The sequence below is a fragment of the Mustela lutreola genome, chromosome 2 (assembly GCF_030435805.1).
Source record: "Mustela lutreola isolate mMusLut2 chromosome 2, mMusLut2.pri, whole genome shotgun sequence".
In the NCBI taxonomy this organism is placed as follows: Eukaryota; Metazoa; Chordata; class Mammalia; order Carnivora; family Mustelidae; genus Mustela; species Mustela lutreola.
The window spans coordinates 202,876,874-202,948,962 of NC_081291.1; the positions used below are offsets into that span (position 1 = coordinate 202,876,874).

General features: G+C 35.5%; 2 pseudogenes; both read left to right on the forward strand.

The window, feature by feature from the left end:
• The first annotated feature begins 14,111 nt into the window (after positions 1-14,111).
• LOC131825674 (26S proteasome regulatory subunit 4-like) lies at positions 14,112-24,496 on the forward strand (annotated as a pseudogene).
• Positions 24,497-25,319: 823 nt separating this feature from the next.
• Positions 25,320-26,080, forward strand: LOC131825967 (small ribosomal subunit protein eS4, X isoform-like; annotated as a pseudogene).
• Positions 26,081-72,089: the final 46,009 nt, after the last annotated feature.

Genomic DNA, 72,089 nt, shown 5'->3' on the forward strand with positions numbered 1-72,089 from the left:
ATTCTAATATGTATGAGAGATATCTCATTGTAATTTTGATTTGTATTTACCTGATAATTAGTGATGTTGAGCATCTATTCATGTACCTCTTGGCCATTTGTGTATCTTTTTCAGAGAAATATTATTCAGTTCCTCTACCCATTTTTTAATCAGATTGTTTGGTTTCTATTTGAGTTGTATGATCCAAATATGGAAACAACTTAAGTACCCTTCAATGGACGAATGAGCAAAGAAGAAGGATATATAGTATATATATATAATGTCTACACACAATAGAATATTATAGCATAAGCATAGAATAGCACAGGGAAGAAGAACATTCTGTTATTTGTGACAACATATGGACCTTGAGGGCGCTATGTTAAGTGAGATAAGTAGAGAAAGACAAATACTGTATGTTTTAAAATATATGTAGAAGCTCAAAATTTGATCTTCTAGAAGCAGAGAGTACAATGGTGGTTACCAAGGGGTAAGGACTAAGTGAGGAAATTAAGACTATGTTGGTAAAAGGGTACAAATTTTCAGTTAGAAGATGAATGAAGTTCTGGAGATCTAATGTACAACACCATGGTTATAGTCAACAATACCATATTATATACTTCAAAGTTGTTAAATGACTAGATACCACAATATCTAGTTAAGGTACTGTATACCGCAAACCTACACAATGTTATATATCCATTATATCTGAATTTTAAAAAGAAGTGAATTATTGCAACAAACAATGTAGATGATTCTCAAAATTATGTCTTGAGTGAAAAAATCCAGAAATAAGATAACAGGTTTTGTGATTCCATTTATTAAAAAACAAGAACAACAACAACAACAAAAAAAACAACCCAGAAATGAAAACAAAAACAAACAATACAAATTTTAGGAAATATAACCTAATCCATAGTGAATTAAATATCAGTGGTTTTCTGGGTGTGAGGAAACTACAGTGCAGCAGAAGGATAGATTACAAAGTGGTACCAGACAAATTTGGGGGGATAATACATATATTTATTATCTTAATTATTTTGATGTTTTCAGTTATGTACATTTGACAAAAATGGCCACATTATGTAAATACATACGTAAATTCTCTTGTTTACTAATCATGCCTCAAGGACGTTGTCAAAATGAAACATATATTTCTTTTTTTTTTTTTTTTTTAAATTTTTTATTTTTTATAAACATATATTTTTATCCCCAGGGGTACAGGTCTGTGAATCACCAGGTTTACACACTTCACAGCACTCACCAAATCACATACCCTCCCCAATGTCCATAATCCCACCCCCTTCTCCCAAACCCACTCCCCCCGGCACCCTCAGTTTGTTTTGTGAGATTAAGAGTCACTTATGGTTTGTCTCCCTCCCAATCCCATCTTGTTTCATTTATTCTTCTACCCACTTAAGCCTCCATGTTGCATCACCACTTCCTCATATCAGGGAGATCATATGATAGTTGTCTTTCTCTGCTTGACTTATTTCGCTAAGCATGATACGCTCTAGTTCCATCCATGTTGTCGCAAATGGCAAGATTTCATTTCTTTTGATGGCTGCATAGTATTCCATTGTGTATATATACCACATCTTCTTGATCCATTCATCTGTTGATGGACATCTAGGTTCTTTCCATAGTTTGGCTATTGTGGACATTGCTGCTATAAACATTCGGGTGCATGTGTCCCTTTGGATCACTACATTTGTATCTTTAGGGTAAATGCCCAATAGTGCAATTGCTGGGTCATAGGGCAGTTCTATTTTCAACATTTTGAGGAACCTCCATGCTGTTTTCCAGAGTGGCTGCACCAGCTTGCATTCCCACCAACAGTGTAGGAGGGTTCCCCTTTCTCCGCATCCTCGCCAGCATCTGTCATTTCCTGACTTGTTGATTTTAGCCATTCTGACTGGTGTGAGGTGATATCTCATTGTGGTTTTGATTTGTATTTCCCTGATGCCGAGTGATATGGAGCACTTTTTCATGTGTCTGTTCGCCATCTGGATGTCTTCTTTGCAGAAATGTCTGTTCATGTCTTCTGCCCATTTCTTGATTGGATTATTTGTTCTTTGGGTGTTGAGTTTGCTAAGTTCTTTATAGATTCTGGACACTAGTCCTTTATCTGATATGTCGTTTGCAAATATCTTCTCCCATTCTGTCAGTTGTCTTTTGATTTTGTTAACTGTTTCCTTTGCTGTGCAAAAGCTTTTGATCTTGATGAAATCCCAGTAGTTCATTTTTTCCCTTGCTTCCCTTGCCTTTTGCGTTGTTCCTAGGAAGATGTTGCTGCGGCAGAGGTCGAAGAGGTTGCTGCCCGTGTTCTCCTCAAGGATTTTGATGGATTCCTTTCGTACATTGAGGTCCTTCATCCATTTTGAGTCTATTTTTGTGTGTGGTGTAAGGAAATGGTCCAATTTCATTTTTCTGCATGTGGCTGTCCAATTTTCCCAGCACCATTTATTGAAAAGGCTGTCTTTTTTCCATTGGACATTCTTTCCTGCTTTGTCGAAGATTAGTTGACCATAGATTTGAGGGTCTATTTCTGGGCTCTCTATTCTGTTCCATTGATCTATGTGTCTGTTTTTGTGCCAGTACCATGCTGTCTTGATGATGACAGCTTTGTAATAGAGCTTGAAGTCCGGAATTGTGATGCCACCAACGTTGGCTTTCTTTTTCAATATCCCTTTGGCTATTCGAGGTCTTTTCTGGTTCCATATAAATTTTAGAATTATTTGTTCCATTTCTTTGAAAAAGATGGATGTTACTTTGATAGGAATTGCATTAAATGTGTAGATTGCTTTAGGTAGCATAGACATTTTCACAATATTTATTCTTCAAATCCAGGAGCATGGAACATTTATCCATTTCTTTGTGTCTTCCTCAATTTCTTTCATGAGTACTTTATAGTTTTCTGAGTATAGATTCTGTGTCTCTTTGGTTAGGTTTATTCCTAGGTATCTTATGGTTTTGGATGCAATTGTAAATGGGATTGACTCCTTAATATCTCTTTCTTCTGTCTTGCTGTTGGTGTAGAGAAATGCAACTGATTTCTGTGCATTGATTTTATATCCTGACACTTTACTGAATTCCTGTATAAGTTCTAGCAGTTTTGGAGTGGAGTCTTTTGGGTTTTCCACATATAGTATCATATCATCTGCGAAGAGTGATAATTTGACTTCTTCTTTGCCGATTTGGATGCCTTTAATTTCCTTTTGTTGTCTGATTGCTGAGGCTAGGACCTCTAGTACGATGTTGAATAGCAGTGGTGATAATGGACATCCCTGCCGTGTTCCTGACCTTAGCGGAAAAGCTTTCAGTTTTTCTCCATTGAGAATGATATTTGCGGTGGGTTTTTCATAGATGGCTTTGATGATATTGAGGTATGTGCCCTCTATCCCTACACTTTGAAGAGTTTTGATCAGGAAGGGATGTTGTACTTTGTCAAATGCTTTTTCAGCATCTATTGAGAGTATCATATGGTTCTTGTTCTTACTTTTATTGATGTGTTGTATCACATTGACTGATTTGCGGATGTTGAACCAACCTTGCAGCCCTGGAATAAATCCCACTTGGTCGTGGTGAATAATCTTTTTAATGTACTGTTGAATCCTATTGGCTAGTATTTTGTTGAGTATTTTCGCATCTGTGTTCATCAAGGATATCGGTCTATAGCTCTCTTTTTTGGTGGGATCCTTGTCTGGTTTTGGGATCAAGGTGATGCTGGCCTCATAAAATGAGTTTGGAAGTTTTCCTTCCATTTCTATTTTTTGGAACAGTTTCAGGAGAATAGGAATTAGTTCCTCTTTAAATGTTTGGTAGAATTCCCCCGGGAAGCCGTCTGGCCCTGGGCTTTTGTTTGTTTGGAGATTTTTAATGACTGTTTCAATCTCCTTACTGGTTATGGGTCTGTTCAGGCTTTCTATTTCTTCCTGGTTCAGTTGTGGTAGTTTATATGTTTCTAGGAATGCATCCATTTCTTCCAGATTGTCAAATTTATTGCCGTAGAGTTGCTCATAGTATGTTCTTATAATAGTTTGTATTTCTTTGGTGTTAGTTGTGATCTCTCCTCTTTCATTCATGATTTTATTTATTTGGGTCCTTTCTCTTTTCTTTTTGATAAGTCGGGCCAGGGGTTTATCAATTTTATTAATTCTTTCAAAGAACCAGCTCCTAGTTTCGTTGATTTGTTCTATTGTTTTTTTGGTTTCTATTTCATTGATTTCTGCTCTGATCTTTATGATTTCTCTTCTCTTGCTGGGCTTAGGGTTTCTTTCTTGTTCTTTCTCCAGCTCCTTTAGGTGTAGGGTTAGGTTGTGTACCTGAGACCTTTCTTGTTTCTTGAGAAAGGCTTGTACCGCTATATATTTTCCTCTCAGGACTGCCTTTGTTGTGTCCCACAGATTTTGAACCGTTGTGTTTTCATTATCATTTGTTTCCATGATTTTTTTCAATTCTTCTTTAATTTCCCGGTTGACCCATTCATTCTTTAGAAGGATACTGTTTAGTCTCCATGTATTTGGGTTCTTTCCAAACTTCCTTTTGTGGTTGAGTTCTAGCTTTAGAGCATTGTGGTCTGAAAATATGCAGGGAATGATCCCAATCTTTTGATACCGGTTGAGTCCTGATTTAGGACCGAGGATGTGATCTATTCTGGAGAATGTTCCATATGCACTAGAGAAGAATGTGTATTCTGTTGCTTTGGGATGAAATATTCTGAATATATCTGTGATGTCCATCTGGTCCAGTGTGTCATTTAAGGCCTTTATATCCTTGCTGATCTTTTGCTTGGATGACCTGTCCATTTCAGTGAGGGGAGTGTTAAAGTCCCCTACTATCATTGTATTATTGTTGATGTGTTTCTTTGATTTTGTTATTAATTGGTTTATATAGTTGGCTGCTCCCACATTGGGGGCATAGATATTTAAAATTGTTAAATCTTCTTGTTGGACAGACAATCTTCTTGTTGGTCTTTGGCTTAAAATCTAATTGATCTGATATAAGGATTGCCACTCCTGCTTTCTTCTGATGTCCATTAGCATGGTAAATTCTTTTCCACCCCCTCACTTTAAATCTGGAGGTGTCTTCGGGCTTAAAATGTGTTTCTTGGAGGCAACATATAGATGGGTTTTGTTTTTTTATCCATTCTGATACCCTGTGTCTTTTGACAGGGGCATTTAGCCCATTCACATTCAGGGTAACTATTGAGAGATATGAATTTAGTGCCATTGTATTGCCTGTAAGGTGACTGTTACTGTATATGGTCTCTGTTCCTTTCTGATCTACCACTTGTAGGCTCTCTCTTTGCTTAGAGGACCCCTTTCAAGATTTCCTGTAGAGCTGGTTTGGTATTTGCAAATTCTTTCAGTTGTTGTTTGTCCTGGAAGCTTTTAATCTCTCCTTCTATTTTCAATGATAGCCTAGCTGGATATAGTATTCTTGGCTGCATGTTTTTCTCGTTTAGTGCTCTGAAAATATCATGCCAGCTCTTTCTGGCCTGCCAGGTCTCTGTGGATAAGTCAGCTGCCAATCTAATATTTTTACCATTGTATGTTACAGACTTCTTTTCCCGGGCTGCTTTCAGGATTTTCTCTTTGTCATTGAGACTTGTAAATTTTACTATTAGGTGACGGGGTGTGGGCCTATTCTTATTGATTTTGAGGGGCATTCTCTGAACCTCCTGAAATTTGATGCTCGTTCCCTTTGCCATATTGGGGAAATTCTCCCCAATAATTCTCTCCAGTATACCTTCTGCTCCCCTCTCACTTTCTTCTTCTTCTGGAATCCCAATTATTCTAATGTTGTTTCGTCTTATGGTGTCACTTATCTCTCGAATTCTCCCCTCGTGGTCCAGTAGCTGTTTGTCCCTCTTTTGATCAGCTTCTTTATTCTCTGTCATTTGGTCTTCTATATCACTAATTCTTTCTTCTGCCTCATTTATCCTAGCAGTGAGAGCCTCCATTTTTGATTGCACCTCATTAATAGCTTTTTTGATTTCAACTTGGTTAGATTTTAGTTCTTTTATTTCTCCAGAAAGGGCTTTTATATCTCTCGAGAGGGTTTCTCTAATATCTTCCATGCCTTTTTCGAGCCCGGCTAGAACCTTGAGAATTGTCATTCTGAACTCTAGATCTGACATATTACCGATGTCTGTATTGATTAGGTCCCTAGCCTTCGGTACTGCCTCTTGTTCTTTTTTTTGTGTTGAATTTTTACGTCTTGTCATTTTGTCCAGATAAGAGTAAGTGAAGGGGCAAGTAAAATACTAAAAGGGTGGCAACAACCCCAGGAAAATATGCTTTAACCAAATTAGAAGAGATCCAAAATCGTGAGTGGGGAGAAAGGGGATAAAAAGAGGTTCAAAAAGGAAGAGAGAAAAAAGAAAAAAAAAAAAAAAAGAATAGAAAAGAATTTAAAAAAAAGAAAACACCTAAGAAAAATGTAAAATATATATATATATATATATTAGATAAACTTTCAGAAAGTGGTTGTTTTTCTGTTTCCAGAATTGCTGTTCTTCTTCTCTTCGATCTGCCGATGGATTTTCAGGTGTTTGCAATCTTTAGATAAGCTATCTAGCTGATCTCCGGCTAGCTGAAGCAGTCTCAGCTTGCTACTTCTCCGCCATCTTGACTCCTCCCCGAAACATATATTTCTATGGCTCAGATGAAAATATAACAAGGTTTGTGCTCTGTAAGAGTTGATGAGGTCAAGTTGTAACTTCTTCAAAAAAGAACATGCATTTTCACTGAAGATATCAAAACATTATTAATCAAGTGCTCTTCAATTTCTAGATGGGAAAATCTAACTACTCAGAATAATTAATGAAATACACTATAAATCATTATCATAATTTAAACTCACTTTCTTTGATATCCCATCTGAAAAAGCCTTATTTTATCCTGACATTTAAGAAAACTAAATGTCAAAAAAAAAAAAAAAAAAAAAGAGAGAGAGAGAGAAAGAGAAAGAAAGAAAGAAAAGAAAACTCAATTTCTTTCTAAATGAAGTGGGATATTTATTTTGCAGTTTAGAGACATTTTAATGTACCAATAATAGAAAATTAAGTTTAATTAAATTGAATAGGAGTTGTAACTTGAAAGTTATATTTAAAAGTCATATTTGTGAAAAGAGTATCATTGCTTAAAACTTAAAAAGAAGAAGTAAAATAAATTACCTTTGTCAGTTCATTAAGAATGAATGAGTGAATGAATGAATGAAAGGTCATAGACCTAAATGTGAAATGAACAACTATAAAACTCCTAGAAGATGACATAAAAAAATTTAGATGACCTTGGGTATGGCAAGACTGTTTGCATATGACACAAAAGACAGGATCCAGGAAAGAAATAATTTGTAAGCTGTACTTAATTAAAGTTAAGTACTTGTGCTTTGTGAAAGACAATGTCAAAAGAATAAGGAGAGAAGCTACAGGGGCACCTGGGTGAAAGAGGGAGAGATGAATAGTCAGAGCACAGAGAATTTTAAGGGCATGGAAAATACTCCATATGGTACTATAATAATGAACACAGGTTTTTATATATTTTTCCAATTCTGTAGAACATACAATATCAAAAGTGAGCTCTAAGCTGAAATATGGACTTTGGTTGATTATGATGTGTCCCTGTAGATTCAATTTTGGTTAACAAAAGTACCACTCTGGCAATTGCTGTTGATAACAGGGGAGGCTCTGCATGTGTGGGAGCAGGAAATACATGGGGACTCTCTGTATCTTCTTCTCAATTTTCTTGTGAGCTGAGAACTTCTCTTTAGTAATAAAACCATACATTAGGACACAAAACAAGTACTTTTTCCAACCACAAGTATATGAAACTGGAAATCAACCACAAGAAAAAATCTGGAAAGAACACAAATGCTTGGATGTTAAATAGGATGCTACCAAACAATGAATAGGTGAACAAAGAATTCAAAAAGGAAATTAAAAAAATACACGAAGACAACAAAAATGAAACCACAGTAGTCTAAAATCTTTGGGATGCAGCAAGTGTTTCTAAGGAGCAAGTCCATAGCAATACAGATATACTTTATGAAACAAAAAAGTCTCAAATAAACAACCTAACCTTACATCTAAAGAGCTAGAAAAAGAACCAACAAAATCCAAAGCTGTGGAAGGAAGGAAATAATACATATTAATGTATAAATAAACAAAATAGAGACTAAAAAAACAAAACAAAACAAAAAACCAAAAACCAAACCAAACCAAAACAAAACAATGAAGAGAATAGACCAGAGGAACCAGGAGCTGGTTCTTTGTAAAGATTAACAAAATTAATAATCCATTAGCCAGATCCCTCCAGAAAGAAAAAGGGCTCAGAAATCAAAATCAGATATGAAAGAAGAGAAATAACAACTGACATATGCCAACAAATGAGACAACCTAAAATAAATGGATAAATTCTTAGAAACATATAACCTCCCAAAACTGAACCAGGAAAAAATACAAAATTTGAACTGACCTATTACCAGCAACAAAATTGAATCAGTAATCAAAAACTCCTAACAAACAAAAGTCCAGATATATGGCTTCAAAACTGAATTCAGCTAACGTTTAAAGAAGAGTTAACATCTATTCTTCTTAAACTATTCCAAAAAATAGAAGAGAATGGAAAGTTTCCCATTCTACAAGGCCCACATTACTCTGATATCAAAACCAAATAAAGATACTACCAAAAAAGGAGAACTACAGGCAAGTATCTCTGATGAGCATAGACACAAAAAATCATCAAACAAATATTAGCAATATATTAAAAAATATATTAAAAAAGCATTCACCATGATAAAATGGAATTTATTTCTGGGGTACAAATATGGTTCAATATTCACAAATCAAAGTGATACATAATATCAACAAGAGGATAAAAACTATAAGATCATTTCAGTAGGTGCAAAACATATATTAGACAAAGGACAACAGCCATTCATGATAAAAACCCTAAACAGGGTAGATTTAGAAGGAACATACTTCAACATAATAAAGTCCATATATAAAAAAAAAAAATTCATGGCTGGGACTCCTGGTTGTGTCAGATGGAAAGCATCTGCCTTTGGCTCAGGTCATGATCTCAGGGTCTTAGGATAGAGTGTTGGACTCCCTGCTCAGCAGGAAGTCTGCTTCCCCTTTTCTCTCTGTAGCTCCCCCTGCTTGTGTGCTCTCTTCTCTTTCTCTCTCTCTGTCTCTCTTTCTCTCTCTCTCTCTCTTTCTAATAAATAAATAAAATCTTTAAAAAAAAATCATGGTTAACATCATACTCATTGGTGAAAAACTGAAAGTGTTTCTCCTAAGATCAGGAATAAGGTATGTCCTCTCTCATTACTTTTATTCACCTTAGTATTGAAAGGGCTAGCCACAGCAATCAGACAAGAAAAATGGATAAAAGTCATTCAAATAGGTAAGGAGGAATTACAACTATCACTATCTGCAAATGACATGATACTACATGTAGAATACCCTAAGGACTTCACCAAAATAAATACTAGAATTGATCAATAAATTCAACCAAGTTGTAGGATACCTAATATTTTAAAATACTTTGGAATAAACTGAACTAAAGCGTTGAAAAACTTGTACTCTGAAAACCATAAAACACTGATGAAAGAAACTGAAGATGACATAAACAAATGGGAAGATATACCATTCTCAATGATTGGAGGAACAAATATTGTTAAAATGTCCATACCACCCAAAGAAAACTACAGATTTAATTCAATCCTTATCAAAATACCAACAACATTTTTCACAAAACTAGAACAAATAATCCTTAAATGTATATGGAACCACAAAAGACTCCAAATTGTCAAAGCAGTCTTGGAAAAGAACAAAACTAGAGGTATCATAATCCCAGTTATTAAGCTATACTACAAAGCTACAGTAATCATAATAGTATGTTACAGACTCAACTGAGCAGAACAGAGAACCCAAAAATAAACCCACAATGAGATGACCAATTAATATTCAGCAAAGGAAGCAAAAATATTCAATGGGAAAAAGACATCTTTCAACAGTTGGAATTGGGAAAAGTGGACAGTTACATGCAAAATAATGAAACTGGACCACATCCTTATACCATATATACAGAAAAATAAACCCAAAATGGATTAAAGACCTAAATGTGAAACTTGAAACCATAACAATTTTAGAAGAGAGCACAGGGTAGTAATTCTTTGACAGTTGTGTAGCAACATTTTTCTATATATGCCTCCTAAGGCAAGGAAAACAAAAGCAAAAAGAGACTATAGGGACTACCTCAAAATAAAAACCTTCTTCACAGCAAAACAAAAGACAACCTACAGACTGAGAGAAGATATTTATAAACGATATATTCAATAATGGGTTAGTATCCAAAATATATAAAGAACTTAACCACTCAACACCAAAAAACCCACAAATATTCCAGTTAAAAAATGGATAGAAGACATGAACAGACATTTCTCCAAAGAAGACATACAGATGACCAACACACACATGAAAAGAAGCTCAACATTACTGACAGAGAAATGAAAATCAAAAACACAATGAGATATTACCTCACACCTGTCTAAAATCAAAAGCACAAGAAACAACAAGCATTGGCAAGGATGTAGAGAAAAAGAACCGTTGTGCACTGTTGGTGGGAATGCTAACTGGTGCAGCCACTGTGGAAAGCTCTATATACAGAGTTACTGCAAAAAATTAAAAAAAGAAGTACCATATGATTGAGTAATTCCACTACTGTGTCTTTACTCAAAGAATATGAAAACACTAATTCAAAAACATATATGCACCTCCATGTTTATTGCAGCCTTATTATAATAGCCAAAAATATGGAAATAACCAAAGTGTCCTTTGACAGATGAATGAATAAAGAAGATGTGCTATATATACATAATGCTACATTATTCAGTTATAAAAAAAGAATGAAATGTTTCCATTTGCAACAACTTAGATGGATCTAGAGAATATAATGCTAAATAAAATAAGTCATTGAAAAACAAATACCCTACAATTTCAATCCTATATGGCATTTAAGAAAGGAAACAAATGATCAAAGGAAAAAAAAGACAAACAGGGATGCTTGGGTGGCCTAGTTGTTTAAGTGTCTGCCTTTGGCTTGGATCATGTTGGCAGGGACCTGGGATCTAGTACCCCATCAGACTCCTTGTTCAACAGGAAGCCTGCTTCTCTCTCTGCCTGCCCCTCCCCCCTGCTTGTACTCACCATTTCTCTCTCTCTCTCTGACAAATAAATAAATAAAATCTTTAGAAAAGACTGGGTGGCTCAGTCCTTAATTGTCTGCCTTCAGCTCAGGTCATGATCCCAGGGTCCCAGGATTGAGCCCCACATTGGGCTCTCTGCTGTGAGAAGCCTGCTTTTCCCTCTCCCACAATCCCAGCTTGTGTTCCCTCTCTCGCAGTCTCTGTCTCTGTCTAATAAATAAATCAATCTTTAGGGGAAAAAAAAAAGAGAGAGGAGACAAACAAAAGATCAGACTCTTAAATATAGAGGACAAACTGGTGGATACCCTATGGGAGGTGGGTGGGCAGATGTGTGAAACAGGTGAAGGAGATTAAGAGTATATTTGTCATGATGAGCATTGAGTAATGTATAGAATTGTTGAATCGCTATATTGTACAGTGACACTAATCTAAAACTACATTAATTATGCTGGAATTAAAAAATATATACATATATATAAAATAAAACAAAGACAGAATGGAACAAGAAAAATGACAAAAATCAAAAGGATATATTACAAAAAGAAGTTCAAATAATTTAAACATTAGCCTAATGAAGAAGTAACATTTTATTTTGTCTTAATACCACAGGTAATACAGTTGTATTGAATACTAAATGCTCTTGGAAAATCTGCAAGTTATTCTCAGAATACTGGCTTATCAAATACTGACCTAGAATGTTGTAATCTTCATTTGCTTTGTCTACCTACTTAAGTTCTAACCTTAAATCAAGTCTACCCATATTCTATATTTCTCTGCTAGTTCTTCTTATTTTTTCTTAATATTTAAATTATTTTTATTTAAAAAACATGTATTTATTTCTATAATATTGCATATCATTTAAAATTATTTGACCTAAATAAACTATTTTGAACATAACACTGTATGTTAATTATTCCTGAATTAAAATAAATGAATAAATAAATAAATTTATGTTCTCTATCTTTAAACAAATAAATAAACCTTTTTGGGTATATTGTAGAAGGAGACTAGCTCAGGAGTAAATTTCCATCTGTAGCAAACTTAAAAAAATTAAATATAAACCTTAAAATTAAATTATGTCTCATATATAAACAATTTTAGGTCATCATATTGAAAAAAAATCTGCAAAAATAGTAAACCTTATCACTTCAAATCTTCTAAAATGGAAAAGACTGACCACATTGAATGTTGGTGAGTTGTAGAAATAATAGAACTTTTATACATTGCTGCTTAGAGTTTACACATACAACTTCTAAAGTCAACTTTTAAAAAAGTCATTTCTGAAGGTAATGATTTATGGTATGTTTCAGCAATTGGACTCTGAGGAGAAAATGCTCCCAATAGAAATGAAAACATGAACAAAAAAGATTTGTATAAGCTTTCAGAGCAGCTTTATTGGTAACTGCCAAAAGCTAAAAATAACTCAAATGCCAATCAACAGGAAATGGATAAAATAATTATGTACATTGAAATAATGGAATATTACTGAGCAATACAGAGGAATGAACTGCTGAGACACACAGCAATAGGGATAAACCTCATAATCATTATGTTGAGCAAAAGGAGACATAAGCAAGTATGTGGTATAGGACTTAATTTATAAAAAAGTCCAAGAACAGACAAAACTAATATACGGTGATAGAAATAAAAACAGAGGTTGCTTACTGGATTGTTTGAAAGGAAGCATAAGGAAGCTTCCTAAGATGATGCAAATGTTTTATTTGTTTTATTAATATTACCTTCAATGTTTTATTAATATTTATTAATATTAATATTAATTTTATTAATATTTATTAATATTAAATATAAAACTTGATTTTTATACTTAATTTTACCGTATGCATTCCTTGCTCTGCATATAATTTTTACCTCAGTAAAAGTAAAGAAATAGGATTTTGAATATGAAAAAAGAGGAAAAGAACTCTATCCAAGAAAAATTTTGTCAAAAGCAGAATTTAACAGATTCTTATCAAATGTTTAATTATTACTGAACATAAATAAAAACGACAACACAAAGCAGTAACTGAAAAAATGCAAGCGGTTGCTGTCCAGGGCTATTACATCTGATTCTGATTCCCTATGATTGTCTAAGTGATTTTATTTTTAAGGTTTACCTTAGTACTACAGATTACTTTGACTCCTAATATTCAAGGTTGAGACAGAAGAGTTGTTTGGGAAATGATTACAACACAGGTTAAATCTCCAAAATTTATAAATGTCCATTCATAAAATAAATGATAACTTACCTTCTGATCACCTCAGTCCTTTTTTCTTATGTTTATTACATCTCTTCCTCCAGTTCCAAGTGTCCCTATGTGAAAGCAACACAGATAATTCTTCAACGAAAGGTTGCTGAAGATTGTAAATAAGCACTCAGATCATGGGTTCTCAACTTGGCTGCGTGTTAGAATCACCTGGAAAATTTTGAAGTGGTAATGGCTGAGTCTCACTTGAAACACCTCCAGAAATTCTTTTTTTTTTTTTTAAGATTTTATTTATTTATCTGACAGAGATCACAAGTAGGCAGAGAGGCAGGCAGAGAGAGAAGGAGGAAGCAGGCTCCCCGCTGAGCAGAGAGCCCTATGCAGGGCTCGATCCCAGGATGCTGGGATCATGACCTGAGCCGAAGGCAGAGGCCCAACCCACTGAGCCACCCAGGCGCCCCAGAAATTCTAACTTAAGTAGTGCGAGATATGGCCTCATTCAGTTAAAAGCTCTTTAAGTAATGCTGATAATCAGCAACATTGGGAAACCACTGACTGAGAACTATAGTGTGTATTAAGGACAGAAACAGAGGTCCCAATACCTTACCCCTGAAAAAGGCATGTTTTCAGCAGTAAATTCTTTGGGGTCCTTGGGTTTTAAAAAATTAATGTCAAAATATGTGTGGAAAAAGCAATGGAAAAAATGGAGACATGTCACCTATCACAGGTAAAACCTTATTAACCAAAGCCCTAGCAAACCAAACTTCAGCCACTTTCTTGAGAAAGGTTGGTCCTGAATTTATTCAGCAGTACCTGGATGATGGCCCCAAACGAGCTGGGGGATTATTTCGAATTGCTGAAGAACATGCACCATCCATCATTGTCTATTGATGAAACTGATACCATTGGAACAAAAGATATGTCTCAAATTTTGGTGGTGGGAAATTCAACCAACAATATTGGACCTGTTGAACCAGTTGGACAGAGTTGATTCAAGGAGTGACATAAAAGTTATCATGGCCACAAAGCGAATAGAAACTTTAGATCTAGCACTCATTAAATCAGGCTGTATTTAAAGGAAGATCGATTTTCCCATTCCTGATGAAAAGACTAAGCAACATATTTTTCAGATCCACACAAGCAGGGTGGTGCTGGCTGATGGTGTAACCCTGGATGACTTGACCACGGCTACAGATGACCTCTCTTGGTGCCGGCATCAAGGCAATCTGTACAGAAGCCGGACTGGTGGCTTGAGAGAATATAGAATGAAATTAACAAAGTCAAAAAAATCTAAATAAGGTATTCATTATAAACAACAGCAACAAACCCAAGAAGGCACCCCTGTGGGGCTCCATCTCCAGCAGACCACAGTTTCCTTCAAGGAAATGATTGGGAGTGTCCTGACTCCTCTGAAGGATAAGGTTGGGGAAGTTGCCCAAAGGAACCCATGTTCCAGTAGCTCTTTCTTAGCAGAAACTGCTGTGTATCTTTTTGAGGTGATACGTATAATACCTGCCAAGATGCCTCCATCTGCTGCTCACACGCAGTGCTTTCTCCCCAATAAAGCATGCTCCTTCTCAAAAAAATTAAATAATAAAATTAATTAATTAATTGATTGATTAAATTTTTAGAAAAGGAGAGGGGAATGTCAAAATTAGGGGAAAAAATGTGATCAGGCTGCATTGAAAGTATGCTATATTTATAGTACTTATGGATGTATCTCTCCATATAGTTTCCTAGTGGTTTCTGGATATTACAAAATACATACTTGATTTATAGAAATCTACTAATAACATTTTCCTGTCTGGCACAAAGTGGGGAAACCTCATCTCCACTTAGATTCCTTTACCTTTAGTTTTCCAAAATTTAATTATTATACCTGTTTTTTCTGTTGTTTTATTTTTTTTTAATTTATTTTATTTTATTTATTTATTTTTTTTTAGGATTTAATTATTGGGGTTCCACTCACTTTCTTGAAATTGTAGGTTTGTGTGTTTTGCCAACTTTGGCATGTTTTCAGCCATAATTTATTCAAATGCTTGTTTAACTCCACTCTCTTTCTTCTCTCCTGTGGGACTATGAAGATGCATATGTGGAATCTTTTATTATAATTCTATAGGTCCCTGGGGCTGCGTTCAATATTTTTCAGCTATTTTTTCTCTCCATTGTTCGTAGTAAGTAAATTTTATTGCTCTGACCTTAAGCTTATTGATTCTATCCCTTGTCATCCTACTATTGAGTTCATCTAGTGGGTTTTCAAAAGTACCTTTTATTCTGTTTTCTAGTTATATAATACGAATTTGATTCTGATTTTTAGTTCTATAATATGAATTTGATTGCTTTACAAATCTTAGTTCTGCTCTGGGATTTTCTTTCTTTCTTTCTTTCTTTCTTTTTTTTTAAATCTATTTCCAGAGAATCTGTAATTGATCACTGAAGCATTTTTATGATAGGTGCTTTAATATCCTTGTGAGATAATTTATTTCAGTCTTGGCATCAGTTGACTGCTCTTATTTATAGTAAATAAGAAGTGGTCAATCGCCCTAGGGGACTTTATCTTACTCTTTAGGCATAGATGATAGCCCACAGATTTTTTTGCTTTGTGAGTGGCTTGACTCTTTGTAAGTGAGGGGAGAAGGAAAAATTTTATCTGCCTATAGAAAGGGGAAAGAGGCTTATATCCCTGCATTCCTGAAATTGTATCTTTATTCCAGACATTTGTTATGTAAATAAAATGTTTGATGGGTGCCAGATTGTCTTCTATAGACTTCTCAGCCTAAGAGGAAGAACTCTTTCAAGGTCAAGGTTCTCATTCTTCTTGAAATATAAATATTGAGGAACATAGCTCCCTGTGCTCAGTGCTCCTTGGTGGCTTGTCTAGAAACCCCGCCAGAGTATAATCATTTGGTCCTCTTAGAGAGAAGAAATTTTACTATTATTTTATATCAGAACAATCGAGTAGATAGATGGCTACGGATCTAATTTTCATGTTATATAAAGAGTTTCAGGAGACTATGACCTTTTTATAGGAATACTGAGAAACCCAGAGAAGATTTATGTCCCCACAATTAGGAGACTTTGGGCTTATTTCAGTGTTTTTGTTTGTTTTTTGAGAGAGAGCATGAGCTGCAGCAGGACTGGGTGTGTGTGGGGGGTGTGGTCAGGAACAGAGGGAACAGAAGGAGAAGGAGAGGGAGAGGCAAGCAGACTCCAGGCTGAGCACAGAGTCCCTGCAGGCCTAATCCTACAACCCTGAGATCCTACCTCAGCTGAAACCAAGCGTCAGAAGCTCAACCAACTGAGCCACCAAGGCATCCCTATTTCATTGTTTTTACCTTTATTCTTTTAATAAGCAGGCTCCTTATTTAGGTTTAGGCCCCAAGTCTTAGTTCACTTTTGTAGGCTAGCAGTGGACCTTTCAGAGCCTTTGCAATTCTGTCTTGGTTGACTTGGTTTGTCTGTTGCAACTGGTGCTTTCCTTTCCCTTGATCATGCTGTGTGTGTGTGTGGGGGGCAGTTGGTGATTCCCCAGACTGGGAGATTAGAAGAGGGATTTGGTGGGTTCCACCAGAAATTCCACTTGCTCCTAACTTGAGCCAGACAGAGTCTCTGGACAAAAAAGAGGGGGATCAGGTCCACATGGACAAAGAAGCTGCTAAGAGAATTGTCTTAACATTTAGCAGGAAAAAAAAAATGCTTCCCCAGCAGGCTGCTTGTTGTCTGTGGGGTTCCTAACTGACCTCTTTACCATCGATGTTGTCAGAGGGATTCTCTTTTGATTCAAGAAGGAAATCAGCCTCCTATGACTGCCTTCTGTTGCTAGGCTGGAGGTCTGAAGACAAGAAGTCTGGGTGGTCTTTGTGTGTTTGTGGGAATATAGCCAAATTGCCTCCATGCTGTTGTTCAGGTCTTGGCCTTTTTAACCCACTCACCTTCCTATTGCCTTGTCAGTGCTCTGCCTTCACTGTCTCTTGAATTATTTCCAGGGTTTAATAGTTGTACTTTGTTGAAAGAAAGAGGAGAGAATAGGGAGAAATGAATCTGTACTATCTTGTCTGGACTGAAGGTCCCTTACTGTACTTTAAAAGAAGTAAAAATGGAAATCTAAGATGTACTTTAGGGAAAGAAGACAACCTATAAAAACATGTTCTGAAAGTCTAAAAAACTTACTGTTGATACAAGCATATAAAATTGAAGGAAAAGGAATTGTGACATCAGATTATTTTGTAAGTATCTTTAAATATTTGCTTTACAAAAGCAACAATGAAGCGTAGAATGTTTATTGTGCTGTGTTTTGGGAAAGAAAGATACTTTTGAGAACATTATGGCTTAAGAATTGTCTTGGGCCTACATAAAAATAGTAGCCAAAAATATATACCTTTATAAGATTTACTTATTTAAAAATATATATAGTTTTATGATTTTTAAAGGTATTAGCTTTAATGCATTTTGATGACTAAACTATTCACTACTGATATCACAACCAAGGTTATTTTTTAAATGTATCTTATTATTGTCTTATTGTCATATTAATTTATGGCTTTAACTAAATGGTTTCTTTTCCATTTTCTCTTCTTTTAGCACATATGGGTTGTATGAGTCAAGAGTAAAACAGTTTTCACACTACCAGAATGTTGCTCTATGTTCAGGGCTGGGCAAGAGATGTAATCCCACGCAAAGAGATATACTTGGATTTTGGCAGGGACTATCAGGATAAGTACACTCTCCTATTAGATGAGGATGCTCATCCCAAAAGCTGGGTCCCAATCTTGTAATCACATGTGGTTTCCTGTCTGAAAAAGGTAACCTAAAGAAAGAGAATCAACTGATGGAAGGAAACCAAATTTAATGACATCAGTTGAACCTCTAAAAGAAGTTGTGTTAGGATGCCTGGGTGGTTCAGTTGGTTGAGCGTGTGACTCTTGATTTTGACTCAGGTAATGATCTCAGGGCCTTGAGATCAAGCCCCACGTCAGGCTCTGTACTCAGCATGGAGTCTCTCTCCCTCTCCTTCTGCCTCTCCCCCATACTCTCTCTCCAATAAATAATCTTTAAAAGAACTTGTGTCAAAGTCATCCATTCCTCTGAAATTCTTGATTTCAGAAGTTAACACATTCCCTAGGTTAAGCCAGTTTGAGTAATGCATTTTATCTGTATTCTAAATATTTGTAAGTATATACAAGGATTACAGTGTGCTTTCACTTTTATTTAACTTATTATCTTTATCTTCATCTTTCCTGGAAGATTAAAGTTCAAAGAATTGGGGTCTAATTTAACTGCACAGGTTTCTTTCTGAGGTGTGGTCAGTTGGTAATGACTGAATATAATTTCTCTCTTTCCGCTAGCTATTTACTTACAGATAGGGTACCCCAGGAGGACACATAAAAATAGTGATCACTCTTCATTAAGAGGATCAGAAGGAAATTGGGCCATCTGTGATGTTCCCAAAGGTAAATAATAAGTGGATGTCAAACAAATAACAATGAGAAACCCCGGCAGGGTTTTTAATGTTCTGATAATAACAGAAGCTGTGAGTAACCTATGCTGTAACGGCCATAAATGATCATGAACATGAATGAGTCATTAAGGTTTTGCTATTCAAAATTTTACTCAAAATAGAGGACATCCTAGGATGGGAATGAGGTTGAGAGAGAATATACTTGTATTATGGATTATAAAAATTTTTACTCAACAGCATACATTATATCAAAATTGAAGCCTTTAAAAAATAATTATGCTGTTTAAATTCTTAGCCTTTCCAGATTTACAACTCTAAAATACTTTTTAAAAAACTATCAAATAGCTGTTTTCTGACTCCAGCTATATGATTTCGAATGGATATTTCTTGTGGACTATTAGGTAGGTCATCAGTGAAACCAGATGTGTCCTCACACTTTGTGTGTCTTCATACTGTCTCATAGCCAGAGAGGTGGCAAACCCGGTGACAGGCTTTTATTCCATGGAGGAACTAAATGATCATACCCACATTTTCCATTGTGGTTTCCCTGAAGTTGTACTCAGTAGCAGATCAAGTACATTATTTCTATTGCCAGCAGTGAGCTCATTTGGAAGAGATTCAATTCCATGTCAAGGACAATAACCTTCCTTGTTCTGCTTTCCATTCCTGTCCTATTTTGCACACACACACCCCTAAATCAGCCCCATACAACCATATACCATAGGCTTACAAACTGTTCAAGCCTAGTCTCCCAGCTTCCTCTCTACCCACTGTCCCAAGCTCCATATGTTTCATTTATAATGGGATCTCTATTCTTATTGTCTACACCACAGAACCTCTCAGGACCTTGCCTGTGGTGATTCTCCTGTCGAAAATGTTCTTCCTTTCTTCTCAATCTGTCAAGCTCCTTTCCATTCCTATGGTCTGGCTCATGACTTAGTATCTATGCACTTCCTGTCCTGACCCAGTCACTCCTTCCCTCTTCTCCCACAGTACCCTCCCGTGTCTTTATTTTATTTGGTTCTGATTCCTCGACAGACCAAACTGAGCAAGAAGAGAAGTTGTTCATTTGATATAGTTTCTTTGACTGGTGGTTTGTTTTTTACAAGAAATCGCTCTCTAATGATTCAGAGATTTAAAAATGATTCCAAGACAAATGGAATCATGTTAAGGGGGCAAATCCTTTCTAAGGCTGAAAGAGGGACTAAAGGATGTCAATGAAACCTATTCAAAATCATTGTGCATGTTTGCTTATATACACAGAAATCATCATTTGATCAGACACATTCTAAAATGTCTCCCATGGACAATAGAGGTTGAGGACCACGGCTCTAAGGGTTACGTAAGAAAGCTGAAGATCAAGCAGCAGTAAGAAACTGCTCTCTGTTATTTTTTCATATGTTTCTTAGGATTTCTTTCTTTTTTTATTGTGGCAAAATAGAAATAATATTAAATTTCCTATTTTAACCATTTCAAGTTTATAGTTCTAAGGCATTAAATACAGCTGACCCTTGAACAACACTAGCTTGAATAGCATGAGTCCACTTATGTGTGGATTTCTTCCTATAAATACAATATGGTTCTGTAAATGTATTTTCTCTTCCTTACGGATTTTCTTAATAATATTTTCTTTTCTCTAACTTACTTTATTATAAGTATATAATCAATCATATATACAATATACAAATAATGTGTTAATTGACTATTTATATTATTGGTAAGTTTTCTAGTCAACAGCAGTTATTGAAAGATTTTGGAGAGTCAGAAGTTATATGTAGATTTCTGCCTGCATTGGAGAGCCACGGTCCTCACCTCTGTGTTGTACAAGGGTAAACTCTATATTCACATGTGCATCTTAAGGTTCTTTTTTTACTGGATAACATTTCTACAAAGGTCAAACTAGATCATAATGCTTTATTTAATTTGATTTTAAAAATGACCACAAAAACTCAATTATTACTAATCCCTAATAAGATTTTTAGAAATGTTGGCATGAATCAGCAGTCTCAAAGATAAAACTAAAATTGGAGTTCAATTATGGGTTTTGACATTTTAAAATAAAAGCAGTCCTTCTATGCTTTGCGCATAATGCTCTGTTTTGCAATTAATGAATGATTCAAAAGACAATGCAAAGGGATATCAGTATGTGAAATACAGTATACCTCCAATTAAATCATTAATCCATCTCCTTCTGCCCCAAACTGAAAACAAGCTAAAAAAAAAGATGTGAAGAATAATATTGTCTTGTGTTCTTACAGGATAAATTTAGACAAACTATTAAGGCATACATTTCTATATATTCTATTCTGGCCTGATGGCACAATTGTGTCTTAAGTAAGCAGGAATTACAAGAAAATTAATGTCCCATTTTTTGGTAATGAATAAAATTAATGATATAATTAACTTTGTTCATTTGATTGATTATCTCTTATACTAGGCTGTGAGTAAAATGTTCATTATTTTTTTTTTAAAAGATGTTATTTATTTATTTGAGAGAGAGACTGAGAGAGAGCGTGAAAGGGGAGAAGGTCAGAGGGAGCAGACTCCCCATGGAGCAGGGAGCCTGATGCGGGACTCGATCCCAGGACCCTGGGATCATGACCTGAGCTGAAGGCGGTTGCTTAACCAACTGAGCCACCAGGCGCCCTAAAGTGTTCATTTTATTCCCAACTACATACTCAAATTCTAACTCAGAGCCTGGTCACATAACCAGAATTCAATATGTTCTTGGTAAAGGAGTGTTTGTTTCATACGATCTTTTCCTCCCCTTTTGGCCTGGCTTCTCTCCTACTAGCTTCCACCCACCCTCATGCCTCTCTCTCCTCTAATTCTTTCTTATCACCAAATTTTGACACATTCTCTGCTCTGTTTCCAACATCTTTCTTTTTTTTCTCTCTCAGAATCTCTATTTTTCCTGTCAATGTACATCTTTCCTCAAATATATGTGATTTCATACTACAACAGAAAAAAAAAAAGCCCTGTTGCTTTGTCTTCTTATAAACAGAATATGCAATAAAAATATTATTGTTATGCAATATCCTTTTGTTCCTCTTCTGAATTATTCAAAAGGTAAGATGTTATACATGATTTTTTTATTCTTAAAAAAAAAAAAAAAAACCTCAATTTTTTTGTTTGTTTTGCTCAACTTTAGATTTTTCTATCCTGTGGGTTTGGAATCCTTGATATAAAAATGGTCTATATATCACAGAAATGTAAACATTACTGAAAGAGAGATCAATCTTACCAATCTAAGCAAAATTAACAGACATGTACAATTAAAATTCTTGCATTAATTACATAGCTTTTTAATGAGCTAAAAATCAATTATGAGTTTGTGTAGTTGCTTCAATTATTGGTTATTAGAAAGTGATTTTTCTGTACACCAGAATCCTGACAATTATTAAAGTAAATTTTTACACAATGAACTACGCATAGACACAAAATAAAACAGATAAACTTCTTAAGCTTAAGGTCCTCAACCACATGTAAAACCAAACAATACATTAATTATAAACAAAATTACGTTCTCAAAAAAATTTGAATTAGCCCCATTACACTTATGTGATATGTACAGTTGATATACTGAAATTAATAGCGTTGATGTTGGGTTTGGGAGTAAAATTCACCTTTTGAATTTTACTTCTTTTCCTGATCATTGCTATTCACAACAATATATTCCCCTTTGAGATGTTTCTATAATTGCTATGAATATACATCCTTTACAAAATTAGTTTTTTAACAGTTCCCCAAATCTGGAAGGACCAATTAATTCAATAATACACCCACTAAATATGATGATTTTAAATTAATACTAGTTCTAAAGACCAGTTACAAGCTAGTAAGTAAAAAGACCATGGTCAGATAATATTCTCCTGGAAATATAAAGGTTTTGTGGCCTGGTTTTTATTCGTTTGTTTGTTTATTCAGTTTGTTTCAGTTCAGTACGTTTATACTAGTTTGTACTTTAGGATAACTTAAATCTTCTACCTCTTTCATTTTTTTCCCTCAGTTTAAATCACAGTGAAATCTTTGCTTGAATTTTTACCATTATATGATTTTTCTTGTACTTGTTATAGACAAGATCATACACAAAAGCAAATAAATACAAAAATCACATGGCCATGTTTGTTTACGAAGTTTACATCTAGTTTTACAGAATATTTTGACAATGATTTTTTCAAGATTATCATACAACTGAAAACCCATGGTTAAAAATACAGTAGACTGGGGCACCTGGGTGGCTCAGTTAAGCCTCTGCCTTCGGCTCAGGTCATAATCTCAGGGTCCTGGGATCAAGCCCCGCATCAGGCTCTCTGCTCAGCATGGAGCCTGTTTCCCTCTCTCTCTCTGCCTGCCTCTCTACCTACTTGTGATCTCTGTCTGTCAAATAAATAAATAAAATCTTAAAAAAAATAAACTAGACCTCTGTAGACCCCTAAAACATTTCAGAAGCCTGTAGGAAGTACTTTTGTACACTAATAAGTTAAGTCCTAAGTAGAATATTAAGAAACATGTAGTGACATGCCTTCACTTTATATAGATTCTAAAACAAAGATCTAGGTAAGTTACGAATGTAACAGCATCACACCACACCGTTATAATCCACAAAAGTAAGAGTCAGAATCAGCTCTATCTGATTCCATGGCCTTTATTCTCCCCTTCACTGCTGATCAGTTTCTCCTGTTACTTATTTTGATATATACTTAGTGACACTATTTCACTACTTTGGTAAATACAGCTCAGCATTATGAACAATCCACCAGCTATTTGCAAATATTATATTCAATTCCAAGTTAAAATGCTCCAATATCCTTCCAAGTGCCACTAATTAGGTGTACAATAACCTTTCAAAATTAAAAGAAAAAAAATTAACTCAGCAATGCTGTCTGTCACTTACTTCTCTTTTGGACAGTGTTCGAGTTCATAGTGCCTTCGAATGGAATCCCTAAGAAATTCCTGGGATTTAAAAAAGAGGGGGAAAAAGCTCATAGAAATTTCTATACTGTGTAGATGTGCTAAGATTAATAGGACTGGGAATTCCTTGGGGTGCCTGGGTGGCTCCGTCCTTAAGGCCTCTCTGCCTTAGGCTCTGGTCATGGTCCCAGAGTCCTAGGATTGAGACCTGCATTAGGCTCTCTGCTCCAGGGAGCCTGCTTCTCCCGCTTCCACTCTCCCTGCTTGTGTTACTCTCTTGCTGTCTCTCCCTGACAAATAAATAAATAAATTCTTTAAAAAATAAATATGACTGGGAATTCCCAACAGAGAGTCATAAAAAGAGAGGGAAATGGAAGCTGGAAATTTGGAAGAGGACGATTGCTTACCACAAACATTTGATCATTTGTTCATTGTGCCATGTTGCGTAATCATTGTACCCAGCTTTTCCATCATCAAAAAATGCACCATGACGTTGTTTGAGTTATTCTCCTTTATTCAATGAGTTTATCAGTTTGTACTTCGTCTGTGTTTTAACTTTGAACTTCTCTCTGTATTTAGCACCATTAGATTGGAAACTGCTATGGTGAATCTGAAATGGTATGGAGGCAATGGGAAAGCTGTAGTAAAGGAAGAAGAAAATTATGAGATATTTGATCTCAGTGGCAGTCAATTTTATATCTGGTCTTTAATGGAAAATAAGTGAACATTCTTACCCCTGACCTTTCACTTTAAAGTGAATTACTGTTATATATTTTCCATCATTACTTTTTCCTCTAATCTTTTTTTCTCATAGAATGCAATTGACTTGAATAAAATCCCATCTTTTCTGAATCTCAGCATGTATTCTGTTTGAGTGTGGATGGTAAGTTATTTTTTTCCTACAGCTATCTAACATGGATGTTCTTAAATAGCTTCAGGATAAATGTTAGGGCTTCAAAGGTTTTAGTTTAGTTGTTTCTATCTTACCTTTAGCATGTTGTGCGCCATTTTTCTTAAAGTTGAAAAGTCTATTCCTTTAAAATTATTTGCATTAACTAAAAACAATGTATCCTAACTTTTGCTGGTATGGTCTGTATCAATTACGCCCTAAAGAGTATTAGGATAAGTCAAGGCTATATAACAAACAACTAAGGAAGCATTGAATAGTCATAATAAATTAAAATATTTCATAGGGTATTTGAGACTAAATCGACAATTAAAAATGGAAAGAAGCTATTCTACAATATGTAACATAAGAAAAATGAAATCTTGAAACAGAAGAATGTTGTTAAATTTTCATAGGAGCACATATTTGCTACAGGAAAGTAAATATTTGACCTCCTCCATGCTGTAGACTAGACACAGTCTCAGACTCATGTCACTAGTATGTCCATGTGATCAGTTTAGGAGGATACCAAGACATGTATGGGTCTGTAAAAGTGATATAGGGCATAAAGGGACACGTTTTCTGTGGAGAATAAACAAAACAAAACAAAACCAAAAAGTCTTTTTCTGCCTAGTACAGCCATGGATTATGGTCTAAGAAGCATCTAAAGTATGTAGTAGCTTCACAGCTTTGGATGCTGGGTAAACTGACTAGTGTGTTTGCTCTTTGTCCATCTACTTGTTCCCATAAGCTGAGAGAATTTCCCCCACTTATCATTTTCCTAAGGATCAGACTCAAGTATGTCCTTATAGGAGACAAAGTAAAGAAGATCTGTATGCAACGTTACATCAAGATTAATGGCAAGGTCTGAACTTATATAATCTACCCTGCCCGTTTTATGAAGGTCATCAGCACTGACAAGACTGGTGAGGATTTCCATCTGCTCTATGACAGCAAGTGTTGCTTTGCTGTTCATTGGATTACACCTGAGGAGGCAAGTGTATGTTGTACAAGATGAAAAAGATCTTTCTGTGGACAAAAGGAATCCCTCATTTGGTGACCCACGATGCTCACACTATCCTTTATCCTGATCCCCTCATGAAGATGGATGACACCATTCAGACTGATTTGGAGACTGGAAAGATTACTGATTTCATCAAATATGGTAATCTGTGTATGGTGACTGGAGGTGTTAACCTGGGAAGAATTGGTGTGATCACCAACAGAGAGAGACACCTTGGTTCTTTTGACATAGTTTACATGAAGGCTGCCAATGGCAACACCTTTGCCACTCAGCTCGCCAACGTATTTTATCGGCAAAAGAAATAAACCATGGATTTCTCCTCCACGTGGAAAAGTACGCACCTCAGCATTACCGAAGATAAAGACAAGAGACTGGTAGCCAAACAGGGTAGTGGGTAGAATGGTTCCTAGGTGGCGTGATTGGAAGTCTTTCTCCTTAACTCAAGATCATATAACATGATAAAAAACAAAAACATAAACATCCAACTAAAATTTGTTCTAATTTTATTGTCATTATATACTGACAATTCCAAATAACGTCAGTGATTAAAGTGTTCCTCAAAACAGTAACTAATGCTCCCATGGCCTCTTTCCCTTGGTATGTTAGTGATGAGGACTCAAGACTAGAGCCTGCCATAAGTGGTATGAGAGAGCACATTTGACTACAGAACAAAAATGGAATCTGTGGGTCCCGTGGTCATTTTTTTCTCTTTTCTACTCTCATGAGTTGAAAAGGAAAGACCTGGTGCTTTTTCTCTAGGTGTTACTTACGTGGATTTCATAATAGTCCTTTTCTTAAAAATTTTTATAGCCATAAGATAGGGCTAAAACTTGAAGCAAGACTGGAACATCAAGAAATTTATTCTAGGGAATTTTTCAATGTACTAAAATCTCTTAACATTTATTTTAAAAGGTATTGTTAAATTGACAATATTTAAATTTCTAAATTTATAGTATTTAAAATTTATTTTAAATTTATTAAAATTTATCTTGAAATTTATTTCTTTGTTACTGACATGGAGAGTTTGGTACAAAAAGAAAATTTTAAAAATGCTTGAATCTTTGATGAAATAGTGGTACAATGTTACAGATATAGTTATATTTTAGTTGGCTTTGGCGCAGAAAGTTTCTCATTCTCCATCTATGTTAACCCCTTTCTCAAGTTCAATTTATTTCCCCCTTTTCTTTCACATGAAAAAAAAGGAAAAGTCATAGACTTCAATTTAGAAGCAGTAATAAGAAATAAATCTTCTGAGATTTTGCTTTAATTAAAAAGAGCTGTGTCTGCTTACCATTTTTTTTCCCTTTCTACATGCAGTGATTCTATTATCAAGGATGCTAATGGACAGAGAAGTGGAATGTGTGCATTTAGATATGGGTACATGGACAAGAACAAATATTAATTTAATAGTTTTACATTACTTGGGAGGCTCTGTATATTATAATATTTCCCATTACAATTAGGTATTATATTGAGATACTCAATTTTTAAATACTTAATTATATTTTCAGAAAGGCAAAGATATTTCCGGAGGGAAAACCCATAACTGTCTTTTCTATTTTTCCCCCAAATGACTTTCTTTTTAGAAACACTGTATAGTTTTTTTTTCTCAAAACATTTATGACTCAGAAGAATTTCAGAAGCCACCTCTCTAGATCTAGAATATAGACAGTTAAGAGGGGATGGGTCCCTCAGACTATTCCATATCATGTGGGATATTGGGAATGTTCTTGCTGTCCAGGACAGGACCCACTAGCTACATGTGACCTCTGAATATTTGCAATGTAACTAACATGGTTAAGAAAAATTTAAATTTTGTCATTTTCATTCATTTAAACTTAAATGGACGCAGGAAGTTAGCTGCTACGCTATTGTTCAATGTAGCATGTAGAGTGGGGCATTTAAAATATACTTTCTCTGGAAGATGATTTTTCTCCTCACTATTTAATAATACCAGGAAAAGGTACTACTTTCCTGTGTATATTTTAACCCATAAAGACTGGACTGTTCCATGAATCAGTACACCCTGATGTTCTAGTGGCTTAACAGAACAAGTATTTGATTTCGTACTCTATGCCCAGCCTGCCCGGGGGGGTGAGTAAAGGACACTGTGCTACCTCATGACATCAAGGGCTGCAGCTTCCGTGAGCAAAAAAAATGTGGATAACTCAAAAGGGCTCCTAACTGACTCCCACCAGAGTGACACATTGGACTTTGCCTCACAATTCATTAATCAGAGTAGTCACATGGCCCCAGGGAACCTCCAGAAAGGTTTGAAATCTTGGCAGAACCTAGAGCAAGGAAAGTAGATAGTGGTGAGCAGAAGAAATCACCGGTGCTCTGTATTTCACCTGTGTGATCATGGACCCATCAGAGTCTTCAACTTCCTGTTACTTCCTTCCCTTAAAACAGGCATATGAAAGCTGATCTCCTAAAGTACTATGAGGATTAAATAGTGTTATCTGGTGGAAATTGTATCACACAGAATCTGGCTCATAGTAAATGTACAATAAAATTCAGTTCTATTGCTTTTTTAGGTCATCGTTCATTTTTTATGTTTTTTTTTTTACCTTTTCACCATAATATTATCTACTTGCAATTTCACTTGATGTTATGTTTGTAAATTTTGTCCTAATAGGATGAGAAGATTATTCAGTGACACAAAATTAAAGGAAACATGAAATACGAGAATAATTGTTGACACAAAGTATTTATTACCTAATAGTATACTTACCTGAGAACGCAGTTAATATAGAAATGCATATAAAAACTGGGAAAAAAATGTATGATCTTTTAATTACTTTTTTCTTTACTCTCAGTAGTGAAAATTTCATAAATCTGAAATACTCTGCAAAATAGAACCACACAGTGTTTTCAGGCATGGTATGGGTAATTTTGGGGTGAAGCAAATGGAAAATTAACCATATGTAGTGAATACTTGAGTAAATATTAGAATGAAATATGTTTATATAGCTAGAGGGCAAGTTCCAGCTGCTCCTAGGCATAGTTAAATTATGCATTCTTATTTTAGAGAATATGTGACCTTTATATTGTGCTATTTTGGAAATGGCATCTTTTCATGATTTTGGTATGAAAACGCCATGTGTGGGGTGCCTGGGTGCCTCAGTCCTTAAGCGTCTGCCTTCAACTCTGGTCATGATCCCAGAGTCCTGGGATCGAGCCCCACATTGGGCTCCCTGCTCTGGGGGAAGTCTGTTTGTCCCTCTCCCACTCCCCTTGCTTGTATTCCCTCTCTTGCTGTGTCTCTCTCTGTCAAATAAATAAATAAAATAGTTAAAAAAAAAAAAAGAAAGAAAGAAAGAAAAGAAAGCACCATGTGTGTTCTTATTTAATTGTGTCTGATCAGATTCTAACTAGTATTTAACAGTAATAAGGCTGCTTGATTAGTGTCCTTCATTTTAGTGATGGTTCAACCGTGATGGTTATAGTCTTTCAAATGAGTATGGTAGAAAGACAAAAACAGAAAAGCTCATCTTAGTTCTTGAGACTGAGACAACTTGACCAATGTTATATCTCATTAATGCCCCATGAGAGCTGAGGAGAGCTTTAGTCTCATTATGGTGAGGATCTTCAATGCCTTCTGGTGAGTGTTCGATCACAGTAACGTATTGTGGAGTCACCCTGACCTTCCTCCCTTTTCCACCTGCTTAGATATCCTCATACCCACTGTCCTCTTCACACACACACACACACACACACACACGCACATGCACACCAGTGCCTACTCCTTTCTACATTTTCTTTCTTTTTACATTTCTCTGCTGTAGTTCTTAAAATGGAGACTATTGCCATCCTGGTTTGGACACAGATATATTCCAGAAGGGCCTATGTTATGATGACATGGCCTCAGCCACTATTGTGTTTCATTCGAGACTAGCTTGAGGCTGAGGCACTGCAAAGAATAAGCCAAGTCTGGTACAAAAAGCTCATCCTTTAAATAAGTAATCTCATTTCCCATAAGCTGCTATCTGCTGTTCTCCTACCCCACATTTAAAAACTCTATGGCCCCATACCCAAACTTGAGAAATCTGACCCAGATTTTATAATGTCTTCAACTATGAAGGTTAATATCCCTTTTGGTATAATTTTTTTTTTTTAAGATTTTTCATTTACTTATTAGACAGAAATCAAAGTAGGCAGAGCAGCAGGCAGAGAGAGTGCGGGAAGCAGACTCCCTGCTGAGCAGAAAGCCCGATGTAGGGCTTGATTCCAGGACCCTGAGATCATGACCTGAGCCGAAGGCAGAGGCTTAACCCACTGAGCCACCCAGGTGCCCCATGGTATAATATTTTTAAGCAATATTTCCCAGCATTCAACTAGAACTTGGAACTTCCTAAAACTTAGTAAATGTAATTTTAATATAAAGGACTTAATTTTTATTTAGGTAGGAAACTGAGTTTCCTAGATGCCACTTTATTTTCTGTGTATGTTTGTACGTGTGGGCAACGTTTCAGCCCTATTAAATCACCTTGTTATGCTCATCCTTGTATTTGAAGCACTGAGCCCAGGAGACCATCACTGACAAGAAATAGCTTCTATTTCAATTACTTTAAAATTCAGTGTTGTGTCCCTAATTTTCTTGGTACTACTTCTAAAACTAATCAGAATATGTTTTTCTGTCTATCTCAAAATTAATTGTGAAGATATGTACAACCCATGGAATCTCTCATTTGTTCCTTTTCCAGGTGGTAAGATTTTCAAATCGAATTATAGTCTTTAAAGCTAAACTTCATGGTTTGCAAAAGCAAGGAAAAAAATAAACAACTATATAGTAGAGTGGGCAATGATTTCGTAAAAAGGGACTGATAATATCCAATGAAACATTTTAGCAAAATACACCTTTCAAACCAGTCTATCCTGACAGAAGTTTCTAGGCAAAATTACTCATTAGCATTTAATCAAGACAGTCCGGGGCCTTGCATATGCCTCCAGCAACTGTCAAGATACTGTATTTAAATGATGAATAAAGTGACAATGGAAACAAAGGTTCTTCATAGTCTAAAGTGTCAAATTTAGAACAGAGCATTAGTTCTAGAATATGTGCATATGAGGTTAATATTTCCCTGTCAAATTCCAGTACAACTTTAACATCTATTTCATGGTGAGAAGTATTTAGAACATAGATTTTAAAAAGAAACAGTTAAAATCCATCAATGCAAAATATGCATAAAAGTAAGGTGTAATTGTTCATAATAATATGTATACTTTTAGCTCAATCTGTTTTATAGTAATTAATAAAAATATGAATATTTATAGATTAGATATCAGACTGGGTACAAATATCTTCTTGCCTTCTCAAGGTCTCATTAAATGTCAGAATTTCTACAGTTTTATGGAGATTAAAAAAAGATTTATATTAAGTATATTGTGTTCACATTTTTAAATATGTTAATATGCATATAAAAATAATATGTGTCTATATTTTTACTCTTATGATAAACTAAGGAGCGTGTGTCTGGCAAAAGTTATTTGCAGGTAACAAAAAACATATGATACCCTTCAAGCGGAAAGTATTGAATATAGGGAAATTGGTAAACACAAGCATGTTGGAAGGTCTGGAAAAGCAGGCTTTAGGTTGGGCCACCATTGTAATGACTGTTGTTGAAATCAGCACAACTGTTGTGCGCTGACCACAGGCACTTCCTTCGTTGTTGGGACCACCAGAACGTGGGTCTCTGCTTCCATGCTCAGGAGCAAAAAGAATGGCTTAAGCACCAGAGCTATCCTACTGTTGCAGGTTTGCTGGGGTTTTGTCTCATGGAGTCAAAGAATGAATCACAAAGAATGAAGTGAAGTGAAAGTTCATTAAGGGAAGGTGGCAGCAGAAAGAGAAGAAAAAGTTCTCAGGAGTGAGAGGGGTCTCAGCAGTGTTGCCTCTGAGGTTTTTTTAGGGTGGGTCTTTTATTGAAAACTTGACCAGGAAGCTTGTAGCCTTGAGATTCGTGTGACTTCTTGGTTTGAGCCAAAATTATTGATAATACCCTTAATGACTTACTTCTTTGAGGTCTGGTCATTTTATGTGATTACAGTGCCACCACCAAAGACACACACTCCCTGCCATCCAGGGCCAGGTGGGCCAGTGTATCCCTTAAACTCTTGTTCACTCTAGTTTAGAGCTCCAGCCTGCCAGGAATAGAGAAACAGGTGCCCCCTGTCTCTCCCTGACTCTACCTTAACCCTTTCCTTACTCATTACTCATTCAGTTCCCATTTAATGTAATTTGTACAACCCAAATTATAAAGGAATTTAGGAAATTTAGGCTTTTAGGGTTTTTTGTTTTGTTTTGCTTTGTTTTTGACTTTCTAGCCTCTGTGGTACAGGAGGGCCCAGGAGAAGAGTGTTGGCGTCTAAGCTTAGTGATCCAATTTACCTGTCTGACACAAAATGCTGAACCAGATATTTGGAAAATAGGAGAAAAATGGAAATTAAAAGGGAGCAGATGGGCAGATTAACTGTGACACAGAGCACCAAAAGAAAGGATAATTCTAAAAAAAAAAGAAAAAAGAAAGAAAGAAAGGGAAAAAAAGAAATAAGGGATAATTCCTTTCTAGGTAGACATAGAAGACACAAACTCAGAGTAAATATTAAAAATGTAGGGTGTGACATGGGGAAAGTAATACAAGTGAAACATTAAAAACTGAACTGACAATTCTGGTTGTGTCACCCATTCTGCAACTCATAAAATAAATATGACTACCTTTATTTTAAAGATGTCTGTAATATTTTCCTCTAAGGGCTAGAGACATAAGTTCAAAGTTTGCATTTCCTTTACTGTGGATCCAATCTTTGAGTTTGATCCAAAAGTAATAAACATTTACACAGTCACAGTATTATAAACACCAGCAATGTGTTTTTAATGTTAGAAAAAATTTATAGTTAGAAATGGAAGCCTAATTATAGTTTTAGAATAAAATACAAATACTATGTTCTTTCATAATACAAAGAATAAATATTAGAAGTATAACAACAGAAAAAAATTTGAAAGAAAGACTCAGGGACTAATTTCATAAAATTTTATAGGGGAGAGGGCTTGTTGGTAAATCCTGACTAAAGGTTTTATATTAAGATACAGAAGATTAGTCATAAAACTATTCTCCAGAATTAATAAAAACAATACCATTAACATAGATAACTTCTATGAATTGGGATTAAACACAGAAGAAGAAAGGCTTCCAATTTTCATGTATATGGTCTATCTTATTTATGAAATATGTTAATACCAAACCCTCTTGTTGCCACTGAACTCTGAATTATACCACGTTTTTTTCGACCGAAGTTTGAGACCTGTTTTTCCCTTTATACTGACTCCATCCACTAGAAGGCACAGAATGGATATTTCAACATTCCCTGAACTTTATACTTAGATCATTGCTGTTTTTGTCTCCTCATTTATGCTAGGTTATGGTACTTATTGCTTGAATTTAATTACTGTCAATATGTGTGTGAATCCCAAATTTTATTTCTAGCTCACTGATTTCCCCTACACTTTAGACTCAGATGTAAAGCTTCCTGCTGGTCATCTCTATCTGGGTAACCCAGAGACATCTGGAACTCATCATACCCAATACTGGCTCTCTCAGTTACTGGAATCACTAGTGACCTAACAGAGTACAGGGTCTTAGTGGATGATGTGGTTTAAAGTTGTGAGGTTTGGAGCCATCAGCCAAGAAAGAATTCTTGAGATGTCTTTGGTGCAAAATGCGGTTTTATTAAAGCATGGAGACAGTAACTGTGGGCACAAAGTGCTGCATTGGGGTCATGAGGAGTGGCTGATTATATGCTTTCAAGTTGGGAGGGGGTTAGGGATGGCACAAACCTCCAAGGTATTTTGGAAACAAGCTTTCCAAGACCTTGAGGGGGCTAGCTATTTTTAGGAAAAGGTCATTTATTACTATTTAATAAAACATTAGTCATGGCCCTTCCGATGTTAATCAGTGGGCCATATGCTTGAGGGATGATTAAAAACTTATCTGGGGAGGGGGGGAGATGGGAGAGATAAAAGAAGTTTTCAAGGGAATTTTTATATGTTAAAGTAGACTTGGAGAATACTCTGGGGTCAGGATAATGTGAAGCTAAGATTGCCTTTTGTGCTAAGCAAAGTCTTGAGATCAAGACAGCTGAGTTCCAGAGAAAGCTTACTCTGCCTGTTTCAAGGACTTGTCAATGGACTGTAAGTGGTAAGGAAATTTAAGTTTTCTTTTTTTTTTTTTTTTAAGATTTTATTTATTTATTTGACAGACAGAGATCACAAGCATGTAGAGAGGCAGGCAGAGAGAGTGAGGGGGAAGCAGGCTCCCCACTGAGCAGAGAGCCTATGCCAGGCTCCATCCTAGGACCCAGGATCATGACCTGAGCTGAAGGCAGAGGCTTAACCCACTGAACCACCCAGGTGCCCCAGAAATTTAAGTTTTCTTTTGCATTTGCGTCCCACATCTGTGGAAACCTCTCCCACTCAACCATTCTTTCCTCAAATTAAATTCATGTGAATTTTTTTCTTTGAAAATATTTAATCTTTCTCCCCCTCTACTTTTCTTTGTATTATTTTAAGCTTTCATGTGTTTTGGTCTAGAACCCTACAGTAGAGCCCTCCTATATCCCTGTTTTCAGTACTCTTGAATGTCCCATTTTCAACAAAGCCATCAGAGGGACTGCCTAAAATGCAAATTTAACTATGCTTCTTCTCTACTCTAAAGCTTTCAGGGGCTTCCCTTTCCTACAAGATATGGGCTAAGAGCCGCAATATAATTATGTGACTCTTTATATTATCTATATCTTCATGCACCTTTTAAATTTTTATTTCCACAATCCCAAATAACCTGCCACATCTTACGTATATCCAGATGCCAAAATGTTTCTCTTCTCCATGTCTTGCTTGCACTCTCACTACCCTGTTCCTTAGACTCCCTACCTGCTCTTAAGAGGTTTTCATGACTAGTCCTTCTCCATGCTTACTAATGTATACCTTCTAAACACATTTTATCCCATGTACGTAGTACTCGTTGCACTTGCCAGAGTATCTTAGAACAATCTCTTTTTTGTGGGTTTGTTTTTCAGATAGCCAGATTCTTGGAGTCAGCATCTGGGTCTTAATTACCTCTTATCCTGTTGGCACATCAAACAAATGCTTGTCAGATAAATTCATTAGTCAACAAATGACCTATTAGTGATTCTTTTGTCAGTGGGCATAGTATGCCTTTTCCATGAGATGCTCTTGAGCTACCAGTATTGATAAGCTACCAGAATTGCTAAAAAAAAAAAAAAAAAAAAAAAAAAAAAAAAAAAAAAAAAAAATTAGCTAAGTATCTTCTATAAAATAATTTTCTAAAAATTGAAAATGTTAACTGGTACATTTAATGCAAATGAGGGTAAACATGAAACTCTTTTTTTCTCATTTTGTTTGTTGCTCCCGTCCTAAAAAACATGTTTCTTTGAGCAGGTGCCTCCAGGTGTCAGCCTGCAGGAAGTCATTTAAAACTGGGGCACACCAGGGTAGTTTCCATGGAAGCAGAAATTAACCCCCAGGAACCTCATATGTTTTAAGAATCTTCAGGAGCACATCTGGTATAGCCTCCATCAGAGACAACAATTGAGGCAAACTCTTATTATAAAAGACAAGTGGAAGGAAGAGCAGCCACCTGAATCATTTCCTATACTGCTATAAATTTTTCTTTGAAGTGGTATGTGTTTTATATGAATATTCAGAGTAAATAGCCACCTTTTAATTTTATTTTTTATTTAATTTATATTTAATTTATTTTTAATTTTTTATTAACATATAATGTATTATTTGCTTCAGGGGTACAGGTCTGTGAATCATCAGTGTTACACAATTCACAGCACTCACCATAGTACGTACCCTCCCCAGTGTCCATAACCCAGCTGCCCTAAACTTCCCCATCAGTCTCCAGTAATCCTCAGTTTGTTTCCTGAGATTGAGAGTCTCTTATGATTTGTTAAAGTGTTCTTTTCCCAAATCATAAATTATTTTGATTTAAACTATTGTATAATAGTAATATTAGATATTTAAGATGGATAAACACTTTCTTTCAAGTAGTTTACCCAAGCTTTTGCTTTTTGCATGAGTTTTTCTTTTTTTTAATATTTGTAAATACATTTAGTCATATTTTCTCAGAAAAGGTTTCAATAACTAAGAAAAAGCCTGGATGAAGATCATGAAGGAACTCATCATGAAGGAAAACACTGTGTTCTAACAATTCTCATTGTTAGGAAGAATTCTTTAAGGATCATACTGGGTTTATTTAACAATCTGTACCCTGCACTGTTACAAGGGTTTTGTACATATTAACTCATTTAATATTATACATTTGTAAACATGAACTCATTCAATCTTCACTGACAGAGATACTGTCTTTAATAGAAACAATTATCATCTGCCTCTTTCACATAAATGATCTCAGGGTCCTGGGATGGAGCCCCACATGGGGCTCTCTGTTCATCAGAGAGAGCTGCTCTCTTTCTGCCTGCCTCACTGGCTACTTGTGATCTCTCTCTCTCTCTCTCTCTGTGTCAATTAAATATTTATTTGTAAATAAATAAAATCTTAAAAAAAAAAGGTTGAGAGCAATAAATTGAGCCATATTGGTTTGACTCCAAAGGTGTTATCATTCCAGTTTTACTGCACCATCTGTTTACAAAAAATACAGGAAATCTCCCAAAATGTCATACAGTCCATGTGGTGTGTTCTGAAACTTCTGGCAAAGTCTGCTTAAGAAATTTGTCCAGATCATAGAGTTAAAAAGTCTCAAAGCCAAAGGTGGACCTTTATCCATCTAGAATCAAGTTCAAGACCATTGCTGCTGTGTCATGTCACCTCTTTCTTGTTTCTGCTACAGATAAACAGAGATCCCAATTAACAAAAGCTTAAAAAGGACTGTTTAGATCTCATTTCATGCAGTTTTAAGATTTGGAAAAATGAAAAGAATATGAATGGAATGCTTGTCACAAATTCTTCTACAAGTGTTTGTTCCTTGCTTTTGTCTGAAACCTGCAACTGCTTAAACTCCCCTCACATCCTTGTCATTTCTGAGATTTCACTGGGATAACATTGGATGATGAATTTCTACAACATGAAAAAAAGATTTTGCTTAATAAGCAGATCCAAAGCAAAACGAAACTCTTTCTCACCTCTATTTCAAAATTGACAATGAGATGTACAATTAATGAAACAAGAATTTTAAGGAGAGCCATGTCCTTTAACCTGTATTGTAAGTATCAGTAAAATATTATTAAATAACACTAAATTAAAAATTCCCTTTTTTGGGAGGGGGGCATATCCATTGAAATGTTCTAGGAAAAATTTCAAACCTATGATTATTCTAAGCATCCAGACTCTTGTTCTTCCATACTACCATTTTCCCACTAAACGGAATCATGACCCCTTGGAGAAATGAATTCATGTATGGAATTAAAAGGTACAGAGTAAGCCTGGAATGCATTGCTAGATCAGAATGTAAGACAGCTTCCAAGTTTCATTGGTTCATGTCAATGACCCAGATACTAAATTAACAGAGGATCATATTGACCAAGTGGCAATAATTTTAGATCAAAAGAATATTGATTGAATTTGTCTTACAGTTAATATTAGAAAAATCTTAAGTCCATAATGAAATGTACACACAAAGATGTTAACAGACAGTATTGATTAAGATGAAGAGGATAGAACACATTCTGCTGAGTCTTCTAATCAGTTATTTTTTTTTTAATCACTAAATTGTTGTGCCAGGAAAGAACATAAAATTAGTAAATGTAAATAAAACTAAGAGGTTGTTTATCTCTACTGATTTGAAATCTTCTAGATTGTCATTTTGGGCCACAAAAAAACATGTAAGTTATCTTGAATTCACTTGGATATACTTTTAAGTATCTCTAAGAGTTTTGTGATCTTTTTAAAAAAATTTTATTTATTTCACAAAGAGAGAGAGATCACAAGGAGGCAGAGAGATAGGCAGAGGGGGGATGGAGAAGCAGGCTCCCCGCTGAACAGGGAGCCCTATTCCAGATGTGGGGCTCGATTTCAGGACCCTGAGATCATGACCTAAGAGGAAGGCAGAGGCTTAACCCACTGAGCCACCCAGGTACCCCAAGAGTTTTATGATTTTAAGATTACAAAGATGGGTGAAATTTTATCAGGTTTAAAAGCATTTAAACCTACCTTTTTTAAAGGGCTTTGGGAAATATCAGAGTCATTATACAAAGAATTTAGGTGATGCTGTCTCAGCTAAATAGTCATTTAACAGGTAAAAATCCTGAACAGTCTCTGGAAATGGCACTGAGGGCATACATCAAATGGAAAAGTACTTTTTCAAGAACATCTACTATATCATAGTAATAACAAAGTGTTTGTGGCACTTGACCTCAACTTGTCCCCTCTGCTAGTAGCTTAGACAGAGCTCCTTCTCCACATAAGTCTCACTTTTAGGGCCACAGTTCCAATCTGGATATGATAGGACACTAGAAATTTTTGTACCATGTAGTTCTGTGTTGCAGAGGCTGTATTCTAGCAAGTGCATTTAGGAGTTCTGGAGCTCACTTTCCCCACTTCACCCAAAATAACAAGGCAGGCCAACAAATCTGGATTCTAATAACCCTGACAGCTCACACTTAGGGTGAAGGTTCAAGATCAACTATTTTCTCAAGACAAGGATGCTTGCTATCACCCCTTCAACAGTGTAGTGGAAGTTCTACCCAGGGAAAATAGGCAAGAAAGTGAAATAAAAGGCATTCAAATTGGGAAGGAAGAATTAAGACTATTCCCACTTATATACAATATGATATAAGATAGCTATCTATCTATGCATTTACTGAGAGAGAGAGAATTCTAAAGAATACACTAGTGCATAGGGATACACACATGGACACAAAATAACACTAATAAATGTTTTCAATAAAGTTACAGGATACAAGATCACTATATAAAAGTTAGTCGTAGGGGCACCTGGATGGCTCAGTTAGTTAAACATATGCCTTCGACTCAGATCATGAACCTGGGTCCTGGGATCCAGCCCTGGATGAGCCCCACATCAGGCTCTCTGCTCCAAGGGGAACCTTCTCCCTCTCCCTCTGTCACTCCCCCATCCCTGTGCTTTCTTTCTCTCTGTGTCTCTCAAACAAATAAATAAAATCTTAAAAAAAAAAAAGTCAATTGTATTTCTATAGACCAGCAATAAAAAAATACAGAAATGAAATTAAAATAATATCATTTATTACAATAGCATGAAGAACACTAAGTTACTTAGAAAATATAGCAAAACAAGCTCAAGACTTTTACATTAAAAACCACAAATCAGGGATACCTGGGCAGCTCAGTCAGTTAAGCATAAAATTCTTGGTTTCCATGAAGGTCATGATCTCAGGGTCATGAGATTGAGTCCTGTGTTCAGCTCCAAACTCCACAGGGATTCTGCTTGAAATTCTCTCTCCTTTCCCCCTACCCCTTCCCTTACTTACACACACTCTCTCCCTCTCTCAAATAAATAAATATATAAATAAAATCCTTTAAAAAAATTCCTACAAATCATTATTGAAAGAAATTACAGGAGATCTAAATAAAGGGAAATACATCCTGTGTTTTGGATCAGAAAATGATATTGTTACAATGGTAATATTCCCAAAAATGACATATAGATTTAATAAAGTATATAGAAAAAAACCCAATTTCTTCTTATTTTATGAAAAACTGATCCTAAAATGTATATGATTCTGCAAGTATTATGAATTGTGTTCTCCCAAAATTTATATGTTGAGTTCCTAATCCCTAGTACCTGCAAATGTGATTGTATTTAAATGTAGGTCCTTTAAAAGGTAATTAAATTAAAATGAGATCACTAGGTTGGGCCCTAATCCAATACTAACAGTGTCCTTATACGCAGGAGAAATTTGGACACAGACAGACATAAAGAGAAGACCGTGTGAAGACACAGTCTATAAGAATATGGTCACCTATGAACCAAGGACAGAGGCTTCAGAAGAAACTAACCCCACTGATTCCTTGATCTCAGACTTCAAGCTTTCAGAATTTCAAGAAAATAAATTTCTGTGGCTTAAGTCACCTACTTAGTTACAGTAGCTCCCGCAAATTAAAACAGCACATAGGACATAGGACATAGAACAACCAAAACAATGTTAAAGAAAAAGAGAAAATTTGGAAGACTCACACTTTCTGATTCTATAGCTCAATACAAAGTTACAATATTAAAAACAGTGTTATTGGGGCGCCTGGGTGGCTCAGTGGGTTAAGCCGCTGCCTTCCGCTCAGGTCATGATCTCAGGGTCCTGGGATCGAGTCCCGCATCGGGCTCTCTGCTCAGCAGGGAGCCTGCTTCCCGTCCTCTCTCTCTGCCTGCCTCTCCGTCTACTTGTGATTTTTCTCTGTCAAATAAATAAATAAAATCTTTAAAAAAAAAAAACAGTGTTATTTGACAATGTTATTTGACATCATTTCCTGGTGTTTTTTAGTTGTTAAGCTGTATACTTCAACACTTTTTAAATACATAGTATTAGTCAATCCTTTAATGTTTGTGTATTTTTGAGTAGAAGTGCCTCCTTTCTCTGTGGATCCCAAAATTACTTAACAAAGTAGGAGGTGATTGAATGTATCTTGACCTTAACCTATATATAAAATGAAGAGCTATAGTAATAGGATGTTAAGGAGTGGTGGGAAGTGGCCTCCTGCCTTCTGACCTTCTGGTTATTTAATGTCCACCTGGCTTCTTCCTGCATCCGGGGACTTCTTCTTAGTTATTGGTGGAAGCCATACATAAAAAATATACATGTGTGTATATATATATTGTTTATTGTATATGTAGTATATACATATTATATATCTGTGTGTATGTATGTGTCTATACATACATGCGATATTCTGACCACTTTGCCTTGCTGGGGAAATTTTAAAGTAATTTACTTTTTTTTTTTTAAAGATTTATTTATATATTTTAGAGAAAGAGAGAGAGAGGACGTGGGGAGAGGAGCAGAAGGAGAGAGAGAGAAAGAGAAACAGACTCCCCACTGAGCAGAGAGCTAGGTGTCGGGCTTTATCTCATGACCTCGAGATCATGACCTGAATCAAAACCAAGAGTTAGACGCTTAACTGACTGAGCCACCCAGGAGCCCCTAAAGTAATTTACTGTTAAAAGCTAGGCAAGTATCATTCATGTAACTTCAAGAAGTTACATGCCTTCCCTTTCCTTGACACAGATCACAGAATGTTATCATTCATTCATTCATCCATTCCTGAATATATTCAAAAGGACTCATTGATTATTCGTGAATAATAATCACACTGTCAATTTAAAGCTAAGAAACCATCTTCTTGAAGTGAAAGCCTAGTAGAAGAGATAAGCTAACATCTAAAATTGTGTTTTTAAAGCAGGCAATGCGTATTAAGAATAACTTTAGTAATTTACTAATTTAACCTTAAAGATGGTCCACTGAAGTTATTCAAAATGTACTTTTATATCTGATTCCAAAATCTTTTTTATAAATGGTATATTTTTATCATATATGAATATATGATAAGGACTATATCTAACTTATATACAAAGCCAATGCCTAGGATTATGTGTTAGCTGAGCTTGAAAAATCCTTGATAGGGGATCATATTTAGTTCTTATAATAAGTTGATTCTGTTGTTTAATTGTGTTGGCAAAACTGTTTCACCATTTTCATTTGTGTCAGTTATGGTATCTCCCAGTTGATGCTTACAATACTCCATTTACTGCTCTTGTATGTCTGTTACATTGACCTGGCCCATTCAATCTTACTGCTCCGTCACTGTTTACATTATTATTCAGAGCATATATTATCCAGAAAAGTGAACTGTACCTGCCTCTCTACCTAGGAAATAAACCTCAGAAGAGTAGGGCATGGACTGCAACATACTACATGTTCAAAAATTATTTATTTAATAAACCATTGACCTAGGTGACTGTGCATTCTAGTGGCAGTTTTCAGTTCTCTGAGACGAGCTAAACATTCTCCCAGAGGTTCAACATTCGAATACTGATTTATGCTAATCATGCTTCTCCTTTCATTTGTCCCCATCCCACAGAAATAAACTTCACTTTCTTAAGTTACTTGTAATCAATTCAAACTTTTAATTACTTTCTTTGCCCCAAAGTGAAAGTCTTATTTCTGAAAATGATGTATTATGTTGGAATTTGCTTTATCAGTGTACGTAAGTTTAATTAAAGTAGAGAAGTTCTAGGTAAGTTTTCCTGTCAAAACAAATTTGTTAAACATAGTTATATTTGGAACCACTGAAAAACAAATTATGCACTGTAATCCTTGATTCCAAGGATTCTATTATTTTTTGTTTTGTTTTCAAGTCAGTTTATTTTTAAAAACTAGTTTGAATTATTATGTTGATGTTATAGTAAGCTAAAACAATCATAAATGTCTAGGGTAGTTTAACTATATAGTTTAAAATTTGTGATTATGCTATCCATTAAAATTCTAATAATATTAAATCTATTTCATGAATATAAATTATTATGAGCTCTATTGTCTTATATTTTTGTGATAATAAAACAAATGTTATGCATGTTTGTTTTAGATAAAAATATTTCACAGGTTTATAAAATATATAGCACAATGTCTGAGGTTTGGTATAGAAGAATATTTACTGACTTCTGTGGATCACAAGTGGAAGAAACATTTTTATTCAATCATCAAATTCAAATTGAGTAATTATAATATTTCAACATTATGGTAGGCAGAATAATCAGGAGTTTTTCGTTGTTGTTTTTGGAATTACAATGTCAAGTTTTATCTTTGTTAAGATGATGCAATTAGATGTTCAGTTTGAGTCTGAGTTATAGAAAACAAATACATGAAATACAAAATCACAAGCAGTAAATGAGACCACTTTGTCATACCGGAAAGAACATTTATTTTAACAGAAATTTGTATAATGATAAATACGTTTTATAGGATGTGAATCATGAATCAAACTTTTTATTCATTTTTCACTTGACCTAACATATCCAATGGAGTATAATTTGGAAAGTTTTGATTTGACTTAGTAGTTGTTTATATATTTAACGTGAGCTAAAGCGAACACTTTGTGTTGTTTTCTATGTAGCTTTTGTCTTATATAAGAAACTAATAAGAAACACTACTCAATCTCTTCTGTTATTTCTGTTTTTACCACTATATTTTACTTCTTAATTCTCTTATCTCAGACTTGTGTATTATCTACATTCTAGGTGATATCCATCAACATCTCCAGGTATGTTTTTAAAACAAACTGACAGTTCTTCAATGTTAGAACATTGCTTTTTCTCCCCTTGAATTCCCAGGGATCATACATTGTGTTCCATTGTCAGATTCTTTTTGTACTCACTTTAATGGCAATAATGTTAACCTCTCAGAAAGAAGTTGAAATGCCTTAGACTGTTAAACAAGGCCCTTCGCAAGTTAATCTGAATTTACTTGATCAACCTAACCTCTTTCAGTGTCCTATCCCAATATTCTTACTGTCCCTCCAAAGCTAATGGTGCAAGTATTGAGCTCTGTATCATATCTTGAGAAATCTAGCATAAGGTTGTAAGAGGTTGAATTTCTAGGAAGAGCTGAAGTTAGTTATCAAAGTCTTGAGTAAAGGTAAAGAAAAGGGATCCCAAATGAATTTGAGTCAATAACTGAGTAAACAGGAGTCAAGCTTTTTGCATAGGAATAATTTAAGAACCCAAACAGAAGACGACCATGAGGGTGCAAGTGGAGAATAGGGGATGGTGCCGTGGACATGACAAGATCTGAGCAAAATCAAAACAAAGAAAACCTGCTTTACACAACTTACATAAAAACACTAAATTTTTTTTTTTTAAGATTTTATTTACTTATTTAAAAGAGAGAGAGGGAATACAAGCAGGGAGAGTGGGAGAGAGAAGCAGGCTTCCCAGCAAGCAGGGAGCCTGATGCCTGGCTTGATCCCAGGACCTGGGATAAGGACCTGAGTCGAAGGCAGACGTTTAACAACTGAGCCACCCAGGCGCCCCCAAAGCATTGTGTCTTATAATTGGAAATCCAAAGTGAGGTGAGAGTGAGAGCAATAGCTTAGTGATATTATTAAGCGTCAGATTATTTTCTCCATCTGTCCATCCAATAAGGGAGCAATCGAGAGCAATTATGTATGTCTGGTTTCCTTTCTTGTCACAAAATGAATGCTTATTATGATCATAACTATATGTTTCATTGTTTCTACTCAGCAGGCAACTTTGCAAAGTTCATGACCTCAGCCAGACATGTTCAGTTCAGGTCATGTGACTGCCTTGGACTAAGGGGAGTCACCATCAGAATATCATGGATTGATTGGCTTAGAATGAAAAGGATACAGTTCTGAAGCTAAGGATGAAGGCCCTAAGTCATATGGGGCATAGGGATAGTAAATGAACAAATTAATTTCATTTAGTAATGAAAGAAAGAAAGATTCTATGTAGACCGTCAACATGGCCAATACAATAAATTTATATGTCATGTGCAAATAGTAAACAAATAAATCAGATGAACGAATAATATATGACTAACAAATGAATAAGTGATTAAAAATAAATAATATGAAGAAAAGTAAAGAGTCTTACTTTTAGTAAAGAATCTCAGAAGTTTCAGAACACACCACATGGACTGTATGACATTTTGGGAGATTTCCTGTATTTTTTGTAAACAGATGGTACAGTAAAACTGGAATGATAACACCTTTGGAGTCAAACCAATATGGGTCAATTTATTGCTCTCAACCTTTTTTTTTTTTTTAAGATTTTATTTATTTACAAATAAATATTTAATTGACACAGAGAGAGAGAGAGAGATCACAAGTAGCCAGTGAGGCAGGCAGAAAGAGAGCAGCTCTCCCTGATGAACAGAGAGCCCGATGTGGGGCTCCATCCCAGGACCCTGAGATCATGACCTGAGCCGAAGGCAGAGGCTTAACCCACTGAGCCACCCAGGTGTTCCCATTCTCCCCTTTTTATTTGTATAGCTTCTCTTGAGTAACTTTCTCTTTCTCTGAGTTTATGTTTTTTAGCTTAAAAAATCTTAATTTTGTGTAATACTGTTGGTAGGGGAATAAAATGAAAGAACATATAAAATATATTTAAATCAAAATCATCTTCTTCCTTAGTCTTATCAAAGAATGTCTTTTTCTTGTATAATGTAAACTTCAAGACATGGGTCAAAATCATTTCATGTTTTTACTGTCTGCTGCAATAGATTGCAAAAATGGCAACAATCATCACTTTCTCTGTATCCACACTCATTTGTCACATGTCTTTGCAGCTCTTTCTATCAAAAGAGAGTCTCCATTTTCCTACCCCTTGAATCTAAGCTGGACCTGCAACTTGCTTGACTCATAAGACATTTTAGACAAGACATAATGCCAGTTTCAAGTGTAGGTTTCAAGACTTCCTTCACATTTCTGCATTCTGTCTTTGTCCTCTGTGCCATATAAACAAGTCTGGACCAACACACTGAAGATGAGCGACCCATGGACCAGAACTGAGTCAGCTCAATTTCTCAGCTGAGGCCCCAGCTATGGGCTAGCAAAGCCAGTTGCTGGCTCCTTTTCAAATTTGAGAGCTAAATAAATGCTGGTTGTTTTAAGCCATTAAATACTGAATGATTTGTTCCACTGCAATAACTAACTAGTTGAGAGATGCCTGGTTGGCTCCTTAAGCGTTTGCCTTCGGTTAGGGTCATGATCCCAGGGTCCGAGGATCAAGACCAACATCGGGTTCCTGGCTCAGCAGGAAGCCTACTTTCCCTCTTTCAACTCCCCCTGCTTGTGTTTCCTGCTCTCACTCTCTCTCTCTGTCAAATAAATAAATAAAATCTTAAAACAAACAAATTAAAAAACCCTAACTAGTCCACATGTCCTAAGGCACATTTATTCCTTTTGGCGTGCCAACAGTACATTGCACTTTTTAATCAGCCCACTTAGCACATTATTCTTAGGCTTGATACTGTCTTCCTTCTTCTGTGAAGCATATTTCCCACAGGACAGGGACCATTTATTTTGATCATATTTGTAGCCTTAAAACTAGGTTAAATACCTGACAAACAGTAGATATGTAGGAAATGCTATTAACTGGTGAATTTAGTCTAAGTGGTCAGGTTATTTGTAACACATTGCAAAACTTAAGTTATCTCTTCTTTCCTTAGCTTATCCAGATAATGCAGCCATGACTTGCTTTATGTTTTCTCATAGCTGCAGAGGCATGAAACATCCTGAGAGATTCACTGACATTTGCTATCCAAACATTTTTGTTCCAATTAATAGTGGTGTTTCTCAAGGGGAATGCAGCACAAATGAGTGGTCTCAGAGACATTCTCTCCCTGGGAAAACTGAAGTGGAAAATCAAAATATGCCATGGTTTTAATGAAAAACAGTTCATATAACTCTCAGTAGAAGTGGAAAACTGGGAATTATATTGTGAAATAGAGCGTGTCAAACACAATGTGGCCATTGCTCTTAGCTATTTTCTCTGGAATAATTCAACAGCAAAATCAATGAATTGACCAACTTATCTCTTTAACAAACCTGTAAGGATTCCATTATTTGACTTTGTTACTCTTCTAAAAATCTTTCTTTACGTTTCCTACCTGTTAGCCATAAAGCAATTATCATTTGCTTTATGTATATGTTACATATGTTACCATTGTATAGGAATTCAATGCTTAATCACATCTACACAAATACATTATCATAATATATTTGTAAAACTCAAGTGCATAAAAAGCCATTTTTGTTTTAATGATCAACAATTGAGGGAAGAAGCTTCAGAAAAAAATCCTGGATCAACAATCCAGGGAAGAAGCTTCAGAAAAAAATTACCACTTTCATTTCATATTAAAGACAGCAAAACACAAAGAATAAATGTATTAAATTTCACAAAGTAGTTAACTAGAGTCAAATTTAGAACCGAAGTCTTCAAAATCATTGTCTTTTTTTGAACAAATTTTATTCTATCTGATTTTTTTAAAATATGAATTTTTGTATTATCTCCTGCTTTCTTCTTGTTTTTAACCATTGAGCACCAGGTTATTTATTTGACTCATAGTTTTACTTTAGGGTATCAAAGAGAGTTATGGAAGCTTCTAAACCTGACTTCCGATGGTAGCAACTTTGCATAGGGAGGAAGTCACTGCCTGTGAATATAAATAACTTTAAGGATGATCATGAAGAATATACACCTTTTGGTTTCTCAAATAAGTAAGTTAAAGGAATTTGCAGCCTGAGGTGATTCTGGTATTTTCAGTAAGTAGGTGATTTTATTTACACATGGTCAGATGTACATGTTAGAGAAAAATTATTCTTCAACTTTATCACATATTGTCATTCCTTCTTCCATTTAATCAATCTTCACACAGTGTCTACTATGTTACAGGGATCATGCCAAGTCCTGGCTTTATGGTAGAATACAAAACCAACATGGTGCCTGACTCATGGAGGCCACACTCCATGTGAGACACATATTTTTAACAAATAGACACGTAAGTATGAAATTTAAAATTGTACTTAATGTTTTGGTGAAAAGAACATTCAGGTTCTCTGTAAAGAAACAAAGAGAAAGATAGATTAAGAGAGAATTGCAGGATGAGCATGCGAAGGAAATGGAAGAGTGGAGTCTGAGAGACGGGTGAGAGCTTGGAGTTCTGAGGGCTTGCTAGAAGGAAGTGAGTGAATCTAAGAGTGCCAACAGCTAAATTTTGTGAAGGTGGGAGAAGCTAGGTCATATAGAACCTTCAATGTCAGCTTGCCTAAGACAATTGAGAATTCTTTAGACAGATTTTAAGTTGAAGAATATTATGACCTAATATTTTTTTAAAGAGTTTAATATGGTTTTTTAAATATCACCATGGCTGCTGTATGGAGATGGTTGAGAAGGACAGAAATTGAGAAACAAGGTAGACCAGTTATCAGAGTACCAGAGTCAAGAGATTTTGTTGGCTAGTACTCCTGTGGGACCAATGAAGATGCGATGAAGTATACATAGTTTTTGATTATTTGGGGGGTAAAATAATGCAATAGCAATCAAGCCATGTGACTGATTGTGTATGGGAGTTCAGAAAACTTATATATGTCAAGCATGACCTGCAGTTTTGTTGAAAGCATGTCTTTTATCTTGGATATTTCCAGGATTCCTAGGAAAAGTTGGATGGATATATTTAGGGAGCATTCAACTCAAGACCCATGCTATGACATGGAAACACTTGAAGATGAAGAAATTAGGCTAAGTGAAACAAGCCAGCCACACAATGACAACTATTGTATGATTCCATGTATATGAGGTATTTAAGTAGTCAAATTCAGAGACGGAAAGTAGAATGGTGGTTTCTAGGGTTTGAGGGAAGGAGGGAATGGGAAATCAGTGTTCAAAAGGCACAGAATTTCAGGTGGGGAAGATGAAAAATTTCTGGAGATGGATAGTGGCAATAGTTTACAACAATGTGAATGCACAGAATGTGTACTGAACTTTGCACATTAAAATGGCTGAAGTGGTAAATTTGTGTAATATATATTTTACTCCAAAAAATTAGAAAGATATTGATCTCAGCAAATCAATAAATCTTTTTACTAGAAGGAATTCATGAAAAATATGAATATTTAGGAATGTATTCTATATTAATTTAATGTATAATCTATATCTATGTGTATGAACTGAAGTATAATGTAAGAAATTGTACATCATTGCTTTGCTCGCATTTTGAATTTGATTCAGCAACGCTCTGAGGATGCCTTGCATGCTCTCTGTGTGTCAGGTCTGAGGCACTGTCTTGTTCTTGTTAAGATCTGGTGTTCCACTTTTTCTCATTTTAAATAACTTTCACCTGACTTTCATTTCCATACCAATAAGTTCATTCTAGCAATAAAATTTTATTGTCAGTCTTTCCAAGTTTTTATTTTCACCTTTTTATGAAGACTATCAGGAGACATGAAAGAGCTTTACCCTTATATACCCATGTGCCACTCAAATTTATTTCCTAAAGTTAATCAAAAAGTTTTGGAGGATTTACTTTCTCTTATGGTTATCCAAATGTGTCAATTCAGTAACGTATAGGTGTTCTAAAAATTCAGCACCATGAAGACTGTGCTAAAGCCATTGTAATTATGAAACTGAATGCATCCTGAGCTTTTTGAACGTAAAGAAGATATCTCTACCCACCCCACGTCTCGCTTGATGTCTTACCTATGATAGGTGCAAAAAGAGACTTGACTGGTAGAGAGGATATGTATTATCACCTGTCGTCTTTTGACTAGCCTTCTTATATTTGGCTAAGCTCCCATGTTATTCAACAGAGAAGTGAAATAAGTCAAAGTCCCAGCTTTCTTTATACGAGAATGTGGGCATGCAACCTGTATTTCCCCACTCAGATGTCCCCATGTGAGACCTTAAGTGAGCACCACAAAGGCACAGATCTGCCTCAAGCTATCCTTTTGCTGGAGCAAGCGATGGTAGAGGTGTCTGGTGTTGGGGGACAGCAGTGGCTCAAGATCCAGTTCTTGAGCCAGAAGTGGCATCGGTGTGGGGCAGCTGTGTTTGCAGAGTGGTAGATTTCCTTGCATTAAGTGCTAGGTGAAAGCAGGAGCAACAACAACATTGTCTTCATAAAACATTTTGTTTGTTTGTTTGTTTGTTTGTTTTTATATTCCTTCAATTTCTTTTCCTAGAACCAGAGCCTCGGTCCTGTTTTTCTAGGTCTCATAATGATTTTATATGCCACCTACTATACTTTCAATTAATTGTATTTCTGTTTCAACAGGGGAAAACTGAGTCTAATCTTTACAACAAAGAAGCAGATTGATAAAATTGATAGAAATATTTGTTTAGTAGTCAGCCAGTTGTTAATCAATAGCATTTATCATTCATGCATTCAGTCATTCATTCACTTACTCAGCATCTACAATATCCCAAGAAGGGAGTTGGGAGCAAGGTAGGCAAAGACTAATAACATAATACTTTGCTTACAGCATATTTAAGTCTAGTCAAGAGAACTGGTCCGTCAATGGTCAATCAATCACAGTGATAGTGAGATGAGCAATATAAATAAAGAAACAGAGAGGGATACATGAGAATGCAAGAGGAACACCCTTGCTAGGCTTGAGAGATCAGAGAAGGCTCCTGATTAAAAAAAATAACAAAGACAAACAAACAAAAAACAAAACAAAACAAAACAGTGTTTTCCAAAGTTTGGTTAATAGGTCACCTGCATTAGAGTTACCTGCTGATGCTTAAACATGCCAGGTTGCTTGTCCTGTTCTATAACTACTGCATGAAAATTTTTGCTTTTTCAACAGGAGTCTGCATGTGTAGCCAGAATGTCAGGAAGGTAATTTGGGTAAGGGAAGGAAATGGATCTGGAAATTTCCCTGTTCAAAGTGCCAAAAGCGGGAAAACCTGATTGATTACTCTCCAAGACCAAAGACCGAAAGGTATAGATAGGGTTAAGGATCTCTAGACTGACATGCTTTGACATTGATGTAAAGTGCCAAAGTTTGGTGTCAAAGAGGTCAACCTTCTAATCTTCCACTATTACATTGCCTGTATTGTTATGGTTGTGCAACTGATATTTCCCCACTTTGACAAAAAGGACAGTGAAACCACACACATTAGAAGATGGTGAGGACTCAATGTTATTAAATGTATAAAAACACTGACTTTTAAAAATGGTTAACCTCACTACCTTTCTATGTGTTTCTGCCAAAAAGGGTTGCCTCCTTTTTGTTTGTTTGTTCGTTTTAGAGGTATTGGTCTTCAGTTGTTAAATATGAATGTCAACTCACTTCATGCCATGCAAAGGAAAGCAACTGCACACATGGGAGCTTAATAAACGACTTTCAACAATAGTGGCTTATACCTTAAGTCTTGTGTAATATTATTGACTTCACATTACCTCCCACTCAAGAAACATAGCCCTTTAAGAAAAACATATGGGGATGAATTTGTTGATTATATGAACATTGGCTCTGACCTAGCTTGCAAAAAATAGCAAATGAGAGAAAGACATATTTGGCTAAATATCAAAGAAAATATTTTAAAACATATTGGGGAATATGTTAGCAGATGTTTCTCAATGTTTAATATTGTTTTTGGTGAAGCTTACTGTTGGCATAATATTTTCACTAAGATCTAAACTGCTTTGTTCCTAAGAAAATGAAAAGTGTATCCACCTCTCTGATTATGACCCTTTTGTTACTTATTTGAATAGAAGAGAGAGGACTAGAACAATTATGCTTGAAATCACTCTTTATTGAAGCTTTCCATTTTGATATTTCATGCTGTCCTTGTTTTCTTGATTTCCCATGAATTCAGATATTATTTTCTAATTATGGCGAGACAATAACAGCTGAGCTACAGCAGGCTTTTTCTATTACTGAGTTTGGTAAACAAGGTATTCATGATTTCAGCAGATGTCTCTGATTTGAGATACTTTACTTCTTTCTAAGGAGGGGATGAGTGAGCTACAGGCATAAGTCCATCATACCAGGAACAATGTTATAATTACATAGTCAATTTGATGAGAGTGAGAAAATACAATCTTACTATGTTCCAGAAGGATAAGCAGAAATATTTGGAACCATAATAATGACCACTTAATTGGCCTCACATAATTCAAGAATTTCTTTTTTCCTTCATGCCCACTTTAAATGTTTTTTCTATAAACAGCTGGAGAGGAGAAAAAGTCTCAAGTTATGAGTACCTGGTATTAGCCAGATGAAACAAAAGACTTGTACATCTCTGAAAGATCCATGCTTATTGACTAAAGACCAATGCTAATCCAAAATATTACAACACTGAGTACTCTGGAATTTACTTTTTAGCTAGATTATAATCTTTTGCTAGATTACTTTATAGGTAAATATTATACAATGGCATTTAACCTAGAGGTTGCCATTCCTGAATTCCTCTTGTAATTACTCTGAACATTTGTTAAAGACAGACCTTTTGGTATCACTTTAGGAGATCAAGACTGAGTAGATCTGAGGTGAATATCATGGATATATGTTTAAAATGAATATCTCCTCCAATGGATGCTGGTGTTGTTATGTGGAGATTAGAATTTATACCCCCCGCCCCCAAAGAGTTAAAAGTCTCAAGCTTTCCTGACTTCCAGAGAACTGATTCAGATATAGCCTGGGATCACGGAATCAGTATTTGTAACTAGTACCTCAAGTGATTCTGGTCATCTGACAGGCTCTATAACTATTAACTCAACCTATTGTTATAGAGGAAGGAACTGACAGCTAAAATGAGTTGATCCCTTGTCTTTGAGGCTACATAGGGCTGTGCAGTGTTGACACTAGAACTAAGGGATGATAAAGAATACTCAAAATCAAAAAGTATAGAGGTAATTTAGTTGCCTGTTAAAAATGAGAAAATTGAGTTACAAAAAATAAACTGTTTACCATCAGGGCAAGGAGTTTGCAATTCCTGAGTCCTAACACATTGACCACAGGACATTCATGACTAATTATGACATCGGTGCCTGCCTGCCTTCCTTTCCTCCCTCCCTCTTTCCTTTAATGGTTTTCTATACTACATAACTATTCTCAATCATTTGCTTGCTAAAGAGAGAGAGGAAGATTTTGAGTCCTGGGCATCTGTCCAGAATGGCAGAGATCATTCATAGGGAACCAGGAAGTGCCTCCTTGGGGCCACAGCCTCTCTTGAGCTTAAGCTGCTGCCTATAGAGTCATACTGTGTTTTCAGCAAGCTATGACATCTCCGCTGTCTGCCATTTCCCCCTGAAAGCTGCTGTTGCCCAATTCTTGGTGTGTTTTTTTTTTTTTTTAAACTTCAGCTTCTCTTTGCTGTTAGTGAAGGAAAGAAGTGTCCAGATTGATTTAGTTGAGTATTTTTGTTAAGCTTTGTGAAAAAGTAGTAAATAAATAATTGACATAATAAAATTTAAAGCAAAAGAAAATTTGTGAGGTTGTTAAAATCATCTTTTCTGGTCCATCATTGTTGACTATAGCCTAAAGAAATAAATTGGAATCTCTAAGATTTTGCACCAAACTGTTATTTCCAATGAAGAGATTTACAAATGGTGATCACCACATCCCAGTTCCTCAAGCAAGACAAGAAGGCATCACATGCTTGATAATAGGTATCTTCTCCTCCCATGTAAAGATGTTATCAACTCTCGAATGCTAACTTCCAGTGTACTGTTAAGTTTTTTTTATACCGGAGAAGCCATAGGAAAACACTACAGTGAATAATAATGAGTCTTCAAAAATTAAATTACATTAAAAAGAGATGTTTAAAACCTTAATAAACTTCTTTAGTTACATCTCAAATTTATTTTTTAAAGGTTTCACTTATTTATTTATTTGAGAGACAGAGAGAGAGTGCATGAGCAGTTGGGAGGAACAGAGGCAGAGGGAGAAACAGACTCCCAGCTGAGCAGGGAGCCTGATGTGGGACTCGATGTGGGACTCGATCCCAGGACCTTGAGTTCATGACCTGAGCTAAAGGCAGACACTTAAACAACCGATCCACCCAGGTGCCCTAAAATTGTCTCTACTATTTCTCACTTTTACCTTCTGCAGAATAAGCACACTATTAAGTGAAACCAAATTTCTTGGTCATAGAGTGTTTTCTGAGGGATCAGAGCTGTGCTGGAAACTTAAACACATTCTCTGAGCTCTTGTACCTTTGCTTCCTCTTTTTGCAGGCAATCAGGTCTATTCTAGATTTTTGTAGACTCAGGCCTTCAGTTAAGGGAAAAGGAAGTTACTGAGGAAAGGTAATAGTAAATACTCATTCACAAATCCATCAGTCTATTACAATTTGTACCAGAAAATAGCCCCTTTAATTTTATATACATTATTTCACAATGATTGATATGGTTATTCTTTTTTATTTCTGTTCATAAATATTTTAGGAGCACCTGGGTGGTTCAGTTAAGTGTCTGCCTCTTGATTTTGGCTCAGGTCATGATCTCTGTCTGGGTCCTGGGATTGAGCCCCATGTCAGTCTCCCTGTTCTGAGAAGAGCCTGCTTCTCCCTCTCCCTTTGCCATTCCCATGGCTTGTGCTCTCCTGCTCTCTCTCTCATTCTGTCAAATAATTAAATAAAAATATTTATTAAAAAAATTTTAGTTGGTGTTTCTAATAGAAAATGATTCAAACATGCACATTTAATGTCTATGGTGCAATAACATTTGCAAAACTAAAAAAATGTCCATAATAAAATTTTAATACCAAGTTTGACAATTATTACAGGATTTCTGCTAACAATTTTTGCTGTTTCAAGTGGAAAAGAAAATAAGAAAGGAAATTATTAGGAAAAAAACATTACTTGTGATTTCCTTCTGAAAAGATGGTGAGAATAAAAACTGATGGTCATGTTTTACTGTGATTAACCTAGCAGCAGACCCATTATTTATAGTTTTCCCCAAAGCTATACTGTATGTTAAGCCCATTTTTATCAGATTGTCTTTATACAATTATTCTTAATTATTTTGCCATTTTGTGGAAATGACTAATCCATGTGTCCTAAATGAAAAATATCTGCACAATTACCTAACTGCATTTTAAATCTTACTTACTGTTCCAAGTCAGAGACTTGAACACCTGATGCCTCTCTGAATTAATACTATAATTTTACACTACAAAAAAAAACTATCAGAAGTGCCAATTTAATTACTGAAAAATCAGCCAGTTTTCCTTCCCTTTTCTTGCTATAGAGAAACTTAATCGGTAACATATAAAAATACTCAGATAGAAAGAATATTCTTTACCTTACATAATTCTTAATGTCTTTTTTTTTTTTTTTTAAAGGGAGAGAAAATGCTGGGTGGGGAGGAACAGAAAGAGAAGGAGAAGGAGAGGACCTTAAGCAGACTCCATACCCAGCATGGAGCCCAACTCAGGGCTCAATGTCATGACCCTGAGATCATGACCTCAGTCAAAATAAAAAATCCGGTGCTTAATGGACTGAGCTACCCAGGCATCCCTCAACTTCTTTATATGTTGGCCAAAAATGGACTAGTTGCTCTCATCTGAAACAAAACTCCTCTGAATGACTGACACCTTTTGTAGACACAGCTGCAGTGTATAATGATGGTAAAATTGATTACTTAATTTTCACTGTATTCCTATTACAATTATAAATATATTTGGAGAAAGGTAATTTTCATAAAGATAAATCATTAGGCATTCTTTCCTTGATTCAATCAGCATTTGTTTTATTTTGAAACACCATTGATGCATTTACTTCAGCCAGCAACTAAGTAGCATTAAGCAAGAATACTTTGCATTATAGAGCTTCTAGAATGCTCTAACATTAATGTAATTAAGAATTTCCAAAATTCCCTTGAATATTGAGACTTCTGATTCCCACCATTAGAATCCTGTCCTCAAAGAGTTGGAAAAAAGATAAGACAGATATCTTCAGTTTTAACAATTGTCCCAAATTGATGGTTTAGGGAATTGTATTTAGAAAAATATAGGTTTTAAAATTCAGTGAATTAAAATTAAACTTTATTTTTTAAAACCTGAAAGAGTAAGTCTTCTATCACTTGAAGCCATGACATTTTTTTATTCATGGCAAAAAACTTTGTTACCTATAGTTTCTGAATAATTCTAATCAAAAGTGTTTATTACTTTGCACTTCCAAAAAAAAGATTGAATTTCATAGACCTGTGAAAAATTTCTAAGTAGCATTTATATAAATAAAATATTTAAATTCATTTAAAACGGAGGGAATTATATATGTGTGTATGTATATACATATATACATATATATATATGCATATATATGTGTGTGTGTGTGTGTATATATATATATATATGGTTTTTTTTTTTTTTTAGAAGGGGGACCATTGTGCAATTGCTAGTTGGGGTGAGGGCAGAGGAGGAGGGAGAGAAAGAATCCTAGACAGGTTCTAAGCCCAGCACAGGGGGCTCAATCTCACAACCCCGAGATCATAACTTGAGCCAAAGACAAGAGTTGGAGGCTTATCTGACTGAGCCACACAGGCACCCCAAGGTTTTTTTCTTTTTCCTTCGTACATTCAATAGCTCTATTCTTAAATCAAACTTGTATACAATATAAAGTTAACATTCAGAAAGCATTCAATACTTATTTACCACTTGGAAGTATTTTAAAGAAAAATATATTTCCAGTGTGTAAATTTGGGAGTAATGCTCACAATGGTCATATTGGGAAATATTTAGTTAGGTAGTAAAAAATCTCATTCTTTCTTAATTTCCAAAGGTAGGGATTCATTATAACAGGATAGTTTATTCTTCAGTTTTTACTTATGTTCTAACTTTCAGTGCTTACAATATCATAACAAGGTATCTCCTCAAAACATTATGATCTCCTCTACACTCAAAGGGTATAATGGTAGATGGGAGGGAAGAAAATAGTAGAAATTGAGCATTAAAAAAATTGGTCAGGTCCAATCATTGGCTTCTGCAGTTTCTACTTCCTTCTCCTCTTTATTCCCACTTCCTCCATCCTTCTAGCTTTTCTGTAATTCTTTGCTCTTTTGGAGCTCTGCCTCACCATGACAAGAACACAGTCAGCTAACCTACTGGTTTAGGAGGAAGACGAAGGACCTGGAAACCCGGTTGCTCTGTTCATTGCAGGCACAACCCATGCTTCCTCAGCCTGCTTGAAGAGCTCCAGGGAGGAAGAGAGACCACTGAAGGTCCACGGAGCACGTGGCTGGTTTGCACCTAAGTACAGGATGTTGAATGATCTCTGCTCTAAACCACTGAGTTCTGCCTAGTCTGTGCAGCAGCAGATAGCACCAATATGGGGCGGGGCACAGCCACCAGAGGTAGAGCTGATGCAGGAGATGATTCCACTGGGACATAGAGAGTGTAATTGGTAAAAACAGACTTGTAAGGGAAGAAAGATATGGATTTCTAGCTTATGTAATTATGGAGATAAAAAGTTAGGGAATAAACAGTGAAGTTCCATAAACTTTCATCCAAACTGTTAGGACCAAATGTGTATTAAATATTGAATCTGCAGACCTTATACAGTTATAAAGGATGTAATATATGGTATATTTTGTAGCATTCATCAGCAGATTCCAGGACAATGTCTCACAATACATTACCCTGAAGAAAAACAAATGAATAGTCACACTAAATAAATTCTATAAAGTTCATTTCAGTCAGGTGAGGTTTTGCTTCCAAATGAGTTATTAAAAATATTTTAGTTTTTAGAGCTTCATGAATTTCAGAACTCCAGATGAAGTCCCTGATATGTTAACGTAGTAGAAAATTGCAGAAGCACGAAAAATTAGAAGAACCATTGAATTGGATGTAAAGGCTAAAACCTTGTTGGACCAGTGAAGATAAGAAAATACAATGAAAAAATAGATATGGTTAGTGAAAACTCCAAGCTATTGATGGAATAGTTGAGAAAGGATACCCATGCTTCCCTCTGGAAGCGAATTTAAGTAGGAATTTACCCTGAGCCCCAGTTCATACTCTTTGTAGTACTGTTATTAAAAAAAAAAAAAAAAAAAAAAAAGAGAAGAAGATAGTTTATAGTTTACTGCCTTTTCCATACACATAATCAAAAAGATCTGCAAGCCTGAGCACAGTGTGTAATGTGGAATAAGAGGGCCCTGTGAAAGGTGGGTGAGTAATTTCACACCATCTCAGTTGTATGGCTACCATCCCTGAGAGGCTTTTCCGCATGTGTTTTAAAGTAGTCTCTTGGGGCACCTGGGTAGCTCAGTCATAAAGCGTCTACCTTTGGCTCAGGTCATAATCCCAGACCCTGGGATTGAGCCCCACATCAGGGCTTCCTGCTCAACAGAAGTCTGCTTGCTTCTCCCTCTCCCACTTTCAATCCTCCTGCTTGCGTTCCCTCTCTCGCTGTCTCTTTCTGTCAAATAAATAAATAAATTCTTTAAAAATAAACAAACAAACAAACAAAAAAAACTAGTCTCTAGCTCATGAAAGACACAAAAACATCATTATGTCTGAAAAGGTAACTAGAACTGGCAGAAAACATAAAATTCTGTGGCATCTAGAGGTTCAAACTACAAATTTATTACTGCCCAGTTCCAATCTGATAATTTAACAGTATGTTACAACTTAATTCACATTGGCACTGTTTGTATACCAGCAAAAGAACTAGATATGAGGCCCATATTTTATGATCTTTAATCATATTTTTAAAATTCTGTAGATTTAAATCCCACCTTGCTATAAAATACATTATCATTACTATTATTGTTAATAATATCATTGGAAATTTTAAAATTCTATAGAATTATTTTGAAATGGCATTTAATGGGATAGCATATAATCTTGGGAATATTCAGATGCCATAAGTGATAATTATTTTTTGGTAAATAAATGAACATGGAAAATTATGAGTCTCATCTTATTATGGTTCATTTATTGGTTTAATAATGACATTTTGTTAACTAGGTGAATGAATGATGAGTATGTTTTTAACCATTTATTAATACTGGACAGCTGAAAATGTATTTTGTTTTGTTTTCTTTTTAAACAGGCTATGTATATTTGAATGCCCATGTTTTTCTCTTCTTAATTTTCAGTTTGGGTCTTCAACATTTTTGTTGATAAGGTTGAAATGTCAAATTTTTATGTATTAGTAAAATTTCCATGGAACAAATAGAAAACTTTTCAGTCCATGATTTGTATTTATTATTAAGTTTGCTTTCATCAAACTGGTGTAAACTTTTAAAAACTGTATATTTCCATGCTTGCCTGGCTATAATAATTTCTAACCATTCATTTCTATATATAATGCTTTTTTAAAAACAACTTTGCTGAGTTATGATTGACAAACATAAAGGAGTACATATTTAATGTATTCAACCTGATGAGTTTGGGGATAAGTATTTATCTATGAAACCATCACTATAATCAATGCTATAAAAATATCTATCACCTACAAAAGTTTCTTCCTGTTCTCTTTATTTTAATTTTTTTTCGTGATTAAAACCATGTACGATCTACCCTCTTAGCAAATATATAAGTAGAGAATACAATTTATTAATTACTGGCATTATGCTGTAGATTTCTAGGACTTAATCATCTATGTACAATGTTTTAAAGTCATGTCTATTCAGAATTTTGACTATATTAAAAGAGTGATATCAGGTATAAGGCTCATATATTAAAACACTCAAAACACAGTTGATATTAAAATGTGACTAGTGTATATTTACTCTCATCTTTCCAATTTCCTCAAAGTTATTAATAAATAAAAAGTCTCTCCAATTTTTTATTTTTTTGTAAAAGTTTGAGAATATTTTTGGATTCCTTCAAAATATAAAGAGCCTAATAAGTTAGCCATCCTGATACTATTTCATAAATGCTATTTCAAAGAGATGAATATATTCTAGGAGTCTGTTAAAATGAACTTAGTTCAGAAGAGATTTGATCTTTGTAGGAAATTAATTACATGGAAAATGAATCATTCAAAACATCAAGTACTGAAAAATAACAATTCTAATTTTTGAAGTTCAAAGATATATATTCCAAATAGATATAGAATAGCAATATAAACAAAAGTAAAAATAAATTAAGATTTATCTAACTCTGCAGTTGGACAAAAGAACAAAGCAGGAATTATGGACAAATACATTATTATTGAAATCTAAGGGGTGCCTGGGTGTCTCAGTGGGTTAAGCCGCTGCCTTCGGCTCAGGTCATGATCTCAGGGTCCTGGGAATGAGTCCCGCATAAGGCTCTCTGCTCAGCAGGGAGCCTGCTTCCCTCTCTCTCTCTCTGCCTGCCTCTCTGTTTGCTTGTGATCTCTGTCTGTAAAATCAACAAATAAATTCATTAAAAAAATAAGAAATCTAAAGATAGCATATTTTTTTAAAAAACTTACAAAAATTATTTGAAAAATCTTAAATTTCTTTTTATTTCTAATATGAATTTTGACTTCAGATGGATATTTTCCCTAAAGATGTAAAAATAAACTTTTCCATTGAGAATATATCAAAACTGTATTTCACATTTTATTATATCTGATTATAACCAATTGAGACTCATAAGGTACCATTAAATGTTAATAAATGACACAGACTCTATACTCTTAGTTGATCAAAGGCTCCTTCTTGATTAATGAACAATGAGAAAAGTAAAGAGCTAATCTTGATTCCCTCCTATTTCTGAGACAGAAGTAGCTCTACTGCTGTTTCTACTTTAGTAACTTCATGCAGAGACCTCAGTTCATTTGAAGTTGTTATCTAGAATTCTTTCCTTGTGGCGTACCTGGTTGCCTCGGTAGGGTAAGCAGCTGTCTTTTTGGCTCAGGTCATAATCCCAGGGTCCTGGGATCGAGCCCTAGACCAGGCTCTCTGCTCAGTGGAGAGCCTGCTTTTACCTCTCCCTCTGCCTGTTGCTCTCCCTGCTTATACTCTCTTCCCCTCTCTCTGTCAAATAAATAAATGAAATCTATAGAATTCTTTCCTTTGAGGAAGGCTTACCTTCTGAACATGCTTTTGTGAATCAAAGCTTGTGAGGGGAGGGTTAAGAAAACACTTATCTGTGACATATTTGTGAGTTAGTACTGCTATTAAACTAAAACTTTAAGAAGGTAAAGTATGGATTTCATACAAATACAAAAGTAACATGGTGAGTGTTTTAACTCATTAATTCATGTAAAAACTAGGTCGATGTGAAAATCAGTTGAAAAGAGAAATTTGAAGAACAGCCACATCTATATATTCCAAAACAAATTTCCTAAAAGTTGCAAAATTGGTTCATATTGTATAAGGAAATAAAATGCAAATGCAATAATTGGAGTCATATTTTCCACAGAGAAGAAGTCAGTTGTATTTCCACTAAAAAAAATTATAAACTTTGCAATGGATAAGAATTATTTCTATTTCCATTCATTTTCTACAAGTTAACTTTGACACTTACAGAGTCATAAAATTATCTATTCAATAGAAGGGCAATCAAAGGTGAAAGCACAGAAAAAATCCAATAACCCTTGAAGGACCACTCAACAGTGTCTAGAACTACAATGAAAGGAAACCCAGTAATCTTATTTGTCATCTACATGTTGTGGAAATTTTTTTCCTGAGGGTCTTCTATTTGTGTCCAAGGCTGAGAGGTTTTCTTGACTTAACAATTCCAGTTTGGCTACCTTCATGCTTTCTAATTCCCCAGAGTCAGTAAACAATTAATCGTGATGTTATTCTATAATCTCCCACTAGAGAGATTTCAGTATAAAAATCAAAATATTAGTTCACAATTTTGCTTTTACCTCAAAATACACTGTGTCTCCTAAATTTAAATAAAAATTAAATTTTGAGATAGACATACTTCCAAAAAAAGTATTCCTAAAATAAAGTATCCCTAAAATAATTTTAGGAATAACACTAAATAGAGTCAAACATTCTCAAACACAGAACTGGAATTAAAAAGGCAAATTTTAGCCATCTGCCCTTTCAACTCTTAAGTGGGACCAGAAATGTGACTGGATAACTCAACGGGACAGCAGAAATGTCATAATATAAAAATGGTGGCTAGAATTAATGGAAAATAAAGGACTGCATTTCAAATACTAAGCCTTAATTGACACATGTATTATTTGGCTTAAGTTGCATCCAGATAAATAGTTGGGGAAATTAGGACATGAATGCAAAGGGGAATACAAAGATGTAGAAGTAAATATCCTCAAATCCTCAGGTACTCATAACTAATCGTTTTTGCTGTTGTTGTTTTTTAGGAAATGGTAGAAAGTTATTTCAGCCCTAGGTCTCATGGACTGCAAACCTAAAGATCCTTAGCAATACAAAGCACCATTAAAAAAAAAAACAGGCAGCTGAGGGTCCCTGGGTTGCTCAATTGTTAAGTGGCTGCCTTCAGCTCAGGTCATGATCCCAGTGTCCTGGGATCCCAGTGTCTCTGCAGGGAGCCTGGTTCTCCCTCTCCCTCCCCCACTCCCTCTGTTGTGTTCCTTCTCTCACTGTGTCTCTCTTTGTCAAATAAATAAATAAATAAAACCTTAGAAACAAAACAAAACAATGCAAAAAACAAAACAGGCCACTGTTCTTCCATCATGAGTGGCATATGAATAAAAGGGGTTTGTATGATGGGGAAAGTATTTTAGCTGTATAAGTAGAGAGTGGTGACAGTAGCAAAAGAAAAAAAAAATCTACATATAGTAAACATTCCTTTCCAGAGAAAGGCACAGAATACAATAGATTAACTAGAATAGTTACCTCTCAGAATAAAGTCTTTACACTAGTCTATGCTTGAGCCCTTCCATAACTCTGTAACTTCTGAGAATTCTGGACTCTACAACTTTCCCAAGTTTGTGTCTTATCCTACTGAATCGATTTAGCTATTGCAATTCAAAATAAAACCCTTTATTTCTAGAGCAAAATAAAGAGATGAATAATTTGAGTTCCTATCTTTAGTTGTCCTTGTGATGAAGTTCTAGAACCTAGGTGAGGTTCGGTGGGCTGAGGTACGAAGCCGATGACCAAGAAAGAATTCTTGAGACATCTTTGGTACAAAATGGTGTTTTATTAAAGCAAGGGGACAGGAACCAAGGGCAGGAAGAGCTGCTGCCCTGGGTAGTGATAGATGGCAGGTTCTGTACCTTGTAGTTTGGTAAAGTGAGGGGAAGAGAGGTTTCAACTGAGCTTTCATATGCTAAAGAGGGCCGACTAGGTGCCAGGATATAGGAGGCCTACTGGAGGCCTTGCGGCTTGATCAATGTTGTCTCTTGGCAAGCCATTCAAATTTCTGCCATCAAGAGTCTTTGTTAGTGAGATTTGGGTTTAGAAGAAATTTAACTTTATTTAGGGCTTGAGGAACTGAGTTATTTGCCTCTGGAAATTGTGCTATTGATAAGGTAACTTCTTTGTTTGTAGATCTCGAGGACATTTGTAAACCAAGGGAGACTCTGACCTGCAGGATTGTGATCTCTGCAAGTTAACTATTTGTTTCTCGTTTATGGCAGTCAGGAGTGCCTGAGGAATGTCACACACAGTATGTAGGAGAGTTGGTGGAGAGGGGGTGCAAGGTGCCAGCTTTTGCTTTGTCCTCAGCCAGCCTCCGGCTACCTCATCACTTGGGTTGGACTGCGGGCATGGGGGAGAGTCAGGTAGAGGAGTGTGTGTATGCGTGTGTGCATGTGGGTGTATGTGTGTGTGTGTGGATGCGCGTGCCTGTGCACAAACGTGCATGGGCGTGTACACACAGAATAACAAAAGAAAGAGACAGCCAAAAAAGAAGGGAGGGGAAGAGGAGGAGAACAAAAAGAAGTAACAGGAGAGAAAAGAAGCAGGGAAGGCAGGGAAGCAAGCCAGGCTGGGCTTGCAGCAATACCTGGAATTCAACAGCAGAAAAGCCACAGGAGTTCTGATACGGCACAGGGTAGCTACATGCTTATACCTAGAATCACAGCCTTGCATACACCCGCAGTAGGAAGAGAGGAGGAAGCCACGTCAAAACCTGTGCCCTTTGGGTCAAGGGTTCAGGTTAGAAGAATTGTAAAAATGTTCAGGGTATTACATAAGTGTGCTGTTGCTATAATTAAGTATGTGCTTTTAAACCCCAGTGAAAAAATCCTGCTCTTTTCTCTTCCTTCTGTTCTTTTGCCCTAACTTTTATGAAGTGGGTTGCAATCTTCTTGTGTCCTTAATGCCACTTTCCTCACTCCTCGTCCTCACAGCGGATAGTTTTAGATTTTGGAGACTATTTCACTAAGAAGGATAACTCTGCGTTATGAAATAGTTCACTGCCGACCATCTTATCACCACCAGCTGCTGAAATATCTGGCCTCTTCTGCACCTACCAGCTCCAGGAGATCTGATGGAAACTTAATTTGTAGAAAGGATTTTGGTTGAAAACAAATTGATGAAAATAATGAATTGGTCAAAACAGAATACTTAAAATATGTTCCCTTTCGTGGAATGGTAAATTTTAATGGACAGATGACATTTGTGTACTTTAATTTGCCATCAGCTTTTTAGCCATTTGTCTCATATACTCAAATTTATCATTTAAAACTTTAAATGTATTTTAGTCAAATATGTCATTTTATGGCTATGTTTTCATAACATTTTGAATATTATTTCCAGCCTTAAGCAATTTTTTGAAAACAGACTTGTTGAAATAAATGTAATCGTCAAAGTTTGTTTAAATTTTGAGCAACCCAAGGTAATATGAATTGTAAAAACATTAATAATTCTGTAGGTTACATTTATATACTTTTTTTTGTTGTTTTGTTCATTTAATCATTTCTTATTTGGCGATAGTCATACTTTTAAAAATAACAGGAAAATATTTGAACAGTTTTTCAATTAACATTTGCTTTGGTTTAGTATAATTAATATTTGAAGTTACATTAAGAAATGAATTTCCATTGTTAAAAAATATATTCAGGATTTGGAAATAAGCAAAAGGTTAAAAATATATTCAGGATTTGGAAATAAGCAAAAGGTTAAAACATGCCAGGTGTGTAAATAGAATACTATTTCTAAGTGGAATTTAAAAATCTTTAAAATGAACCAGATTTCTGATTTGGGTATTTAATGAATACAAATTTATAAAGCCTAAGGATAACATCTGAATAATATTTTGTACACTCAAAACTACACCAAGGACGTTAAAAATAAAACAAAACTCACATTGATACATTCCCACACTTTTTTTCTTAACAAAATATAGAAAGGAAGTGTTGAAATTCCTTTCACTACCAAAAAAAAAAAAAAAGAAAAGAAAAGAAAAACAAAACAAAACAAAAAACAAACAAAAAACCCCACCAAAACTAATATCTACTCAGTGAATACAAATTCATGGATGCCTTTGTCTTCTGGTTATTAATAGGACTACAGGAACAAATTCTACAATTCTATGAAGTATTCAAATACTAACATTTAAAACACTTTAATCATGGGAAACAAACTGAGGGTTGCTAGGGGAGGAAGGTGGGACATGGGGTGAGTGGGTGATGGACATTAAGGAGGGCACCAGATATAAAGAGCTCTGGTTGTTACATAAGACTGATGAATCACTGAACTCTACCTCCGAAACTAATAATACACTATATGTTAATTAACTGAATTTAAATTAAAAAAAAGGTCAACTAATAAAGAAGGCAAAGATAAATGTAGATGTAATAATGTAAAGAATGTTAAAGTATGCTAGGAAGATGCTCTTTATTGTATAAAATATACATAACAGAATAATAAAATTTACCATTTTAAACACACAATTCTGTCTCATTGAGTGCATTTATTTTATTTTTTTTTAAAGATTTTATTTATTTATTTGACAGAGAGAGATCACAAGCAGGCAGAGAGGCAAGCAGAGAGAGAGGAGGAAGCAGGCTCCCTGCTGAGCAGAGAGCCCGATTCGGGGCTCGATCCCAGGACCCTGGGATCATGACCTGAGCCGAAGGCAGCGGCTTAACCCACTGAGCCACCCAGGTGCCCCATTGAGTGCATTTACAGAAGGCATTACATCACCACCATCCCTTCCCAGAAATTTCTCATCATCTAATATCCAAACTCTCTACCTGTTAAAAAATAACTCGTCATTCCCTGCTCCCCTCCAGCCCTTCAAACCTCTACTGGACTTTCAAATCTCTGTGAATTTGACTATTTTGGGTATCTCATAAAAGAGGAATCATGTAATTATCACTTTGTTGTTTGGCTTATTTCATTTATCATAACATTTTCAACATTTATTCATGTTGTAGCATGTGCCAGAATTTCATTCCTTCTTAAGGCTAAATATTCTATTGTATGTATATGTATCCCATTAATTTGTCCATCCATCTGGAGATGGAGATTAGGGTTGCTTCCACTTTTTAGTTATTGTGAATAATGCTCTATGAACAACAGTTGCGAATATCTGTGGCGGCAAGAGTTAGTCTAAAGCACAAAATTTCCTACTGCTTTGAAGGTCATTTTTTCTTAAACATTTGCTTGATTGCTCTGGTCCTCTCATTGCTTTTCAGAGACCCTATAAGGTTCTTAAAGCCAGTTTCTGGTTGTTTTGATGTTTCCATGAGGGAAAAGGGGCTTGGGGCCTATTTTGTTCAACCTTTAACCAGAATTGTCTCAGCAATTTTTTTTAACCTAAAAATGAAAATCTTGTGATATTGAAAATAACTTACCTCACATTTAAAAAATGTGTTACAATTTCATGTAATTCATGGTGCACAGATATAAATCCAGCAGACTGTTCATACACCAGAGAAGTTCCCAGTAGATGGAAATAATGTCATGTATTTTGTTTTTCAGCAACTGTGGAGGTAGGTGAGAAAAATACTATTATCATTGTATCACGTATCAGGGAATTTAGGCTTAAGGACAAAATGTGATCTACATAACTCCTAAGTGGTGAACTGAAAACTTGAACACATGCTGTGTGATTTCTTACTGTCAGAACATTTTCCAACAGTTTCTCTAATTGAATTTTTCTGTTTGAATTTTTACACTCAAATGTTTAGTCAAAACTTGTCTGCCAATTTCTCATGACAGCGCAAGGATATGTTCAATGGCCATAACCATTAACTGTATGATCTTCTTGGTCTTCCTGGGCCTTAATAAGTTATGGAAACATGAATATCAATGGTATTTATGGTTTGCTAGTGGGATTGGTGGTTTAAAATAAAATTCCCATGGCCTCTGTCTACTCAAAGTTAAGCACTTCCCCAAGTTTCTGCTCGCAGATTTGGACGAGGACCTGGACCCCAGGCAGCTGGAATAGTGGGTTAGGTTGGCTTGGAAAACCGTGGATAAAATAAAGCAAGAGCTAATTAGATCATATCTAAACAAAACCTCAGTGTAACAACATGACATCGCATATCCTTCCATGCTCACTTTACAACATAAATATGAATAAATACACCTCAGCAGAAAGTGTTTTTTGTTTCTAACATTCTTAGGCTGAGATCAATCAAATGTCTTATAAAAACCAAATTCAGTGGCCTTTCCATTATCCTTTTATTTGATACCTCGTGGTTTCTGAACCACTGTTTGCTTTGATTCTTTTTTTTTTTTTTCTTTTTTTTCTGGCCACTTCTCAGGATAAGCTGCTAACTCTTATTCCTCTCACACACCAGAATTCACTGATGTTTTTTCAGGCTTAATTTTGTTACTTTTCTTATCTCTCTTTTCATGATCTGCCTGACGATCTAATCTCATTATTTCAACTGTGATCTACTTACTGATGTTTATAGAGTCTTTCCTGAAATCTAAATCTGTAGTTATTCATTCTCACATTTATTCATATTATGGACTCATATTATAAGTATCCGTCAGACATCCTTTTCAACAGCATCTCCTCAGTATTTCTAATTTGATGTCTCCAAGAAAGTTAAATTTAATGTGCTCCATAGGGGCCCTATTCTCCCTACTTCCAGTGCAGTCCCTTTTCAGATTTCCTTATACTATCATTGATATCCTGGAGTTGCTTAACCAAAACCCTAAATTCCTCTTCTCTTCCCACCCTGATTGAACCCATATTGATATAAGTCTCCATCTTCTCTTTTTCTTTTAAATAGGAATCATTTGCTTTATAGAAAAGATGAACTTACAACCAACAGCTATTAAAATTAATTTGAACTATGAAGTCACAAACAGGTTGAATCATGAAGATATTACTAAAAATGTGTAAAATTTGAGTCCAAAATTCACACTTGAGTAATGAGAAGTTGACTAGTGTTCATAAGTTACAGAAGGTGCTTCAAAGATCTTATATCTTGGAGCCCTTATTCAGAAGTTCTTATAGAACATGTTAGGATAACTACAAACAAATTTAAAGATCTATCTATCCAGAGGCAATGTGTTTGAATTTCTGGAACCAATTCTTAAGTTATTCTTCCTGAGGTTTCATTATATTGTTTTAAAATGGCACTGGAGAATGAATAGATGGAAACAATAAGATTTTACAAGAGTGAAAGCATTTATGAAACCATATAACTGCCAAAGAACATATTTTAAAGCATCTTAAATGGTTTGATTAATGAATAATTTAAAAAGTCATTGTAGCTAACTACTCCATGTTAAATGACCTTTATCCCTTGGGCATCTGATAAAGAGAGGTTCAGCTTTAAACAATATGAAATGAATTAGAAATTCACATGCTTATCCCAAAGTCATTCATTTTATGAACTGATGACCTCTTTTTTCTCTCCATAGATTTCTTTATGAATTTTCATACAGAATGAGCCATATGATGACTATGAGAAATAAAGAAAGGAGTATTAGAGGAGGGATCTTGTGATAACCCATCTATGCATGAGCAAAACTGCCTGGATCCCTTGAAATTGCATGTCTAATTTCTGCATGTGTCAAAAACTTCCACGTCTGTGTCTTTGCTCAACGACCTTCTTGGTATAGATTGGCTTTTCTCATTCTATGTCTAAATTCTTATCTCTCAACACCTACCTCATAGGTCACCAACACTGTAAAACTCACCCTGATTCTCTTATTCATGATTAATACATCATCACTTCCATGCATTCTCTCCTATAACACTTTATATATAATGAGATTACATGTATCAATATTAATGTGCATTACAACTGGTTGCATATACGAATATGAACCCCATATAGTTAGTAATATTCCCTTTCTACCCAATAAATTTTTAGCTCATTGAGGTTAGAGACTATTTTGACAGTTTTATAAGTCCTTGCAAATGGCAAAATGCCTTGAACATAATAATAGCTCAATATTGTTGACTTAATTGAATATACTGCTCCACAATATTAATTTATTGCTCAAAGAAACTGACCTGGGAGTCCAAAACTTTTATAATCTAATTTCATCTTAGTTATAGCTATATTTTGGTATTAGTCCATACAGGTATTCTGAGGTTTAGTTTAAAAATATCAGTTAAGAAAAAGACTATTATATATATATTGTATTTTTTATTTAATATAAGTATATGTTTATATATTTATTATTACTTCTATGTCAGTTAGTTATAAGAACAGCAAAACTAAATGTCTAAAAACCGCCTATGCATAAACAGGAGAAAAGCTTTCTTACATTCTTTCTGGATATTAAACACATTAAGAATCTTCCTGTGGTGATGATCTCTCCAGCTGGACATCTACTAGAATAGAAATGACTTTAGTTTAATTAAAGTTCCTATTGACACAGTTGCTTCCAAAACATAGGGTAATCCTTGTGGAACAAGCAGTGGCCATCCTACTTATTTTCATAGCTAGGGTTTGATTCCTGATATCCACCATTCACCTTACTTTTAACAACAAGAAAAAAAGCACCTCCAGTGGGCTACAACTCTCTTTTACAGTTCTACAGATTGGAAACATGGATATTTATTGCAGTTAAGGAACCAAGAATTTTAAAGAGGCACTTTGCCAAAGCTGGCTGATAAATGACCTTGTTCTCCTTCAAGTTTATTGTCAACACCGTGCTGTGCTGGCATTCTGAGATGCATGATGTGGTTCATGTTTTTTCTGCATGAGCTTCGGAGTCTCAGCTCTCAGCAAAGAAGTGTGCTTAAATGGCTGATTTTATTTGTTTACCAAAGGCTATCTTTTTTATAATTCATCAAAGTATAAAAAGATTATTTTAAGCAGTTTCTACTAATTAACATTTAAAATACTAATACACAGATGTTCTTCCTCTGCTCAGGCTAGGTGGGCTTGATCAGTTTGCAACCCATGCAACTGCATGGAATCCCACGACAGAGCCCTATTCTTGGTTTCACGTTCTGTCATCACTGTCTTGAAATTCTGAGTTATTTTTGAACAAAGTGCCCAAGTAATTTTATTTCATTCCGTTTTAAAATGCCTGTGCTATCATGGTTTAGAATGAATCAAGAGGTTTTGGTTCCTGATGCTGACAGTTATAAACCAATTAGCTGAAATTTCTTTATTTCTGATTCCTTGAATTGGCAGTTTCTGTACTATGACCTAGAAAATTGTATGGCGAACTTCAATTTTCTCAGTAAACCCCATATCCTTTGTTTTTTGTTTTCCTTTTCCTAATGAGAAATTAGACAGAAGTGCAACCTCTGAAAATATTTAATACTGTAGCTAGTCTTGTTCAAGCGTGGGTTGAAAAGAAAGGATGGTCCACTTTTCTCTGGGCATAGAGATGGGGAGGGTAATTTGAAGACGATGAGGCAACACTGAGGAGCCCACACAGGAGTCAAAACACTATTTAGAAATCAAAAATCAATAAAGGGCAAAGCTATTGGAACAATGGCAGGTAAGTAAAAGCCTGTTAGTGTTCAGAACCCAAAACATTTTATTTAGAGGACTAAAGAAACATTTGATTTGAATGCAGTTTAAAAAAAGGTACTGATCTTGGCTGCTTGATATAAAGCACAGCAGGCTTTCCAGAGGATTACAAGCTACTGAGTGTTAGAATTTCCTTTTTTTAAGATTTTATTTATTTGTCAGAGGGGGTGGGGGAGAGAGAGAGCACAGCATGGAGGGCCGTAGGTAGAGGGAGAAGCAGACTCCTTGTAGAGCAAGGAGCCCAATGTGGGACTCTATCCCAGAACCTGGGGATCATAACCTTAGCCAAAGGCAGATGCTTAACTGACTGAGCCACCCAGGCATCCTGAGTGTTAGAATTTTAAATCACAGACGATTTTTATCTTTGCATCTGAATACAGAGTATGACTGATTATAAAATATACAATTATATTATGTGCAAATTTAAAAATATTGTTATAGTAGTTTTGAATTTATCAAGGAAATATGACACATTTGTTAGTATCAGCTTTCAGGTTATTGCTATGATCTCATACACAGTTGTGTAAAATTGTTTGATTAGAACTGGGTGTATCCTACAGACATGTTGTGCTTTATTGGAATTAGAAATGGCCCAGACACAATGCCATTAACAGGAGTTCAATGAACTATTCCATCATGAACGGCCCTAGAATATTGGTAAACATTGCTCAGCATCCAAATTGAGCTTTAGACTCAGTATCTCATTATATAAGTGCAAGGCGTGAGTTTTATGTGCCGAAACCATGTCAAGCACTATTAAACTGACAAGGGTATAGAGAAGGAACAATACAGACCTCTTGGAAACTCTCATTATTGCTCTCAGTCAGCAAGCTGGAGGTATACAGTTTCAAGAGAGAAATGGAACAATTTTTCAAAGCTGTCACTGATCAATATTCTAAATGCACAGTTTTTAGGAAAACACAACACAGGGTGATTCTTTACCAATATGCGTATCAGTCTGGTTATCAAAGTCATATATCAACATTGCCTGTGCTCATTAAATTTGTACTTGAATATAAATGTTTGAATATGTATTTTTATGTAGAAAAAAAATCTTTAAAAGAATCTAAAGTGGATTCAAGGACACACTTTGCAGGTGATGATTTACTAACTAGATATATGACATTTTGATGATCCCTCAAATCTGTTTCCCAAAAGACCCATTGCCCTTTTAAAGCTGTGTGTGTCCTAATGCCTCAGTCATACCTGGGCCCTTCTGAGTGGATTTTTTGAGTGATAGAAATGATCCAGGTGGCATCAGTTTTCCTAAAAGCCAACTTCAGTAACTTTGAATGTCTTGGCATCAGTGGGAGAAATACTGACCAATTTTCTACAGAAAACAGAAAAATAGCATTTGATAACCAAGGAGACCATTAGGGTTCTCATCTTGCTCTGAGAATTCTCTGATCTTCTTTCATCCTTTAACAGGAAGGAATCTATTCATTCTAGCAGTATGTTAACAATAGAGTTCAACATTTGATATTTCCTTTACCTTTAAATAAATAAGTGTCGCGGCCAGCATGACAACACGACCAGGGTCGAGAGGGTAAGAGGATGGTGAGACGAAGACGAGAGGTCAAGAGATGGGGACAGGAGGGACACAGTGGATGATGTCCAAGCAGTGCCCACTTTATTATTACGTGTGCATGATTATATAGAAAGCAGAAACATTTAGGGGAGACTAACCACCCACCACATACCAAAAATAGTTTCTCCAGGCTCTTGTTTGCCAGCTCCTTTAGGTTAAACACGCAGACAACCTGACGCCAGCATGTTGCTTACTTATAGATAAGTTCCCTATTGAGGAAGGGACTGAAGAAGGGCGCCAGGTGCATTTTATGGCCCATGCAAGAACAGCAAGGTTCAGGCATGGATTGATGACTTAGGCCTGCATTGTCCTGTTCCTGATAAACCCCAATGGGTAGTCACATAGGCGATCATGAGACTTATAGCACAGACCCTTTCTTAGTACTACTCAACCTTTCCATTGCTGAGGTTGCTTAACCCCTTAATGTTAGGGAGGTGCAAGTCAGGGCCTGGTTTGGCTCATATCTCAAGCTTCTGCGTGGCTTCCCACAAATAAGTACTGGGAATGAAAGTGTGTCTGGTTGACTGAAAGCGGTTAGGATGAGCCAGTACCAGAGGCTAGAACACCAGAAAGGTA